The sequence below is a fragment of the Vigna unguiculata genome, chromosome 8 (genome assembly GCF_004118075.2).
Source record: "Vigna unguiculata cultivar IT97K-499-35 chromosome 8, ASM411807v1, whole genome shotgun sequence".
Lineage (NCBI taxonomy): Eukaryota > Viridiplantae > Streptophyta > Magnoliopsida > Fabales > Fabaceae > Vigna > Vigna unguiculata.
The window spans coordinates 33,003,025-33,067,036 of record NC_040286.1 but is presented as its reverse complement, the minus strand read 5'-3'; the positions used below and the strand labels follow the sequence as shown (position 1 = coordinate 33,067,036).

The window sequence follows — 64,012 nt, the reverse complement described above, 5'->3', positions numbered from 1 at the left end:
ATCAATGGCACATAATGACGTATGGGACCTTGTGGAATTGCCAGAAGGATGCAAGAGAGTTGGGTGTAAATGGGTCTTTAAGACTAAGCGTGACTCTCAAGGCAATATTGAATGTTACAAGGCTCGTCTTGTTGCCAAAGGTTTTACTCAGAAGGATGGCATTGACTATAAGGAAACATTTTCACCTGTTTCTAAGAAAGATTCTTTTAGAATTATCATGGCATTAGTAGCTCATTATGATCTTGAGTTGCATCAAATGGATGTTAAAACTACTTTTCTGAATGGGGATTTAGAAGAGGATGTCTATATGGACCAACCGGTGGGGTTCGCTGAAGAAGGAAAGGAGCACATGGTGTGTAAACTTAAGAGATCTATATATGGACTTAAATAAGCTTCTCGGCAATGGTATCTTAAGTTCAATGATACTATTGTGTCCTTTGGATTTAAGGAAAACACCGTTGATCAGTGTATATATCTGAAGGTCAGTGGGAGTAACTTTATATTTCTGATTCTGTATATTGATGATATCTTGCTTGCGACTAATGATCTTGGTCTATTAAGTGAGACTAAGAGGTTTCTCTCTAATAACTTTGAAATGAAAGATATGGGTGAGACATACTATGTGATAGGAATAGAAATATTATGTGACAGATCACAAGGATTGTTAGGTTTGTCTCAGAATGCATATATTAATAAAGTTTTAGAGAGATTCAAAATGGATAAATGTTCAGCATCTCCTGTTCCAATACAGAAAGGAGACAAGTTTAGTCTCATGCAATGTCCAAAGAATGATTTGGAACGGAAACAGATGGAAAATATCCCTTATGCATGTGTTGTTGGAAGTTTGATGTATGCTCAAACTTGTACGAGACCAGATATTAGCTTTGCAGTTGGTATGCTTGGTAGATACCAAAGTAATCCAGGTCTGGAGCATTGGAAAACCGCAAAGAAAGTTTTAAGATACCTACAAGGAACAAAGAATCACATGCTTACTTATAGAATATCTAATCACCTTGAGGTGATAGGTTATATAGATTCAGACTTTGCTAGTTGTGTGGATACAAGAAAGACTACATTTGGTTATGTGTATCTTTTAGACGGAGGAGCGATTTCATGGAAAAGTGCGAAGCAGTCTGTCATTGTTGCATCCACCATGGAAGCTGAATTTGTGGCATGCTTTGAGGCCACAGTTCAGGCTAATTGGTTGCGGAACTTTATTTCAGGATTTGGAGTAGTTGACAGTATTTCCAAGCCGCTGAAAATTTATTGTGATAATTCCGCAGCAGTCTTCTTTTCTAAAAACGATAAGTATTCTAAAGGTGCTAAACATATGAAGTTGAAATACTTTGTCGTTAAAGAAGAAGTTCAAAAACGTAAAGTGTCAATAGAACATATTAGCACAGATCTTATGATTGTTGACATTTTAACAAAAGGGTTACAGCCCAAATTGTATGCTGGTCATGTAAAGAATATGGGCATTATGTCTACTAGTGAATGTTGAATGTTAATGTTTTGAATATTTATGTGACACTCAGAGCTCCCTAATGTATAAATTTCTGAAATATGTGTTTTCTTCTTTATGTTTATGCATGCAAATTATGATGAAGAAAACAAATTATGTTATGTTATTGCTTTGTAAAATGACATTATGTTTGAACCCATTATGAACTTCTCGTTTTAAGGTTATATTAAGGAGAAAGTGATGATATAATAGTACATGGAAGGGATCATGTCGATCAAATGATGTGTGTCCGCCATGACTCTTATTATTTTTGTATCTTTAATTATGAATAATGATGGAACCAATTTATGCAAGGTCTTTTAATGCGCATTATGTTTATGTATTAAATCACATGAGTCAAGTGGGAGAATGTTAGAATTAATTGACGAATTAATTCTAGTAGTGACTCATTTGAAATATTATGATGGGCCCAATTGTGATCTAATAAAATATAAAGACTTATTGGTTATTATTATGGGAAGTGATAATAAAATAAAATAAAGATAAGATAAAATAAAAATTAACTTGATGGACGTTGGTATAAAAAGGAATTGTGGTTCTGTCTCTGGCCATAAGGTTCTTTTCACAGTAACTCATCAAGAACGTGTGAGAAGAGAAAGAAAGGCAAAGAGATAGATTGGGAACAGTGATTGAAGAGCACACAAGATTACAAATTTGAAGAACGCATATTCACAGGATCTCTCATGGATCAAGATTAGTGCATTATTATGTTTTATCGTGTGAGAATCATAAATCTTAAAGATTCTTAATTAGTTTTTACATCTGGATCTTTTATCTTATATGATTATGGGTCTTTTATTTTATATAGTATTTAACTTTATTTATTCTATTTAATATGAAACTTTAATTCACAATTAAACTATTCCCAACAATTATTTATAATTAACATTATTTCTATTTTACCTGTTTTTTTTATAGTTTATTATAAAGACAACCAACTTTATTTAAAAGAAAATAGGAAAAGTATTGATAAGACTAAGTAGACTTTGTTGTAATTATTTGCTGACTTATTATGAAAATGTGCTGCGAGTAAGAATAGGGACAGTATTGTGAGCACATTTTTGAAGTTTGACTTGTATAATGATTCGTATTTGTATGACACTACTACTTCTAATACTTTAAAGTGAAGTCGTTTTTAGTGAATATAACTACTTCTGAATAACCGAAAGGAAAAAAGTTGCTTGTTTCGATATTATTTTAGTTGTTTTATTTTATGAGTAAGGTTAATTATTATTATTTATTAATAGAATAGTTGAATTCACAATTTTTTTTTCACCTCCGATTCTAATTTTACTGAATAATAAAGATAGTTAAAATCACCGCATTATCTCGTCTTCCTTTTAACTTTACCACTCTAATCAAGTTTAATTCTGATTTTATTATTTTTCTTTTTAAATTTTTGTTGAAATCTTAAAATGTTAGCATGAGAGTATTATCAGTGTAAAATGTAATTTGTGCATGGCAGTATGGAGAGGGTGATTCGTGTAATTAGTTTTTTTTTAAATAATTTTTTTAATTTATTTGACATTTCAAACATATTTTTTTATATAATATTGAATCAGGAATGTGTCAAATGATGTAAACAACTCAAATATGATCCTGAAACGTATTTGAAATGTCAAATAAATTTAATAAAATTTGATTAGACGGACTATATCTATACATTTTTCTAAAATTAAAAAATTAAATTTGATTAAAATTTTGAAGAGAGAAAAAAAAAATTAAGAGACCCTCGATTCTTGCGACATGAAGTGGTTTCCTTGGAATCATGCCAAAACTTGGTAAGTTTCAACAAATATTTCAATGAAAATGTGATCCACGATGCTAAAATGATGTAAATTGCAAAGAAAAATAATAGTTTAACAAAGTTTTTCTTGATAAACTCTTCTTTTTTCAAGTCACACCATTTTTTTTTTCCTTACACCAAACTTTTCTTTTATCTAATGAAGTGTTGTCACGTTGACATTTTCAAAACTTTACTAAAAAATAATTTTCCAATTTCAAAAGTTTATAAATATTGATGAGTGCTCATCGAATTAGATTTGTCCATTATCAAGGAAGGGAAAAAGTTATAAACTGACAGCACTTTAAGATAAAAAAAAAAAAGTTAGCAAACATAATCAGCAAAAGAGGTACAAAAATATTGGTTAAAGGTTGATGGGAATGTGAGGAAGAAAGTCGTGATGGTGGAAAACTGAGGGAGAAGAGCAATAAAGCATAAATGAAGGACCTTTCTGTGAAAAGGTGAGAAGAAAAAAAAAAGTTCCTTTGTTTCTTGTTGAGTTGGTGTGAAAACGACGAAAGTAGAGTACATCAAATATAGACAGACCATAGTCCCTTCCTCTGTAAAAAATATGTCTAGGTAAGTCAAATTAACTGTTTTTGTAGTAATTAAGAATAATAATTATATTAAGTTGACTGGTACCAACATAAAAATTTCATCAACTTTTAAAAAAAATAATTTTCACAAGAAGAAAAAGTTGACTGATTGTTTTTAATGATCAAGCAATCTCTTCATTACTTTATTTATTTTGATCAGTGGTCCAAAAATCTAACACCGCTAAAATCAACAATAAATGCTTAGAGCTATTTAGTTATAAGTATTGTTACTTCAGAACATTTTTGTTACCTTAATAAATATCCTCACCTTCCTCTTCTATTCTGAAATAAAACTTCAAAGTTTTTATATTCTAAGAATATATAATTTACATTTGAAAACATATAAATGCCAAAATTTTTAAAAAAATGTGAATCAAGATTTTACAAGAATTATGCCATTTTGACATCATTTAGCTTTATATATTTAATATACAATTTTATAAGTTATTATTTATTATTATTATTTAATATGATATTATATTATTAAAAAATAATTGTAAGGGAAAAAGGTAGTTGTGAAATAAACTTTTCTTTTTTAAGAAGTAGAAGTTGCAACCTCTTCCAAGTTATGTGATATTACTTTGTTCTGCCTTAGAACATTTCTTCCTGCACCCCCATTGGAAGAAGCAGACTTTACAGTAGTAAGACTTGGCCCAATCTTTAAGAGCCCACATTCAGATGGCTTTATTTTACGTAGTTTTTCTTTTAATTCTCTCCCCCCTCATCATTGCACATTTCTTTAATTTTCCATTTTGGCTTTAGGAGTTATTAATTATATTATTGATTTACTGTATTTTAATTTAATTTTTAAAATATTTATTTTTATCAAATTATTAAAACTATTTTTTTAAAATAGATAATTGTTTCTTCATATTTAAAGTGTTCCATAATCGTAGAATTTTAATTTAAATATTAAAATATATAGCTTATGTATGTTGTTAAACGATAACAACCTGAAAATTTGTTACTTACTTTTAATATTACAAAATATTTTTTTTATGCTATTTCATATATCATTCAATTATTATAATAATTATTTCAATCAGTTTTTAAATATTGTGGCAACTTCTGTTAAAGTTCTATTATGGTATCTGCTACTCACCCCAACACCTCCATGCTTCCTTGCCAGTGTCTAAAATTGTATTTTTTTTAGCATGCTTTAATAAAATATATTATTAGAATATAGACGTATAAGAAAGTTATACACTCACTCCTTCAATTCTTCAATTATCATGTTATACATATTGAAAATTTTAACTTATATGGGATAATTATTTTAAATTATATACTTTTATTTAGTTGATAGAGTATATCAAATTTATACCTTTGTTAACTATATATATATATATATATATATATATATATATATATATATATCATGTCATTGCCACACAATTGTAGGAGAATTTTACTGTTCCTTTACAATTGAAGGTTCACCTTAAGATTCTATATTTCTAAACAAGACTCTTGAAACTTTAAAAAAATGTTGAACTTGATAAGTAATGGCTGAGATGCAGAGAATATAGGTAAAGGTGAAAGGTACAAACACCAAACTCAAATAAGCCTTTTTACAAAGCCCTCAATTATTGCTCACCAAAACTCTCAAACTTTCCAAGTCATACATACATACACCCCAGTATTCCCTTTTATGTGCTTTCAATTTTGACTACTAGTCAAACACGCAACACAATGGAACTCAACTTAAGTCACCAAGAAAAAACATGTATGATCTAATAACACTGGAGATTTGAAGAGGAAAAAATCATTATATTGGAAAGCAAAGATATTATTGGAAACATGCAGGCTATACTTGAGGTTGCTATAATCCAATGACCAAACAACAATCCCTATATAAGCTAGATATAGTTCATGATTACCATTAACCAAAATGATTCAAAAGCGATGAAATATAACAGTGTTGCCTTGCTACACAAGGGAACATCAGCATTAACATAATATATATATGTATATAAGAAGATTGAACCAAGATATAGGGAAAATACACAATGGGGAAGATGCTGATGTGTCCCTCTATGTATCATGCAAAAGAACATATATAGAGTTTTCAGTGATGCAGTGTTTGGTTGGAAGCTGGTGTTTTATGCGGGGGACACTGGTAGCACTTGGCAAAGAGTCCAAATGTGTCAACCTGTTTGATGAAGTTTGCCATGCTAGCCCACCCTCCAAATCCAAATCCCACCACAAGAACCCACACCACCACAAATGCATTGATCACATACATTAACGTCCAGCTTGGGATGAAGAAGGGCAATTTCTCAGCAGCATTCTGAAAACATAGCACAGATATAAATTATTTAATCTTAACTAGGTGTTTGATCTCACATAGTTATACAAGTTTTTCATGATTGATCTACTCTGAATGAGTTTCCAAGCATTACAATAAGACAAAAAGTAGTGTTACTGTTAGTTGACTGTAACAAGTTGCTGACTTATGCTATAGGAACAGTAATGTAAAGACAATGTAGGGTCATTTGAGAGAGTTAGGTTTTCCATGGCCCATTTCATTGCTAAAATGTGGACATTGGTTAGAATAGTATCAGGGGGCTAGTATAGTATGACTGTAGCATATAACTGAATGACAAAGAAATGGAACCAACCCCATCGTGTCTCATAAATTTTCAATTTGAATAATTTATAGAACAAGTGGAGTAGGGGTTAATAATACTGCCAGTGACTTAGGAAAACTCTTCTTCCAAGTTCAATCATGGAGCTGAAATCATACCCTCAAACACTACATTACACAACATGTTTTTAGCTTTCTTTTAAAAGGTTTAGCCTTTTCGTAGGGAAGAAAACACTGTATCGTACTGTTATAGGTTAGCTACAAGTTGTGCATAGAGTGCACATATCAGCCTATTAAAACTCAGATTTCGACCAGTATAGCAATCTAAACCGTGAATGTTAGTATATGATACTTTATGATTTTATAGAAATTTAACAAGGCAAAGTAAAGCTAGTTAGAAGAGACAAAGATTAGGTACAAACAAACAAAGATGAGATATGAATGGATTAGACTATTTACCTGTCGTGCAGAAGCAGACCTGTAAGTAAGCATGTGAGCTGAAGCAGGGATGATATAGACGGTAAAGGTAACCAAGAGAGCCCCCACAGCAGAGTTTATAGGGCCAAAGAAAGGGAAAATAATAGCTAAAAACCAAATTGGTATCACCACAGGTAACCTTGCAAGTGCCCTCAAACATATGCTCTTTGTGTCATGCATTCCTATCACTTTCTCCCACACAAAATACAATGGTGTGCAAGCAAATCCAAAAGTGATAAACTGCCATCCACATGTAATAAGTAAAACTCATCAGTTTATAAAACTTTCTGCTGTTCACATTAAAAACAAGTACTTTTTTTTTCTTAATGTAAAACTATGTTGTCTTGTCTGTAAACAAAACCAATATTGTTATATAATGTTACATGAATAAGTTTAGAAGTTGGATATTTTGAGGGAAGGGAAAAAATGTTATGGACCTGGTGAATCAGCATTAAGATGACACCAGTGTCACGCCAGCCAGAGCGAGGGAGAAGAGAGAAGGCATTGGAGTGGTCCAAGAGTTGGTCACCGAAGGCCCAGTAAACGGCAATGGCAGATGGTAGGGTGAGTGTGAATACAAAAAGAGTGGCATAAAGATAGATATATTTGAACTTTTGAGGTTTCCACATTGCATGCATGATTTCCCTGTAATAGTCATAGGGTCCACACGTTAGTGCATAATGCAGCAATATTAACTTACATCCAAATGACCCAGATGCTCTTTCATCTCAATATCATATAAATTCCTTTCATTTCTACTACTATGCTCCAAGTCCAAAAGAAAATTCGGTTTGTCAGTCCTGGATATGTCCAAATGAGTTACTAGAATTGTTTTCTAACCCACTTTGCACCACACGGCTAGCTTAACCCATAGAAATTATATTAGAAAAGGAAACAAGTTGTACACAAGAGAATATTTTTAAAATACACATAAAGAACTGTGCATTTCCGTACTAATCTCTTATTTCCATGGCCCCATAGCTCGAATTTCCTCTTGGATGATGGGTAAAGAATATTAATAAACGTTTAAACATTCAATATGCATATAGTATAATGTTTTGGTAAAGTAATAATCCATTTGTAATACATGTCACTACTTGAGTTATTCATTGTACTTTGGTATTGGAGTTGTGGGAAGAGCAGAATGTAAAGATGGATAGATGAATTGAATGGATAAAGTTGAGAGGGGGTTGGAAGTGGAGGCCAAGATACCAGTTTAATGGTTGCTCAAAAAAGTGCCAGATTTACTGTTTTGTCTTATTTTCTGAGGCCCCATAAGAATGGAGGCAAAAGCTGCAATTGAAGAAAGTGGTCGTGCAATAAACTTCTACTCTCCTTGATGTTTCATTGTCTTAAGACAATAAAGAAAACTATCATCATTGTTTTGTCTAACTCAGCAAGCAAAATATTAAAAAAACATGGGGTCTTACACTGTGACGGCGTGCCCGCCGAAAGTGTAGAGAATGTTGGTGGCTCCCGTGAAATACAAAACCAATTTTTTGGGGCCCGTGTGAGTCACATTTTCAACCTGCAAATTTAAAGAGGGAGAGACAGAGTTCTTATTTTTTATTTTTCACACCAAGTTATTATGATCAAACGACTTCTAATAAGAGAGACCCCACCGAAGAAAATAAATCAACACCGTTGTACTTGGTATTGCTCACCTGACCATGAACAATGGCTGCAATGGTTAAGTACCAGGCTGTGTACGTGGTCATGCCAAGACCAAGGAAAGACCAAATCCTGTAGTTGTGAAACGAAGGTATGAACACGGTTGTCGCACAGCATGCTCCGAATATGTAAGTCCAGGTCCTCTTATCCAAGTGGTCGTTTATGTAGTATATGTTACTGCATAATCACAAAAACACAAAAACACCCACTTAAAATCAATGAAACTTTCATTTGTCTAATCAAACCAAGATTATAACCTAGGTTCTAAAAATCAGTTTGACTGTAATCTTGGCTACAATTTCAAAGCTTTTCAGTTTTTGTCACCAAAATTGTGGCCATTTTGGTTTACCTTGACTAAAGAAAATTCATACCTTGCACAAGCTATAAGCTGGATGACAGATCCGAAGAGAAGAAAAGTGCAGTTAAAGGCCAAGCCAATGGCTTTCCAGTATGGACCAAGTAAACCTTCCAGCACTTCAAACCACTGAAAAATATGAAATTAGACCAAAGTTGTTAAAAAATGAACTTTTTTTCCGTTTGGTTTTAGTTTTTTGTCTAACCTGAATGACATGGTTTTTGAAGCTGACATTCTCTTTCTCTTTTCTGCTCCTGTACTCGATGTACAGAATGCTAATCAAATAAGCAGTCCAACTTCCCATTATTCCATAGAAGACTTGGAATATGACGCCAGAGAGCATTCCCAGCTGAGCAAAAGAGTATGGCAGTGTTAGCAGAACCTGCGCAACCTGCAAAGCACAAAACCAAAAACATAATCAAACCAGATTCTTATACAGAATCCAAGTTTCAATGATGAGAGTGACACTCCACGGACTCATATCTTCTGTTACCTGATTTGAAGCACAGCTGAACCATGCATCATAAACAGATCCACCGTGCCACAGAAGGTTTCTCAAACTGGAATGTGAACCACCCACCTTCTCGTCCTCTCTCTCCTCACGCTCAACAGTTTCATTCAGGCTCGACATCATGGTTTCTTCACCTTGCTTCTGGGGTAACATTGTTCCAAGATTACTATAATAAAAAGAGAGTCCTGAAAACAATATCAAACACTGAGTTAGCTAGACATTTACCAAACCCAGGTAAGAAAGTCAGACAAATTGACAAGAGAAAACAAAGGATATTTTGCTCCATGGAAGAGACCAAACCTTGTAGAAAAAAAAAAGAAAGAAAAAGAAAAGCAACACTCACCTAATATTGGTGAATGTTGAAAGGTGAGAGTATTCTCTTATAGCACGGAAACAGAGGAAACAGAGGTTTTATGGTAGCATAGAGGAGTGTGTGAGTGGCAGGGAAGTTTACTTTTTTAGGTAAAAAGAGAAGACTATAGCAGCACTTGATTGGGTTGGTGATGCGGTTTTGCTGGTAATTTCAGAGGATTTTGATTTTTGAACTGTTTAAACTCTGTACAAAAAGGTCCAATTAGAAGAATGGTGGCAGGCCTTAAATATGGGTTTGTGCACTATGTGGTGCCGTTAAGGTGGTGAGTCAGTGAACCTCTTAAATGCGGGTTCTGAAGAAGGAATTGGCAGTTTTCAATGCAGAAGAAGATACTATTACTAACCCAGCAAGCAAGAAATGGAGACAAGAAGGGGAAAAGGTTGTGTTGGGATGGTAGAAAAAACAAGTGAGGAAGAAGAGGGTTGAGTTTGGAGGATCGAGATCTGACAAAAAGAAAGTACACCAGAGAGAGTAAACTTGTTGGAAGATGGAGCTGTGTGCTTGCTTCGAACTTGATTAAAAGAAACAATAAAAAAATGAAAAGGAAGAACTGCTATGATAACTCTTTGGTTTATTCTTCACAATCACATACATAGATACATGTTGGTTGGTTTGGTTTGGTTTCCCTTCCCTTATAGTTTGTACTTTATCTCTGTCTTCTGTTCATGTTTCTCACTCGACTCTATTCAAATTGGTTGGTGCCTCATGTTTCTGTACGAGGATCACTGTCTGTCGTGGTAACAAAGAAAAAATATAAATCATTTACTTCTTTCGGACAAAATCTTCATATTTTTCTTTTTTTAAGTATATGAATAAATGTGACCATGGAAAAGGAAATCAAATACCCTGGTTCTGAGAAAAATATATCTGTTTTATTCTGTAATTATTAATTCGAAATTGAAACACTTTCTGTTACTGAACGTAGTGTTGTGTAGTCTTTAACCAAGCATGTGTGTGTGTAGAGAAGCTTTATTGTTGTTTTTTTATTTATTCAACAAAAGGGTGCATATTGATGTAGTGTAGATGACAACCCACACAATAACATTGAAAAGTGAACATCGTTGTTACAGCTGTCAAAGTAATGTTGGAGAGTGGATAAAAAAAAAAAAAGGGACTCACTGAACTAAGATACTTGCTCAATTTGATTGACTTTACTTACCAAATTTGTTGTTTATGGTAATTCGACATTTGGTGATCATAGATAATTTATGCTGTTTAAAAAACTGTTTACTAGTTTAGAATAAGTTTAAAAACATTATTCTATTTTTTTATTACTTCAGATAACTCGATTAGTATAATTTATCAATAGTAAGTTTTTTTTCTTTTAACAAAAAAATGAAGAAGATAAATTAATTTAATATTATTTTGTAAATATTTTACTTTTTAACTTGGTTCTTTAAATGTGTTACTTCTTTTCTTAATCTATGCTCTTTAAATATGTTGCTTCTTTTCTTAATCTATGCGCAAGTGTTTTATTTTATTTTTTTAATTTTTATAAATGTATCTTTTTTTAATCTCTTCAAATATATGAATTTTTTGTTTTTAGTTTCAACATGTATATGCTACTTTTTTTATTTAGTTTATAGAAATATATCAATCTTTTTTATTTTATTCTCTGGTTAAGTTATATATCTATATGACAACTTACCGTCAACATTAATACTTTAACAGGGTTATTAATGTAAATAAGATGGCATATCATCACAATAAAATCAACACGCCACATTTAATTTTATTTTGACAATTATTGAAATTTTCACAATTTGAATATTTAAGTTAAAGAGGAGTTTGCATAGATAATTTTTTAAATATCATGATTAGTTTTTAAATGATTATTCCTCTCTTATAATCTATTTTTGAGCATTTATTTTCTTTTTTGAATCTAATATTTGAAAAGGTTAGTCTCTCGACTCGACTTCATTACGTGAGTCATTGATTGAATACATCAAGTAATTAATTATAGTTTCAATACTTTTTTTGTAATTCTTCAATTCAATTTGTTGTTTCGCACTAAACAAAAGGCAACCAGATTTAATATATTCACATTGACCTATTTTACATATATATATATATATATATATATATATATATATATATATATATATATATATATATATATATATATATATATATATATATATTTTGATGTTGATTTTTGTTATGGGTTTTTGAAATCTTTTTTATGTTGAAAATAATTCTTTCAACATTCAAATTTTAAAAATTTAAAGTTTCGTGATTTATTTTCTTCTTCTCATATTCTATTCCCACTCTTCATAATTTTGATGCTCCGTTATTCTTTATTAAACTTATTTTTCTAAGGTTAATGAGTGATTTATTTCATGGCTGATGTGAATTATTTTGTACATATCATAAATGTTTTCACTCATATAATAAATCAATCACTGTCCATTTGAATTGTTTTGTTTCTTCATGTCTCACTTTAAGAACAACTCATATTCTTTCATACTTGCATAAATAGAAACATGGTATAATTCATCAAAAAACAAGAACTAAGAAAATGTGTACATATTTTCTTTTTCATTTGCAATCCAACAACAAAAATATTTAGAAACTTTTATATTTGGATAGACATAAAAAAAGACATCAACCATTATATCTTAAACACCCTTGTCAATTAATTTAAGAAAAAAATTCATTTTAACTTCTAGAAATAATAGTTTTTCTCTTGTAAAAAGTTGAGATTTATTAATTGATATTGGGAATAGTCCAAATGTGAGTAAAAAAGAGTCAAAATTTTACATTGGATAAAAAAGACAAAGTTAAATACTATATAAGAATAAAGGCCTATAACATCATTGTCTTAAGATTTTAGGATTAAAGTGGTGTCAAAGGTCTTATATGTGTAATACTAATGTTATATAACCATATAGAACCATGATCTTTCAATAACAATGACCATAACCCATATATGAAAAAAAAAAAATATATATATATATATATATATATATATATATATATATATATATATATATATAAACCCATCAATTGGGGTATCTTTAACAAAAAAATTAAGAATATCCATCAAGTTTAGGATTTTAAAACTTTGAATGACTATCAAAATCAACATTGAGACCGACTGTAAATAAAAATAAGTTGTATATAACTAAGAGGAGATTGTAATAGTTTAAAAAACTTTTAATTAGATTAATAAAACCTCAAAAATAAAAATCATGTAATACTTGATTGAGAAATATTACTTAACCATGTAAAAACTTACTATATGAAACACTAAATGTGTTCAAGCAATCAATTAAGAATCAAAAGAAAATGGAAAGATATCACCTAATATGATATGATGAATAATTAAAAAAAAAGAATATGAGTATGGGTTTATGCAATGCAAGTATTTTACTCAATACCTTAAAGTTAAAAGCTTCCTCAAAGAGATTTGTGCACAAAAACATGTTTTTCTATTATTGGAAAGTTCTTTAAAACTAGAAAAAATGATATGTAATTCTTTAAGACTTGTTACTTTCAAAATATATAGTTTTTATTATATACTCGTAAAGATGTTGTCTAACCATTTATATTCTTTGAAATGTTTTTTATTAAATATGAAAATCTAATAAAGATATTATAATCAATGGTTTATAGTTATAGTTGATTATATGCTAAAAACATGTGTTTACATCAAGATTTAAATAATTGGGGTTACTCAAGGTAATCCATTATCTCATCTATGATTAACGATTATGACATATTGTGCATCACAAGATATTTAAATGTGTTTTAGCGTGATTGGCTGTTATATTATAAAATAATTTTACAAATATTTTACAAAATAAGTGTAAGTTTTCTCAAATATATATAATTAAAAACATATATTTAAACCAAATTTTAAGGATAAAATTGGAAGATTCGTTATAGACTATAGTTATTTCAAGTAATGATTAAAAAATGGCACCATTTGTTTCTTATATTAAAGGGCAACAAAAAATATTCTTTGTTACTTAAATATGTTACTAAATAAACTTATATACTCTGTCATTTACTTTTTTATAGATAAAATTTAAACATTGGTTAAATGAATAAACAATCCATGGGAGAAGCTACGATGTTTTTTTATGAGAGAACAAACAAAATAGTACATCAGAAGCAGTTAAGTCACCATATAACATTTTACATTTTGTTGTTGTTGTTTTATAACCAATATAATAATCAGTTTATATTGTTTGATATGTTTAGACATGGAACAAAATAAAGTAACATTTACTAAAAATGTACATGACATTGCGTAACTTTGATTCGGAATTGGGAAAAAAAAGTATATAACAAAATATTTTGATAGTCTTAAAATAAATTTCATAATATATTCTTTTGGGTATTTGAGAGAGGATCATTAAAAGAGATACAACATCAATGATGTATGAGTCTGTCTTCATCTTTATATAATACTAAACTTTCTCTTTTTTACTTACTTAATGTGAGACTTGTGGACTAGTTAGGCTTACAGAAAGAGTTTCATTGGGAGATACAACACCAATGAGCTTGAGACCAATCACATAAAACATTGACATGACTCTCAACCCAAAACTTTAAGGCAATGAATTTATGAGTCTTTATTCTTATACAATGCTCTATTTGCTCATTTCTAGCTAATATGAGACATAGACTCACACTTAAATTTTTAACCAGACTTAGATTCATAGATTCATGTTTAGATTCTCAACCATTCTTGCTTGTAATTTATAAATGATGTAGATATTCTATAGACAATTCATTTCTCGAGCTCGTTTTATCTAATTTGTCAAATTTGATGATTTATTATACTTAAGAAATCGGAAATAATTATTTTAAAACTTATAAATATTGTAAGCACCATTTTATGTGGTAGAATGTTGAAGAAAAACGAAAGAACTAAGAAAGTGGTAGAGAAAAAGAAATTGGTGAGTCAAAAAGAAAGAAAGGGCAATGCATTGGATATGTTTAGATATATGAATGAATGAATGAAGTAAATTAAGATTGTGAGTGGTTGGAGGGACCATTATCTCTCTCTCTCTCCTTCACTGTGTTTCTAACTTTTCCATAATATGCTCCTTGTCTCCCTTTTCCTCTTACTCCAATCTCATTATTTTTCATAGCTACCCAAAACTTTTATTTTAAGAAAATTAGCATTATCCTTTCCCATTTTCTGTTCACCCTATCAAATCACACCCCATATCTGAGTGGAGGACAATTTGTGCATCTCTAGGTACTTCCATTGCTAAACACAAAACAGAATCTGAGATCATGACCTAATCCCTCACTTAACTCACCCCTTCACTTGTCCTTTTCCTACACACACCCATTTCTATAATCTTTTCCAACTATTCTAAATCATATATAGCACCTGAAATCAAGGAATATAACCAAGTACAGCTACAAACCTATCAACATTTTCTTTACATATGTTATAGGTATGAAATATATATAATCCTCTTTTAGTAAAGAAGTTAATTGATTAATTTTATAGTTTTTTATAGTTATTTTTGTTCATTTTGCTTTTGTATATTAAGAAGGTCAAAAGAAAAACATTGGTGGTTCAAATTTTGGAAAATGGTCATATTTGTGTTTTGTTGATTCCAGTAGAAGATATTAGATTTAAATATATTGTTGGTTACAATTTTCGTCCTATTTTTTTAAAATTTTCAAAAAGATCTTAATTTTTATAAATTATGATCAACGGGGTCTTTTTTCTAGATGTCATTTAAATTGTTAACGGAAGGTGAATAATGACAATTATGTGTCACTTCGTGATTTTTTTAATTTTTAGTTTTTAAATTTTTTTTTTTAAAATTAGAAGACAAATTCTTCATTATTTTCAAAATTAAAAGGAAAGTTCTTTATTATTTTCAAAATTAGAAGGAAAATTCTTCATTATTTTTAAACCAACTCTAAATCTATCTTTTACGTGTATCAAACATCAAACATAAATTAAATTTAATAATTTATTTCCAATAATAGAATTATGGTTGGTTTAAAAGTAGTGAAAGAAATATTTAATGTAAATTTAAATTTTAATAAAAATTTCAATATAACACTCATATAAAAATTAAATTTGTTTCATTTGGAGAGGGACAAAATTGGGATTGAATTGAATAAAGTTAACAAAAATTGGGACTAAATTGAACAAAGTTAACAAAAATTGGGATTAAATTGAACAAAATTAACAGAAATTGGAACTGAATTGAATATAAGTTATGAGACACTAACATGTGACAATGATCCTGACTTCACATGTGGCAGTGACACTGGCTTGACACATGACATTGTCACGTATCACATTGATGACTTGACATGTAAACAACTTTTTAAAATTTTTTAAAAAATTAAAATAAAATTAAAAGAATCGCAAAGTAACATATGACATTCACTGTTTGCCTTCATTCCATTAACAATTTAAGCCGTGTCTAGAAAAAGGACAAAATTTACCACAATTTACAAAAATTAAGACCTTCCTTCCATTAACAATTTAATCTACGTATAGAAAAGATATCAAATTAACCACAATTTACAAAAATTAAGACCTTTTTGAATATTTAAAAAAATGAGAACCAAAATTAACAAAGTTTACGAAAATTAAAACCAACAATATATTTAAGCCAATATATTGATACTAGATATTTTAAAAGTATTTACCTTTATTTAATGCCTAAAAAATTATATGTACAATAGTTTAAATACTTAATACTTCCTAAATTACACTTGTTTCGATTTCAAATTTAATGAGATAATAATATTAGGATTAATCGCCGATCCAAAATATTATTGATTTTGAAGTTTGAAACTGATATGATTTTGTTCTTAATATTGTGTTCGCATTGAGTGATTTAATATTAAAGAAGATAAGAAGGAGCAAATATATGCTAATTATGGGTATTTGTCTGAGGTGATTTGTGAGTATTGGAGAGCGCATATATACGAGATCATCCCCTCCTCCTATCTCGCCTCACATGAGGAGATTTGAGGGTGATAAACACTATTTTACAATAATATCTCTCCTTCGCATTCTTTTCACATGCATAATTGTTTTTATTTGCCTTCCTACTTTTAGGTGCAACTCTGATGACCATGACTGCATGAGGGTGGTTGTGGCATGCAAGGGAATAAGATTTTGAGAAGAATAGTGGAAGGGAACCGGTTCCAACCTTCCTTATAACCGATTCCAACCTGTGAACATTTTTGTTTTCAAAACATACTCATTTACATCTACAAAGGCATGCAATGTCCCAATTGACAAAATAGTAATTTTATATTTTAATTTTTTTTAATTTATCATATCAATCAAATCATTCACATACTTTCACAAACTTCACCTTTAAATCCATGCATATTCACCTCCAAATCTCTTAAAAAAAACAATACAAACTTTACTTAATTCACGCAAATTCATTCACTCACTTTTCTTCAAATCCACCTTCACAAGTGAAAATGTTTCAAATAATATTGAAGAAAAAATTTATTTAAATTGTTATTAACTTAAACTCTTAAATAATAGGCTTAAATACCGTTTTGGTCGTCATTTTCGTAGTGTTTGTTGCGGATGGTCCTCATTTTGACAAAATGTTTAAAATGGTCCTCATTTTCGCAATTCGTGTTTTATTTGGTCCTTTTTCTGTAACGCCGTTTAAATAATTAACGGAGCATTGTACAGGTAGCACGATTTATATTAGGGTGTGTTACGTGTACTGTAAAGGTGTGATAATTAGATATTTGGGGATAAATAAGTGAGCTAGGATTTTGGTAAGAAATGTTTGGGCAGTTGGTGAGTTTTGACAATGTTGTTCCTCCATTCCCAATTGGTGTTGATGTAATCTTCTTCTTCCTGCAATCTCATTATATAGGTATGTTACGGTGTTGTATCACTTTGTGCACTGTTGGTGGTTCAACAAGAAATGAATTAACCCCGATTTGTAGCTGCGGAGAAATGACAACTTTGAGGATGGCAAGAACTCCAAAGAATATTGGTAGAAAATTTTGGATACAATCTGTTTTTATTTTTGTGTTAATAATAAATTAGTTTTAATTTTTGGTTTATTGATTTACAGAGTGGTGGTTCCAATAATGTGGGCTGCAACTTTTTCAAATGGTGGTGTTGATGAAAAGGATGTCATTATCATGACACAAATGAGACAGATTAATGATTTGGGGAAGTCATTGAAGGTTGCTGAGAAGAGGCTGCAATTAGTAATAGGGTTCACTTGTGTTGTTATTGTATTATTCGTACTATTATTGTGTGTAATCTTTTAAAGTCCAATCTGTTTTGTACTATTGTTAAATGAAGAAATGAATTAGTTTAATTATGTTGATATTAGCCCCAACATGTTCAAAATGACATCTTAATCTGAGCATTGAAGTAAGTGATATTGATCTAAGCTTGGGAAAAATTAAATTGATCTAAGTCTGGAAGAAGTTAAATTCATAACATTAATTCATCCTCATCAAAATGCACTACATCAATGCTTGGCAAAAGTGAAATTGAACGAAGTGTAAGGAAAGTCAAAATGCAGTACATCAATAATGAATTCTACATCAGAAATTCCAAAAAATAACTAAGACGTTTGTAGCTGCTATCATGGCCTCCTCCTAATCTGTAATTTCATCATAAACTGCTGAGATAGTTCTTCTGGTGTTGGTAGTGGTGCTGCTTGACTATCCACTTCATTCCTTGGTGGTTGAGTTGTTTGAGTTTCAGCAGTTGGTGCATTCTTAACAGTTTCAGTAGTTGGTGCATTCCCAGCCGTTTGGGCATCTAGTGCAGTCTCAGCTGGTGTTGCAGTCTGCTCATCCACAGGCTTATCTAGGCAATTGCTCCTGTTATGTCCAATCTGACGACGACATGTGCTACATTTTTTTCTATGACCTCCTTTGTTGATTTATGTGTTATCCTTTCTCAACTCCCACTCTTCCAACCTTCTTTTTTTCTTGGGTCTTCCTGGTAAGATCCTCTTATGTGGTGGATGGATGTCAGCGTAGGGAGTTCTTTCCCATAAGACTTCACCATTGACTAGAAAGATGATGGATTGATATATTTCTTCGTAAATGGATCTCCTGAAGCAGATTGGTATGAAGTCCTCAGTATTGACATTGATGAAATTCATTACTACAATAGCATGGCAGCAAGGGATAGCAGTCAGAAGCCATTTCCTACAGCTGCAATGTTGAGCATCCACATTCACTGTGTACTTATCTCCAACCATGGATATGTGCCTCACTTCAAATACCTCACCTACAGACACAAACTACACAAAATCATGGAAGTAATTTAGAAATCATGCAGAACATCACAACAATCGAAAGACAAACAAACCCCAAACCCACGATCAAACACAACCCAGAAAACCCTAAACCCATTTACCTCGTTGATGATGATTAACCGAAAAATTGAAATGAAGAGCACAACTGCAATCCAATGATGAAATGGCAAGTATTAGCTACTTCATCTACAAATCCGAGCTCAAGAAAGACGAAGATGAAGAAATTTTCCTAATTGCAAAATTTCTCGTAAATTAAAAAATTAACGTTAATTAACCATATGTACAGTACACGTAACACACTCTAATACAAACCGTGCCACCTATACAACGCTACGTTATTATTTAACGGCGTTACAGAAAAGAACCAAATAAAACACGAATTGCGAAAATGAGGACCATTTTAAACATTTGGTAAAAATGAGGACCATTTTAAATATTATGTCAAAATGAGGATCATCCGCAACAAACACTACAAAAATAAGGACCAAAAAGGTATTTAAGCCTAAATAATATAAGACTATTAAAAACACCAAAACAAACCCCACAATCAATATTTAAGGAAAATAAGAGTATACGATTGAAATGACTTTTACATTCTCCCAGAATTAAACTAGCAAGAGTTTCAATTTTCTTAAAAAAACAAGGATTTGACTTTAAAACCTTGTTTTTATCTTGATCAACTTCAAACCCATTAAGTATGCTCTTTTCCAGTAAGAATAATACTAAAAAAGCAAATAATTTAAATAAATTTGATCTAAATAGCAAGTGTAACATTCCTCATGCACGGAATGTTGAAAAGAAAGAGATCCTCTTTTCCTACCATATTCTGTTTTTGCTTTGTTAGAAGATACGAAACTACCGTACCAGGAAAGCGTACGTATACGGTGTAGACGTACGTTGAGGTGATAAATTACGAAGAGTTGTATAACAACGATCCGAAAATGGATGAGTTATGAGTGACAATAATGAAAGTAGGTTAGGTAACAACGCATTAAAAGAAGGTTCAACCTTATCTTTTTTTTTTCGTAAAGTTCTAAGCTAAAGACTAAAGAGATGGACTAATCCACACTATAAGTACACATATGTTTGGTAAACATTGCGTCCATTCAAATCAACACGCAAGTTTACTCTGTTTAATTGTATCTTTTTCTGATTCTTTTTGTCCATTATCTAGGCTTATTACCACCTCTCCATGCAAAGAGACAAGACACCTCTTCATCGTTGCAATCACAACACATAACGTTTCTACGATCAGAATCAATATTACAATTTTTGATACTTTCAGTGTTTGCATAGCCTAGTTAGTCACCCCTAACTAGAGGGTTCAAGCAGGAAAATGATGATTGGAAGGAATTTTTAAGGTACCCACAAAGGAAAAAAAAGAAATATATGTTAATTGAAAAACCAACCAAAAGGAAAATATTGGATTTATTTGGCTTTTTCAGTGAAAAGCCTCTTTTTCAATATCATCCCTTAAAAAAACAATTATACGTGCAAGCTTCCTTTACTTTTTGGGGCTAAACCACAATTTTCTCTCGCTTTCCGTCTTCACCATCGACTTTATTAAGATCAGAAACAAGGATCCTAGGTTTATGGTCTAAGTCCCCACAATTAAGTTTAATTAAGGGCTCAATCATGCATTCTATTGAAAAGAAAATATTTTGTGTAATGAAAACAATCATGGTGAATAGAATATATACGTTTTGAATTCATCTAAATATGCCTCTAGTTCCTTTTATGGTTAGACTTGAAAACTTGTAGTGGGATAATAATGAATGTAGGACCAAGAATTATAAATGCAAAGCATGGAACTTTGTATTTCAATTCCAAATCCAAACCCACTTAACATTCTTCTAAGTGCTGAATCCCATTATTAGTGTCCGAGCAAGTGCAATATAAGAAAGCTTGCCCAGCAATATTATTGGTTCTTGTCTTCTGTTGGATGCAGTTCAATTATATATGTAATCTATTAGCTTTCATTTGTTTAATTTAAGTGAGATAAATTTAAATATTTCTATAAAAATTGACTCTGGAATTTTTGTGAATAAGAAAAGGAAAATGGTACTGAGTATGCAGATTTTTTATGTCATTTTTCAATCTTTTTGTTCTTAGAAGGGAGAGGGTGGAAATCTCTGTCATAATAATGTTTAATGTGGTATTGACTGCATCATTTTTGTTGCAGCAGCATGGCTGTCGTGTAATCACTGCTTTACTGATTTGAATTCGGTGGGTCCTACGATGTGGGATCCCAAATATTATGGGGTTTGGGCCCATTCATCATTGCCATAATTGGTTTGATTATTAGGAGCTGTTTAATGCATTAAAATATGACAGAGAGAGAGAGAGAGAAATATCTTCTTGATATGCAGAAGAGTTGACAGAGGAGAATTACCCATCCAAAATAGTAAGAACAATTTTATATCTATTTGATATAACAAAGGGAAAGCGGAAATGTTGAAAGTGAAATGTATATTATTTACACAAATACACTGTACTCTACAAATTCTACTTATGGCACAAAACAGTGCTCAAATGAATTTGCTAAAATAGTGTATGTATGTGTAAAGAATAAAGATCAAAAACCTTTACAGTTCTCACTTTTACCTGTTGTCCTATTCAATTAAACGAAAGTATCAGTTGCAACACTTTTTGGGTGTGCATATCTACATAGTTATATTTATGTGGCTGAACTTGAGAATGGAATAGAATTTTCTAGGTAGGGTTAGGGAACTCAATTTCCAACCATACGTTTAACTGTGCAGATCTGTGAATCAAAATTGCAGAATTGGCATCACATAGATAATCTTATAGATATATATATATATATATATATATATATATATATATATATATATATATAGGAAGTTCGGGTTAATTTTTTTTGCTATTAAACTAGATTGTCGCCATCTCAAAGATGGATGAATTGTTTAAGGAACTATTATTCCGACAGCAGATTTTGCTGCCAGTGTCATGGGGAATCTTAGCATTACCTGCATTAAAACTCAAGCAGCGATGGAGATAACCTAATACACTATTGGAAGGAGAATAAGAATAATGTCACTGTTTAAATGTTTGAAATCTTGGTCTTTCTTTTATATAGTTTTTTGTTTTCCTTTCATAAAATAGTAGTACCAAACCAAACTATAATACTCTTTAGCAGTACAAATTATGAGAGTCCTACTACTAGGTTGCCTAGTAATTATCTGGTTTTAATACATTAACATTGTGATTCAATACATAAACAAATATTCCACATGCACCTCAGGAATGTGAGCAGTTTAATGTACACAAAAATGTGGATCATGTAGTTCGGGTTGGATCATGAGGGAAGTTGATGAAATTGATTCAGGTACAGTTTCACGTCTCTTAAGAAAATGATTGTCATAATGATTCATGATAGTACTAGAGTAGAGGGAGTGACTTTTTACTTACGTGATTAGGTCTAAACCATTAAACAAAAGCTAGTGTTTCTAATTGCTATACAGGGCAACATCATGAAGCCATTTTTTTTTCTTGGTGCAGCATTATTATTATTGTTGTATGGTAGCACCAAAATCAAGGAACGGTTACGTCAAATTTGACATGCATGTGAAACACAAAGTAGGCAAATTCCATCAAATAATAAAGAGTCATAACACAGCAAGTTCAGGGTCAATTCCCACTTGAAATCCCACCACAATCAGTTGTTTCACACTTTTACTCCATGCATGCTTCCCCTGCACTGCAATTGCTGTGAATTATGGCAACTTTTTTTCTACTTTGGCCACAATAATTTGTGAGGGGTTGGCCTTTTATCTTCCTAACCCATATTCTCATGTGTCTTCTACTCTGCTTTATAGTGGGGATCTAACAGGCATCACTTTCAAGCACTGCCCAAGGCTATGTCTCTCTAGGTTTTCAAGGAAGATTCCGCTGAATTAGACTCCTAGGCCTAATTGATGGACACCCATCACCAGATATTAATCTTATCATTGGAACAAAGGCATGAATTTTTAGCCACTGCTTGTTGCCATCATGCCACTCAACTCAGGCCAGAATTGATTGAGGGGACAATAAAGAGTTGTGAAAAATCAAATCATTCTAAAAAGTTCACATTTATCTTCGCTTAAAAGATGTGAGTGGAAATTTAAGTACCGGTGGTAAATCAAAATTATAATAATCTCTCTGATATGAAGCTAGTTGTTTGTTATTATTGACAGATAGAATAACTCAAAACACAAACAACGTTCAAATAGCCAAAGTAAAAGTGGTTTCTAGGGTTCTTTATTTAACACAGACTAAGAGCAAGTTTAGAAGGATTGAAGCGGGCTTAACTCAATGTTTTTCATGATCTCAAAGAAGACCAATCAAATAGTATTGCCTAAAATCTCTCCCCTTGAACTATTGTCAGTACCTTTATTGTTGTAAGTGAATGACCAAGGAGGGCCTAACTGCACCTTTTCTTTTTCACCCGAAAATTAGATCATACAGTGCACTTTTTTTTCACCTGGAAATTGGACCATACACTAAAGCACACACCTGTTGACTATTCAGGGATCACATCATCTATTATAGGTAGTTAAGCACAGCATGTAGCGTCCTTGTCCTCAAGTAAATTAGTAAATAATGTGCTGCGCATAAAGTTAGAAGCAGAGGTGTACCAAAAGTTAGAAGCATAAGGGACGAGAAAAGAAACAGAGAAAGCGATGAAGAATATGAAGTTTTCTTGATGGGTATAATCAACATCAGTCCTTGCTCCAAGGCAAACATTTTACTTGTACTTTTGGATCAATACTTCTATCATATGCGCCTTTATAATTTTTTCACTGACAAGTCTATAATAAAACTAAAGATTTGATTGAATAAAATAATATATCAACGATTTAATAACAGTTCAACAGTGACCCTACATTCCAGTATTATTCCATAACCACTACTTGTATATAGATTCATTTAACACGAAATAATAATACTCATGTAACACGTTACCCGTAATGATAGTTACCATAAATTTTTTCCAATATAATATATCATCAAATATGAAGAATTTTAGTCAACTTTATGAGACTTGAGGGAAAAAGCCATGTGAGTTGATGTGTATTGGAAGTGCTTTATATAAGAAAATGAAAGTTTTGAAACTTGTATACCTTGAACCTGTGCGTGGCCTTTTAAAGTGAAATGCGCCTGATATCGTAACAGATTATGATGGAACGTATCAAAGCAAAACGAAAACTTAAGAGCGGCCATGTACACGTGCTATCACCTTTAAGTCCCCTTGTCTATCTCTGCATGTCATCAAAATGCTTAGGCTAAGCTTGAGATTATTTTCCTATCTTTTTATCTCAACTATTGTGATCAAAGTGGAATTTATAAGGACATGAATTCAGATGCTAGAAAGAGAGGAAGATTCTCATGGTCTGCCAAATCTTTTCAACTTGGGCTAGGTAAGATTGACTTCAAATTTTTGCCTTTTGCATGCTTACTGTTACTCGAGGATGCTTGAGTGCGAATCAGTGACCCACTAAATTTTCTTTGAATATCAACAGTCAGAACTCAGGACCTCAATCTGACTACACTTTCAAATCCTTATTTTCTCTGCCTTTTTATAACGTAATATCTTTGACCAGACTTGACAGGTGGCGGCAAACAACAGAACTAATTAAACCCACTTAAAAATCTGGCATGAAAAAGGAGATTCTTAGCAATAGCTGCAGAATGAGTTAGTGGATTCCCACCCAACATTTACATAACCTGCTTTTTGAGTTTGGCTGCATCCTTATCTACGTAAAGAAAAACATCCTCATGTGAATAAATTAGTGCATTATCTATGAAGAGTAAAGACTGCTATAACAAAAAGCAAGAGAGTAAACATTACACGAACACCACTTTGAAATATTAAATAGTTGAAGAAAGAATCCGTCTTTAACCCACAAGTACCCGAAATGGATTCAAAACAGGCAAACCAAAAAATTTAGCACATACAACAACAAAAACTACATTGCAAACTTCACAAATAATATCAACGTTATCCTGAAACATACTGAAAATCTTTGGTATATGCCAAAGAATAATAAAAAAAAAGGTTTAATAAAACATAATTCTATCTGGCACAAAAATTTAAGAACAAAATCAATTATGATATTACAATATCAAAAGCTTACATTGTCAGGTAACTGAACAAAGACTTCTTGTATGCTACCATAACTCGTCCACTACGGTATCTAGAAACGGGATATTTTCTTTTTCCCTCTTAATTGCATCTTAGAAAATCCCTCACTTAAAAAAAAAATTATTGCGAATCTTACATCAGTTGCCAAACACTCGTATATTTCTTACTCAATCTGCTTAATTTGGGGCGCCCACGAGGAACGGAATTTTAATAACACTATAATAACATCAAAGAATATGGGAAGGAAAAAAGTTTACAGATAACGGAGCTCTATCTACATGCAAATAGAATACATCCGCACACTTTGCTGCTCTTGTAATTTTGTCTCCACAGAAGAACGAAGACAAATCCAAGCCGTGAAGTAAAACTTCCATGATTAGCGCATGTAAGTATATTAGGCCACAAAGAATATGAAGATCAAGAGGAAAAGTATCAGAACGGCAAATATCTTTATTAGAAGCCACCTATTTGATGATATTCGGTTGAGATGCCTCAATAAAGAACTGTGAGCTCCTTCAACATTCGCCAATGACTCATCCATGTTGTCATCAATCCTGCCCGTGCAAGTTTGGCACATTTAATGCTAATTGCTAAAAGAACATGAACATCTACAGCTTTGCATACAATTATATCGTAATTTAATTTTTTAACACGTGCCAAAACCATAAGTGGATGGAAAAAATCAGTGCACTATAGTAACCTAGGTGTCAAATGTTTAAGTTAAAGGAGGAAACCTGATAGCAAGCTCCCCTTGATGGGCAACCATTGTAGCCAAATGCGAGAAAATCCCACTAAGTTCTGTGATGGTAGACTCCACATTGTGCAGAGCAGTTGACCTACTTTGAGTGTAGTTTTCTTGCCGAGGAATAACCCGCTGCACCATAGACATTTCCATTTGCTGAGTTGGAGTGTTGTCCACAGCCAACCTTCGTCTGTATCAGCAATTTAACCAAATGTTGTACCTTAAGTTAGAAAAAAGTACATCCTAGGCATGATTGATATATCTCAATAATCAAAGGGTAACAATTTACAAAAGAATTTCTCTTTTCCTTCCTTTTCGTCAGTCTCTTAAGAATTTTATGTAGAAATCATGAATTTAATAAATATTCTTGATCCTAATAAAATAACAATAAAGTTTTATATTTGATCTTTTTTCATTTATACTTCACAATAAATTAAAAAGAAGATGAAAGGTACGAGTATAATTATCAAAGGAGTAATTATTGTTTTCTTGAAATTGATAGATAAATAAAAACATTTTTTTTTCCAAAATCCGAGAGATAGAAAAAGAAAGGAGGGAGTGAGAAGCTTGGTTAGGTGTTAGGAGAAGAATTGAGATAGTAACAAGCTCCAAATTGAATGGCCACATCAAATGATTGTCTTTTCTGGCGTTTCGGTAAATGCCCATGTAAAGACAATCATAAACGGCAGACATTTAAACATCAAAGATAATCAAAACTTTAAACATGTTATTCTACTTTGTTTAGAAAAGCTACAAGGGAATACTGGCAAGTCAATTAATCATACCAGGTGGCAAGATGTCTGTCAAATAAAACTCAATCAATGTAAGATATAAAAACTTTGCATTAAGAACTAAAAAATAAAACAAAAGGCAACCCTGGCATTTAGATATTCGTTGTATTTAAGTGACTTCAATGGTAAACTTACAACAATCATCAATCAGATGAGTTATGGATTCAAGAGACAGTGTACACAAAATAAACATTTTTAAGTTTATAATTGAATACTGCGAATAAATGAACCACATAAAATAAAATAAACTAATAAAAATAACTTCCAAACAAATTATGATTCTTGTTGAGCTAGAAGTTTCATTCGTTTACTTATACAGCACAGACAAGACCTGTCAAATCCACCAAGAGAGAGAAGGGTGTTAAATCAAGTTTGGACCAGAAAAGAAATACTTGCCATGCCTCTTTGACAGAGCCTCCCCTGTCGTGGGAACCTAAATGGCTACCCCAAACCACGAGCAATATCAGGTTAGCTGTGAAATGGTGTACCAAAGTTGCAAGCTATTCCCTAGTGTATTAGGGCGTGCTTGTAGTGGAAAGATTAGTGAATGCCTTGGACCCAATGCCCATCATCACATAAATACATATTCAAGAATTCAACAATAAACACAATCGGAGACTTATAATCCATGAGAACCATCTGATAGCCACTTGGTTTTACATGAAGTTAGTTTAAGGACATTTTTCTATTTCTCAGTTTACATAAAACTATGCTATATAGAAATGTAAAAGAGGATATTTGATCTTATAGCTTTAAAAGGGAATTTAGACAAACCTTAGTTGATTGCTAACAGGAGCTCCATTTGATGATAATCTGCATCAGATATATCGATATATATTATTTTTCAGCAATTAAACTTTTAGTGGTCTATCATTTTTTTTCATTAAATATATACAAACCCACCCAGTATTAACTATTTACAAATTGGGACGGGTCTCAGAAGTAACTTCTGAAAGATAAATAAATAAACTACACAGTCCAACAACACTATAATTTATAAGTATCATCATTAACCAGAAAATTGTGTTTATCATATCATTGCTCATTTTAGGCTACTCACATATGTAAAATGCCAAAACTTGTAACAATTACATTCCAATGATGCCCTAAAACATTTTAAGTGGAAAATGGAAACAATTATGAAGTTAAGATATTTTAAGAATGTTCCAACAGGTTTGGCTGATATTTACTGAGACAACATACTGAAAGGAAGTTCAGAAAATGGCTAGTGAAGATAATTATCTTCAGTCGTTCAAAGCACAGTTCAGAACTTTGGGTTTATGTAATTAGCATGTTCATACAGGAATATTGAATAGAATACCCTGGCCCTGGCCTTGCATTATTAGGACTCAAATGTTGAGTCTGACTTTCAATTTTCTCAGCAAGTGGAACAGGGATCACCTATTTAAATATGGAATATATTGTTCTGCTTCTCTCGGCTATCACTGTTCTTATTAGTTATCTAGTCAAGAAAAGTATCGAAGCTGTTAGACTTTCTCTTTCTGCTGCAAAATTTCATGATTTAGTTGGCAAATAAATATTGCTATAAAAATTGATAATTCAGCTGAAATATGGAACTATAAACCATCTCAAAATGTATAATATTAAACAATAAATGGTCAGACTAAGAAATCATGACTCATCTCAGCACCTACAAGCATGCAAAATATGACAAGACTGTTCAAGAGTCAGAAACTTCTATATTTTCAAATTTGGATACAGCAGCAGCTAACTCCCAACTTTTACATAAGCATAGTAACCGGTAGCTCCCCATGAGCCAGGCTTTTCAACTTGAACATTGAGCCAATTTCCTTAATTTTATTTTACATTATGGAAGTTGGAAACGATTATTGATGTCTCACATAATGACAAATGTTAAATTTTAACTTGTTAGGGAAAGAAAAATTACTCACACCGATTCTTGTTGCAGATTGTCATATGCATTCACCGAATTTAACCAAGGTGGCGGCTCAGTAGCTGGCTTTGGTTGATGCTGGAAAGGGTTCTCCCTTGATGCATTCTTGGAAAAAATCTGCTTCCTGCTCTCGTGAGCCTTGATATTCTGGAGTATACATGCACATGCACAATATTAATTACAAGGTTAAATAATTTTTATTGTTTTTTCTTAAGTATTAGTTTCATAATGTATGAGGTAAATGATTTAGACTAATAGGTATTAGTCCACTCTACATTTTTTTCATATTTATTTTTAGATAGTCTACTCTTAACATTTTTCTACATTGTCTAATCTTTGTTTTTTATACTCTTTACATTTTTCTGTATCGTCTAACCTTTATATTTTTAGACTGTCTACTCTTTACATTTTTTCAGATTGCCCAACCTTTGTATTCTAAATTGTCTACTCTTTACAAATTTTCAGATTGTCCAACCTTTGTATTCTAAATTGTCTACTCCTTACATTTTTCTACATCATCAAACATTTGCATTCTTAAAAATATTTATTATTTCTTTTTCCAACCTCTAAATTTCTTTTAATATAATATATATTTACTAACCTAAAAATCACACAAACAAACATTGTCCTAGTGTGTAGGCACAGGTTTAAGAATACTAAATTATAAGGGAGAAAAAAATATAGTTAGTCATACCATAATTTAAGAAGCCCGATGCACCACACAATACAGGCAATCAAGTAAGACACAACACAGGCAGTAGATTAAGACACAGCACAACCAGTAGGGTAGACAACACAGTATGGATGTATAGGATTTTGGTTCATGTACTTTTAAATTGATAAATTTAGTCATTTGCAGAATTGTCTAGATTTTCAAACAAGAACCATTAGTCATGTCCAGATAGTTTTGGTTCTATAGAATTGCCTAACATTCACTATCTAACACTACACGCGCCATTATGCTTCATTTCCATCATCGAGAAACAACATAGCTTCCAACTCTGGTTCATCAAGACACAACTTAGCTAATTCAAGTCCAGCATCATCAAGTGGACCATCTGCATCTCCACTAATGTTGCACAACCTTGTCTCTCCTCTACTATTCTAAAATCTTTCCTAGATAAAAGTTGAACATAAGTAGTATACCATAATGCACATAAACCAAAGTCTATGGCCTTAAGGAATCCATTTTGTTTCTCTTCAGACATGAATAAATGAATAGGTCCTCTTACAGCACGAAGAACTAAGCTGCGCACAAGTTTAACACAAATTTTCAAAATGAAGCCAATATCCTGAGTTGTCAGCTATATGGAGTAATCTCTTATTCTCTCTTAAAAAGAATAATAATAACAAATACTCATCGTATCAGTATCAAAATGTATCATACACATATCGATACATGTTGGACACAATTATTTTTGCACTTTTGGAATAGCGAGAGTTCATAGATGATAAGTACTAAAGAAACTGAGAAAATATATCTCTTTGCAGGTTTGTTATGTTGCTCCAGTCTTATAAGAGAACCACATTTCTTGCCGCTATTTCAATAAATGCCATCATACTGTTAGTATGAGCACCCTGGCGTGACTATAAAACAGTAAGGAGATCACAAGCATAGTTGGTTGATAACATCAACTGACCCAGACTCATCTAATCTTTGTCCCCAATGCTCTTAAATAGCTGAAATGCAGAAGATACTTTCTGCCAATACTTTATCGCAAAACTTACTAACTTGAGTGCTGGACTACCCAGGTAGGTAGCAACCGCCGCTGCGGTAAGAATATAAAAGGGTGTTTCATACTGACCATGGATAAAACGAAACTCAGTTGCCAATTTAGCATATACACAATCAGCACCTTCCCCAACCTAGTTCAACCTAACATTTTCCAATCCTACAATGATTAAACTATATTTCATCCTTCTGCTGCTGTAAGTATAATAATCTTTCTATACACTTACAAAGTTACAATATTCGATTAAGAGACTAGCAGTGGCATCATATCATATCATATTCCTCCAAACACAAGAAACTGTTTATTACCAACTCTGTCAGTTCTAAAACTAATTTTTCAATGAGAAAAACGTTGAGTCATGCATTTATCAAAATAAATAAATATCAAGTGTGAATTGACTAGCCTCTGTCCTAGCAGTTAAGACATCTTGAAGATGCTTCGTGGCTCCCATTAGTTTGCTCTTCAAGTCATCACAAACCGCGGTTGAATGCACAATCCTATCCTGCGAGTAACTTCCATCAGCCATGTCCATGTTCTGAATGGCTTGCAAATCGGAGAGAGCCGAATTCAGCGCCGTGATCTCGTTCTTAATCAGCGCAGTCAGCTCCTGAATCTCCACGGCCGGATCGTTGAACATGGACGACCTCCTCGCCAGCTGCGCGAGCCTCGCCACCTTCTGTGAGGTCTCATTGATCCCCAACCCGATGCGTGAGGCCTTTCGGTTGAATTCGGATCTTGAATAGGAATCATGAGAGGTGGAAGGAGCAGTCTCGGGTTGAACCGAAGACGAGGTCCCTCCTCCGATCTTCTTCAGAGTCTCCGACAGTAACCGGAACTCCGATGTGCGGTCACGGTAAGAGGAAGCCATCGGAGACACGTCCGTTCGTTCCAATTCCAAGATCTCATGAAGGATTTCATTTCGGTGGTCATCCCAACTAACTCTAGGCTTTTACTTTCTGCACTTCCACAATTTCTTCCCGCAGTCCACACATTTATAAAATAACATTTTACTCTCTAAAAAACTGATTTTCAAAATATATATTTTGAAACAGACTTTTTAAAATTTTTAAAGTAAACTTTTCGGAACAAAACTTTTAAAATCAAATATTTAGAATAGAATTTTAGGAATTCAATTTCTGAAAAGGTTTTTTAAAATAGAATTTCAAAAATGATTTGTTCGAAATGCGTACAATACCAATTTTTTGAAATATTCTTACATCAAATATACTCTAAGAGGAATTTTCCGAAACATATAAAATTGGATCCGGAAAGAATTTTTTCAAAACCAGCTTTCTTTTACATTTTTTTTTTTCGCTTTTTCCTCTTCATCACTCTACTCTTGTTTTTCTTCTTTCTCTACGAGGATAGGCAGTAGTGTAACGATGGAGGATGTTTGAGTCTTTACCTATTATAGTTGGGGTATATTCAGTAATTCAGTGGTGCAGGAAGAAATAAATATCTAAAATTTGACACTGAAACAATTAAGCAATAGACACCTGTTAAATTACTTTAACTACCATAATTAAAAAAAAAAAAAAAATCAACCGTTATTCTAGTAAGTGTACTATTTATCAATCATAAAATTCTTAAAGTCATACTCGTGAGAAAGATTGTCATTTTTACCACGTATACTTGATTGTATATATTTTTTTTTTTCACCAAAGTCTATAATCTTTCTTTATTATTTTTCTTTTGAACAATTTTGTTTTCTTATGGGAAAAGTGTTTGTAGTCCTTATGTTTCTCGGTAAACTTACTTTTAGTTCCTATACATTCACATTTATGGATTTTGTCCTATATTTTTACAATATGTTGATAATGTCAATTCTCTCTTTTTGTGTATTTATTATCATAAATAAATCAATTATTTATTAACTTTGATCTCGTTATATCCTTAAGTTTAGTGTATTTTATTTTATTTTGTATTGTGTTTTAATTGTTTTATGTTTGTTTTATGTCTAATTTATCTTTTAAGTGTGTTAAACAAGTAAATAGAAAATATTTGTGGTGAAGGAAAACAAACAATAACTCAATGGAGTATGATTCTACAAGAAAATATTGATTTTGAAGTTAATATTCGCGTCGGACGCCATTGAAATCACATTAGTGCTTCAAATACATAATGTTATCAAATTTCTCAAGACTAAATAGTTGAATGCATGAGAATAAAGTTAATGGAATATAGTTTTGACAATTGTATATAATCTATGTTAAATTTTTGTTGCACACCAACTGTTTGATAAAATACTAAAAATAGTTTCTTTGTATTTTTGTGAGTTTTGTTGTCTATTTGAGTTGTGAATTTTGAAAGTTGTCATGTGTTGCACAAGTCCTTGTGGAAAAAACGATACTTATTAGTTACTACGTGCCACCGGTGTAAAGGAGGAGTGGGAGAGCTTCCCAACACCCGTAGCAACCTCCAAGAGGCTTTCTAAACGCCCAAAAGTGTTTCTCTATTATGCAAAATGAGGAATGGTCCAAATCCTCGTGAGAAACCATATTAAAAACCCATTTTTTGACATGTTAGCGACGTCACCACTCAGCCTTGTCTCAGTCGCGCTCAACGCCAGGTTTTACGAATTCAATGATGCTCAGCCCTAGTTCGCCACTGCTCAGCTCCCGTCTTCAACTGCTCAGCTTTAGTTCTCAACCGCTTAACCTTGAGCAATTTGACAGCATTATGTATTTGAAGCACTAACGTGATTTCAGTGGCATCCAATACGAGTATTTGTTTCAAAATCAATATTTTGTTGTCAAATCATGTTCCCTTGAGTTATTTTTTTTTCCTTCACCACAAATGTTTCTTATTAACTTGTTTAACACATTTAAAATGATTAAACACACAAAATAAAACACGCTAAATTTAGGATATAACAAGATAAAAATTAGAAAAAAAATTATTTATTAATGACAGTAAATATATTAAAAATAGATAAAAATGAATTATCATGTGTAAATTTAGTCATTTCGTATACTTAAAACCTAATATCTAGTAATGGTTTTTAGCCACCATAAAATTGAAGATAGTAAAGTTATGTTTAAGAGTGATATAATAAAAGTTATCAATTAAAATATACAAAGATTAAAATCAAGTTTAACCAAAAGTATCCAAACCAAAAAACAATATTTCTCTTTTCTTATTTATACGATTAAACTGAATTCTGTTCTGGTTCTATTTTTCATATAATATCGTTATTTAAAATATGCACTTGAAAGTATTTGTAGCACTATGTTAATGATTATTACTTGATTTTTTTAACATTTTCCCTTCTTTTACGTTTATTGTTTTTTTTTAATTTGTCTCTTTTTTTCTTTTATTATGATGAGTAAACTCATTTAACTTGAATCTATTGAAAGAGTCATACACATAAGAAAAAAAGAAGTCTTTCACAGTGTGACTGTCTTTGAAAAATCGTTTTTAGTTCAAAGAGAACCACTAAATTTCTCGGAACGTTGGAGATAGAAAGTGAAACGATTTATCAAAAATACATATATAAACTTGAATGAGCTTGCTTTGATGTGATTTAACAAAAAGAAAAAAGAAAATACTGAAGACAAATACTAATAGACTTAACTACAATGCACAAACTAACTTTGATGTGATTTTATATTAAAACCTTACTCGGAGAGACAGGTAAGTAATAGCCCATTTGAAAAATAGCCCAAACTAAACTTTTTCTGTGTGAAGCCAATTGGGCCTGTGTAAACTAAAGCCGTCCGATTCGTTACGTGAAATGAATCACAACCGTGGGATTTAGGTTTCTCAAAAACCCAAATTCTTTACTTATAACCAAACCATTCTACAGTTTCCTTTATCCCGCTTCCGTTCTGCCCCCTTACCCTCACACTCTTCCGCACCACACCTCAACGAAGAAGAGGTTAAAGAGACGGCACCGTTTTGCTGTCCGCCTTGACCGAGCCAGAGCTTCGTCTTGGCCCTCGATTTTGCCGTGCAAAACTCACGGTCGCAGACAACTCCGTCGTCGTCATCATCAACAATGGCGCCAAAACAGACTAAGGCAGAGAAGAAGATAGCTTACGATGGGAAGCTGTGCCAGCTTCTCGAAGAATACGGTCAAATCCTCGTGGTCAACGCCGACAACGTGGGGTCAAACCAGCTCCAGAACATTCGCAAGGGTCTCCGCGGAGACTCCGTCGTCCTCATGGGGAAGAACACCATGATGAAGCGCTCCGTCAGAATCCACGCTGAGAAAACCGGCAACAACGTGTATCTCAGCCTCATCCCTCTCCTTGTCGTGAGTTTCCCTTTCTCCTTAATCTTTTTAAGCTTCTACTGCTTGTTCTGTTCAACTAATTGTAATGAGTATTGGGGTTTTAATTGCTTGGTTGACAGAACTTGTTTTTGCGTTATAATAGGGCAATGTGGGATTGATTTTCACCAAGGGCGACTTGAAGGAAGTCAGTGAGGAGGTTGCTAAGTACAAGGTAAAGTGATATTTTTCATCCTCTTTTATTCTATATTCTTATTTTATTTATTTTAACATTTTGTATATTGGCTAATGTTTCTTCTTTACCATTGTTGTTGGTATGTGTTTCTTTAAAAATTTGTGGACTCATGTTAGTCAATGTATCTCTTTAGTAGTTGTTTCTATTGTTATATTATCGTGATCATGATTACTTCGTGATTGTAAGATGGTAATAGTAAGTGCATTTTTGAACAATTTGTTCCATGTTATTACTTGTGAAGTTTTCATTAGGTTTCTATTTTGCAACTGGTGTCTATTGTTTGTATTTTTCTTTAATTGAATGTTCATTCAAACATTGTTCGTTCAACAGGTTGGAGCACCTGCTCGTGTTGGTTTGGTTGCACCAATTGATGTCGTTGTTCCTCCTGGCAACACTGGCCTCGATCCATCTCAGACATCTTTCTTCCAGGTTAGTGATTTCTTAAAAACTAATTTCTAGACTGGAATTTGTGGGGGCGAAAGTGTTAAAGTCTAGTAGTAGAAAATGTTGAGAAATAATACCATTTCTAAGGAGTTCTTACAAACTTCTCTAATGAATCATGAATTCAGTTTTCTTAAACATAATAAGTAGTTTTTAAATTATTTTTGTTGTTTCTATTATTATTTATTTAGATGGTATGTTTACGTGCGTTCTCCTATTATAGGTACTTAACATTCCGACCAAGATTAACAAGGGTACTGTGGAAATCATTACCCCTGTGGAACTCATTAGGAAGGGAGAAAAGGTTGGATCTTCCGAAGCTGCATTGCTTGCCAAGCTTGGCATAAGGCCCTTCTCATATGGGCTTGTGGTCCTTTCTGTTTATGATAATGGCTCTGTGTTCAGCCCCGAAGTCCTTGATCTTACCGAGGATGACCTTATTGAGAAGTTTGTTGCTGGTGTTTCGATCGCTACTTCTCTTTCATTGGCTATTTCATTCCCAACCCTTGCAGCTGCACCACATATGTTTGTGAACGCCTACAAGAATGTTCTATCTGTTGCCGTTGAGACAGATTATTCTTTCCCTGAGGCAGACAAGGTCAAGGAGTATCTCAAGGTAATGCTTTTTACGTTTTGACGGTGTAGGTTATGTTTCCCCATCATATTTATTTACGAGTTTTATTTTAAATGCAGGACCCAAGCAAATTTGCAGTAGCTGCTGTTGCTGCTCCTGCTGCTGCTTCTGGTGCTCCAGCTGCTGCAGCAAAGGAAGAGGAAAAGAAGGAAGAGCCAGCTGAAGAATCTGATGATGACATGGGGTTCAGTTTGTTTGACTAAATTATGAATGCTTATTGAGGTTGTTGCTTTTCATGTTTTTGCCTTTTTGAAGTTAGAATTGATGAACCTGTTTGTTTTAGGTGTTGTATCGCTTTGCTGTTTTTTTTCCTATTCATGTTATATCTTGACTAGTTTTCTAATTTAAATTTTCCAAAAGTTATAAACTTAACATTAGTGTTCCTTTGCTCTGTAAAAAAGTTCTCTTTAGAAAAAATGCAATTCATTGTTGGATATTTATTTTTGGTTACATCGAATTTTTACTCTATAATACCATGTCTGATGAATCTCATAGGTCACTATACTTTTACAAAATTATGAAGTTACGGCTTTTTATTCCTAGCCAAACAGACAAGGTGATTCTGAATTTGAACAAAGATCATTGAAGTGTGATATTCATTGATATGCCAAAATTATAAGATGATGATTTTTGAATTATTTGTGCACCAACTTTTCGTGTTACAAGATATAGTGACCTTCTTTAACAATTTAATGTGTTTTATACTACATTTATTTTTCACGTTTATATAATTTTATATACGAATTTTTAAAAAAAAGGAATTTGACATTAATTTATTTTGTTGAATCTTTAACATGTATAACATATTTTTTATCTTGTAGTCATACATGGCGAATTGAATGGAAAACCGTGCTTATGTTTCCTAATGTGATATAATATATTCATTATAACTTATTTTGTAAGTTCTCAATTAAATTCTAGCACCACATTTTCAAAACACTAAGAATATGTTTAAAGGAATTATTACGTTCTTCCAAATAATTATGTAGGTTAGTTAAAATGATTTTCTCGGAATTGTGTATAAAAACTCAAATACAATTTTGAAATAAATTATTTTTATTAGAAGTTGTGTTAATTTGTCACTTACAATTAGTTTGATACTTATCAATGAAATATCTAATTTATAAAGTTGTAGTACACTATAATGAAATCTTTGAATAGTGATTAATTTTAGTGATAAAAAATAATTAGTCGCTATATAGTGATCAAATTGACAACTAAAGTAGTTCCAAAAAATTATAATTAGTTTCTAAATTGATAATTAAAATAATTTTAATTATGAATTAGTTTTTAAATTAGTCACTATCATTAGGTGCTAGATTTTGGTTACCAAAATAATTAGTCTCTAATTAGGAAATTTCGATTCACTCATTAATAACCATATATTTATTATGTTTGTAAGAATTAGTGTATACATAACCTATACAAACGAATAAATATGCTCTATGTAATTTATAAAAGTTATCTAATTTTGTTGGTATGTTTTGGTTTAAGAACAAAATATAAAATAAATGGCATATATATAGAGATGGCAAATAAACCTGTCCCCGTGGATATTGCCCGAACCCGTCCCCGTTTTGACGGGGAATCCCCGCATTGACTGGGTATGGGGAATCCCCGATTTTTTCAATTGGGAATGGGGATGAATATATCTCCGCCATAATACCCGTCTCCGCCATATTTTCATCATCGTTTAAATTATTAAAATATTCACAATTAATTAAGTAACCCTATATATTCTTTTTATTTTTTATTTCTTCTAAATATTTGGTTTGTCATGAAACTCATTCGCATCTCCAATATATTTTTTTATCTTATCATAATCTTTATGTAATTATGTTAAAATGATGTATGTCAATTAAAAAAAAATTATGTCTAACATTTGAATATTTCTATTATTTTTTAATATTTTTATTTATTGTATATTTTCCTTTCACATGAGAATGTTTAATACTCTTAATTTAAGTGTTTAATAGCATAAACATTTCATTTACTTGGTAATATAAAAAAATCTTTTCTTATTATTATTAATTTTTATTTCATTTCAATAACTCTTTTATTTCGCTAAAACAATTTTTGTTATTTTTCAACCATTGAGTATATATGTTGATATTTGAAAAGTTTTCTTAGATCTCTAAGATATTTTTCGTCTTATCATACCCTTAATTATACATTTATTTTTTCTTTGTGCAATTCTTTCCAATAGTCTCCAAATTGTTTATAAGACACACATTTGTTAATTTTTTAATATTTTTATTTTTGTTTATTTTCATCATGTAGAATACTATTTCGATAATTTTTATCTAATTATTTTTTATTTTCTAACCCATTACAATCATACTTTAATTTTTTCACTATAATTGTATAAATAATTTTTATTTACTACAATATAAAAATTTAATGTAATTGTCATGAATATTTTTTTATCACCATCCAACATATATTGGAGTTTAAAAGATATAATATCTATGATAAAAATTTATTATGTTTATTATTTGTTCTTTGCGTCATTTTTTTTATCAACCATTGAGTATATATGTTGATATTTGAAAAGTTTTCTTAGATCTTTAAGATATTTTTCATCTTATCATACCCTTAATTATATATTTGTTTTTTTTTGTGTGATTCCTTCCAATAGTCTCCAAATTGTTTATAAGACACACATTTGTTAATTTTTTAATATTTTTTTTGTTTATTTTCATCATGTAGAATACTATTTCGATAAATTTTATCTAATTATTTTTTATTTTCTAACTCATTACAATCATACTTTAAGTTTTTCACTATAATTGTATAAATAATTTTTATTTACTACAATATAAAAATTTAATGTAATTGTCATGAATATTTTTTATCACCATCCAACATATATTGGAGTTTAAAAGATACAAGATCTATGATAAAATTTTATTATGTTTATTATTTGTTCTTTGCGTCATTTCTTTATCAACCATTGAGTATATATGTTGATATTTGAAAAGTTTTCTTAGATCTCTAAAATATTTTTCATCTTATCATACCCTTAATTATATATTTGTTTCTTTTTGTGTGATTACTTCCAATAGTCTCCAAATTGTTTATAAGACACACATTTGATAATTTTTTAATATTTTTATTTTTTGTTTATTTTGATCATGTAGAATACTATTTTGATAAATTTTATCTAATTATTTTTTATTTTTTAACTCATTACAATCATACTTTAATTTTTTCAATATAATTATATAAATAATTTTTATTTACTATAATATAAAAATTTAATGTAATTGTCATGAATATTTTTTTACCACCATCCAACATATATTGTGGTTCAAAAGATACAAGATCTATGTTAAAATTTAATTATTATGTTTATTATTTGTTCTTTGCATTGCATCATTTTGATCAAGTGATGTATTATAACTTTTATTAGTGTATAAAATATAGATTCATTATAATTTAAAAAATTGAAGTAAACAAACATTTAAAATATATTTTAATTTAAATATTTTTTTCCTTTTATATTTTTTTAAAAATATTTTTTCCTTTTATAGTTTTTTTAAAAAATATTTTTAAAGTTTATCAACTAGGTTTCATTAATGTTTGCAAATTTAATAAATATTTGTGTTCTCATTAAATTTTATTTGGTATTCTAATCTAAAATGTAAACAATTATAATTTATTTCAAAGTATTTGATATCAAAGAAACCATACTCCTAATATTGAATATTTGATAATATTATCTTTCCTTTACTGTAATTTTTATTATTTTATAAAAATTAGTTAAAATTAATATTAAAATAGTAAGTAAACGGGTACGGGTATGGGTACGAGATTATACCCGTTACCCGGTGGGGATGGGGATGAGACAAAAGTTTGATACCCGTTGGGTTTGGGTATGGGGATGGGGATGAATTTTTTTTACGGGGATGGGTATGGGATAGTGAAACCCGTCCCCGCCCCGCCCCGTTGCCATCCCTACATATATATATATATATATATATATATATATATATATATATATATATATATATATATATATATATATATATATATTAATAAATAATAGGAGTGTTAAAATGGGTCAGTTCAATGAGTCAGTCTATAAGCTTGAGTTAAAAGAGACGTGTCGGGTTGAAGATTTCAACCCATCAATTCATTCTGACCCAACCTATCAATTTGATGGACCAAAATATGGGTCAACCAGTCTTAGCCAATTGGTTCACTTTTTAAAAAATTAAAATAAAAATAAAAATATTGTAATTTAAATCACTTATGGTATATAAAAGAAATTTAAAAATAAAAAAAATTTGAAAACAAATTAAAAAATTTAAATAAAAAAATGACGGACCAGCTCGGTCTGGTTCATTAGCTCGTCTTGTACGGGACAGGTTATCATTATTGGTCCGTTTCTATTTGATGGACCAGTTTGGTCCTGACTCATTTTTTACAGGCCATTGACATGTCGGGTCAAAACGAGTCAGGTTGACCCACTTTACCGCCTCTAATAAAACATTTTAATCATATATTTATTCAACAAATAAAAATATTTTACTTTAATTATTACAAATTATTTTCTATTTTTTTTACAAAATGAGAAAAATTGCAAATTCTTCTAATAGAGAAGAATGGATACTTATGAACTAAAGCGTTCAATTTATTTTTTCATTCTTACCTTTATTTAAAAGATTATTTTGATATGAATATATTTTCTTTATTATTTAGATTTATTATATTTATTAGCAGAAAATCGATTAGGTGGAGACCAATTAGGTGGGGGATTGATTAGGTGATATCTCAAAAATGAGCTTAAACACCTAATAAAAATTATGTCTAACACCACATAATTTCCTTAACCTTAATATGTCATATTAGATAAAAATATTTTCATATAATAATCATAATTAGACCTATCATCACTCCACGTATTTTATTTATTTCCCTTGCTCCTTCATGTCACCCCAAAAAAATTAAAAATCAACCATTTATTCTCATTATCCTTCCTTTTTTTTTTCCAAGTAAAAGGAGCACTATAAATAAGAGATTGGTTGCACTTCAATTCTAACAGGGGAACAATGTTAAGTTCTCTTTGGTACCATATTTAGGTATTGTTCTAAAGAAAAATGCTTCAACTGCAATTTTTTTTAATTTCTCTATCATTTATCTCCCTAGTATATGACAAAAGTTATTAATATCAGAAATTTGTGTAAAAACAACTTAAGCTCTAAAAATGACAGTGACGTTTACGTCATTAACAACTCTCTCTAGAAGTCTCCATATATGGGCTTTGGACACAGTCCATTCACCCACTTGAATTTTCTCCAAAAGATTATTGTCATTAAATAATATATATGTTTTTCAATAATCAAAACCCTAAATATCTTCCCTTTTGAAGTTGCCAACGGCTGCTGACAAGTGACAAGTTTGAATACTTTTAAAAAGTTTAATTTACACCAAACAAATTGTATACTCTTCTAACTATTACTTAAATGATGCTATTTTTAATTAAATACCAAAGTATTTTTTGTGGTAAATAATATCTTATCTTTGTCAAGGCACGCGTCATGTAAAAGTTAGTGCTAAAAACAAAATTAGAAAATTGAAAAGAAACGACTCTTAGGGTTCAAAGTTCAAAACTCAACGCTTGGGTTATCCAATCCCAAATGAATATATGAAAAGGATTGTTGCTGAACCAAAATAAGAGATGCTATGCTTATGCATCCGTAGACGACATTTGCATGAAAGATCAGTTCAAACAAATATTCTTATTTATTTCTTTTTATTGCAGGCTATGCTCAAATAAAATCATTTATTAAGTACTTGATATAAGTAGTGATCACAATCTCAGAAAAGAAATAAAATGAATAATGTAAATATTGGTCTATTTTGATAAAAAATATTATATTCAACTAGTTTTGTTTTATAAAGTCGATCAAACATGTAGGAAGATAAGTTTGAGTCTGATTTTTTTGGTGTTGTTCTCAGATGAACATTAAAATACACTGTGTTTGTATTTTAAATATCTTTTTAATATATTTTAAAACATCAAAATTAACGGTAATCAATGTATTATAGAAACACAATAAAAAAAATAATACAAAAAATTTAACAAAAAATCCAAATTCGATAAGTTTAGGTCTAACTAATTACTATAATTTGTACTAGTTTATGCAGTATAATTTGATTAGATCTAATAATCCATAGAATTTGATTATTCTAAACTCTAAAAAAGAAACTATTTATTTTTGGGAAATGGGTAAATGTTGATGAGAATGGAAAGGTGTGTAGAGTGAGCAGAATTTTTGGCAGCATAGAATCCAATAGCCATAAAAAGTGGTAATGGAATGGAATGGAAGAAGTGCATGCCACTATCTTCTTGTCTTTTCAATTCATCTTCTCTTGCATGCATCCCTAATATCCTTTCACGTTACACTTCTACGCCCTAATTTCGTTCCCCTTTCTCTCTCTATTGCAATCAAAATTCACTTTTTCTTTCTTCCAATTTTATAACAAAAATATTGGGTAGTAGCTGCGTCAAAAATGATCATTACTAGGAAAAATAGATACACCATTCATCCATTATAGGCCTCCATCATGATCCCTTTAAGGTTTAGTCAAGTAGGCTTATTTAAAAAAAGAAGAAGAAAGAATGAAAAAAAAAAGACTATATATATAGGTTTTGACTTTTAAAATATTTTTTATTTAAATAAGTCAGCCGGAACCAAATTTTGAAAAAAAAGAAAAAACTGTTACCGTTGACATGTTCGTTTGTTAATAAATAATTTGATTTTTTTAATAAAAAGTCTTATTATTTAATATATAACTATATAGAACTCTTACAACGATTTTTATTTTATTTTTATCTAAAACTATGTAGAAAGATAATTATGAAACAAAAATAATGGTATATATGTATAATTATGAATTAGAAGTCACCTTATGGTAAGTTTCAAAATATGCATGAACTTATTCCACAATAGCTAGTTGTTTAGTTTGGTTTAAATTATGTGGACACACACATATGCCAGCATTGACTTTTTAAGTCAAACAAATACCCACCCCATGTTTTGGTTCATCTCCAACTTCCCATTATCCTTAACTGTTTACAAAGATAAAAGCATCAAAAATACCAATAACATTTTATCTGCTTTTATTATTATATTTTTACAAATTTACGATATTTTACTCTTATATTGAGTTTTCAATTAGTAATTATTGATGTAAAAATTCTTTTTTTTTTCTAAAGTAACTGACACGTGGATGAAATCACGTGCAAGGCACGCTCCATGGGACCAAACAGATGGCACAAAAGCACTGGTGAGTTGTATTACAGAAAAACGCAGTGGGAATGGGACACACCCATAACCTATGCTTATCTTTCTCTCAAAAAGCGAAACAGAAGAAAAATAATAATTAAAACTATAATTGTCACACACTTCGATGGACGATGGTGAGATGAAAAAACATTAGAATTAGTAGAAGATTAGAAAATAATATAATAATTAATAAAATTGAATACTCAGCGGTGGCCCTAAGAAGATTGAAAAAAAAAAAGTTGTGACGAATGAATGAAGTAAAGTTGGAATGAAGGGTTTAGGTAGTTTTTTTTTTTTAAATGTTGACATCTAATTTTGTTTAGCCGACTAATGATGGCATAATTTTTAATTAATTATGTTTTATTTATTTGTCCCAACTTCCAAGGGATTGTTTGTTAGGTTATTTGTTGAATGATGAGGAGTCGGTGGGCGGAAGAAAAGGGGAATATTGTGAAACTAGATTCCTCTTGTTTTACTCTACTCTGTACCTTACAATTGTTTCAACTATTTTATTTTATTGTATAATTTTTTAAAATATACTACTTATCACTTTTTATCTTATCTTATACAAACCACACAAAACTTTTTAAATATTTATCTGAAAATTGTTATAAATATTCTTTATACAGCCTCAACCAATCTTCAAAGAATTTACTTCTTACTTTTATCCCATTTATCACATCATTCCCTTTGTTACAGAGCTTTGAAATCAGAAATTCTGTACCTGTAAATTTTGGAAGCTAATTAATTAGCTGTGACCTTTGGGTTCATCCTTCTAAGGGTACATGTAGGTCTAGAATGAATGACACACTTGAATTGTTGTTGTTCTTGTAATTCAATATTTAGAATTTGACTAGTTTGGGAAAAACTAGTGTATTTAATTTTTTAATTACAAGAAATTTAATTATACAGAAAGAAATTACAAGATGATAGTGTATTATCATTTGTTTATCCCATCTTTACACATAATATAGGTCAGCTGTGCCTCAATTAAATTAAAGAGAAAAATTGGCACATTTATGCATAAAAGTCTTAAACAGGAAAGTTGGTACAATCTTTTATTTAACATTGCACTAATAAAGTTACATTTTTCTGTTTGAATTAATCCCAAACACTAACTTATTACTACTTAAAGCCTTCCTTGATAAATCTTTAATGGTGAAAGTGAAAACAAATACCAAAATTAAATAATTTGTTTTCGTGGGAAATATAGAAGAAAAAATTCTTTGTGAAGAAAATAAAAAAGTGGATACGATGTGGTCTAAATTCTAATATCACATTTTATTGTCGTGTGTTGTGAAATAAAGAGTTGATATTAATAATAATGAATTAGAAAATTGGGATAATAAAATTTGATAAATGGATTTGATTAATATGACAAAAAAATTAAAACCAATTAGGTTATGTTATTTATCAAAATATCTTTGGTGTAATTTAAGAAAAGGTATGAATTAAAATTGAAAAATATTAATTATGAAGCTATTATTTTATAAAGTGAAAATAATGTTAAAAAATTCATTTAAAAATTAAAATTTAAATAATTAATTAGAAATGAAAAATTAATAGGTATAATTTACTTAACCTGTATAACATTATATTACCTAAATAATTGATTAAGAATGATTGGAAATTAAGAAATAGGAACTAATTTAAACCAATTCCGGATTAAATTATATTCGTATATTTTTATTTAAATCTATATCTACCTCATTGTGTAAATGTAGAGAAGGTTTGAAATTAGTATTTTAAATGTCCCCTTCAAATCCTTCCAAATAGATACCCAAAATTATTGGTCGGTTGAATTAGAGTACACATAAAACTGTTAATTTATGGTCGGTTAATAGACTAGGATATATATTATTAAAATTTTATTAAATAAACAAGAATATCTGAATTTATTGAAATTAGGTGGTGATACATAATTATCCTGCTTTTTTTCCAACCTGCATCCAACACGATAAAATAATAATTTTATATTAAAATATATAAAATGTTTTAGGATGAATGAACTAAAAAAGTAGAAAATATGATTACTTTTTAATTGGTGTATTGGAAGGGTGTAGAAAAAATGAGGACAGGTACATGAAAATTTTGGTAAAATAAAAAAAATTAGAGGAAACTAGAGAAATTGAGAGCATTAGAGATTTTGTGACCTGACTCTCCAACCATTTGAAGCTGTGTGACTTTAGTTTGTGATGATGTTTGAGTCTATAGAAACACGCAGAAAGGAGAATCATCTGGTGAAAGAAGGAGCCAGAAATGAGTTTGAGAATTGAAACAGTGGGGTTGAGTTGAACGCGTATGAGTATTAGAATTAGAAGGTCCAACTTCAACGACTCCACCAAACAAACGCTCTTCTCCTTCTTCAACTTCCTTTCTTGTCCTTTTACTATACACTTTCTTACGGATAAGCTCCATGTGCCCCTCTTTTTCCTCCATCACCTATTTACTTACTATTATTTATATTATAAAAAAATATTTTTCAGAATTTGCTTTGCGTTTGGAAAAGGAAAATCATTCCACTCAATTGCGACTTTCAAATTCCATGTTCTTCATGTGTGTGCATGCCCTCTGTCCCCGGTCCACACGTCTTTCTCTCTCTTCTCTTCAAATTTCCACTCTCTCTCTCTCTCTCCAACCTCATCTCCGTATAAATACACTTCTATCTTCCTCCTCCTCCTCTTCAAATTTCACCATAACTCTTCTAATTCACAAAACTACATCTTCTTATCCATCTATCACTTTCCAAACATGGTTGATCTAGATTGGCAAACAAAAATGGTTTGTTCCAACTCACCCAAACTCTCTCTCTTAGAGAACAACATCCCAATCCCCACTTTGCAAATTCCCCTTCGCCAAAACGACATCACCGCTGCGTCGTCTCCGCTATGTGCTGCCTACGACAACTACCTTCGCCTCCCCGACCTAAGAAACCTCTGGGCCACCACCAACTTCCCCGATTGGCCCAACGAGCCCATCATAAAGCCCGCCTTACACGCCCTCGAAATCACCTTCCGCTTTCTCGCAACCGTTTTATCAGACCCGAGGCCCTACGTTAACAAGCGCGAGTGGACCCGACGCCTAGAGTCCCTCGCCGCGGCTCAGGTCCAGATCATTGCCGTGCTCTGCGAAGACGAGGAGCAAAACCCCGAGACACGTGGCACGGCACCCGTGAGTGACGTCAACGACTTCGTCACGGCTCAGAGAAGAAGCTACAGCGAGGAGAGCCTGCTCCCGCGTCTCGCCACGTGGCACAGATCCAGGGACGTGGCGAGGAGGATCCTCGCCACCGTGGAATGCGAGATGATGAGGTGCACGTACACGCTGGGTCTGGGAGAGGCCAACCTCGCGGGAAAAAAGGTTCTCCGCTACGACGACGTTTGCAGGCCGACCGAGATCCGATCCCTGGAGACCACGCCGTACGATCACGTGGAGAACTACGAGAACGGGACGGTGCACGCGGCGCAGCAGATCGTGGAGTGCTGGACGCGTGCGGGGAGGGGGTTGGTGGAGAGATTGGTGGAGTCGGTGGAGAGGAGAGAGTTGGAGAAGGCGGCGAGTGAGTGCCACGCTGTGGAACGGATCTGGAAACTCCTGGCGGAGGTTGAGGACGTGCATGAGATGATGGATCCGGAGGATTTTCTCCGGCTGAAGAAGGAATTGGGGATGAGAAGGCAAGGCGAAACGGAGGCGTTTTGCTTTAGGTCGAAGGAGGTTGTGGAGTTGGCGAAGGTGTGTAGGGATCTGAGGCAGAAGGTGCCGGAGATATTGGAGGTGGAGGTTGACCCGAAGGGTGGGCCGGGGATGATGGAGGCGGCGATGAAGGTGTACCGGGAAAAAACGAAGGGGTTGGAGAAGGTTGTTGTTTTGCAGGGTATGCAAGCGATTGAGGTGGCGATGAAGAGGTTCTTCTTCGCTTACAAGCAGGTTGCGTCGCTTCTCATGGGAAGCTCCGAGGCCGATGGGTTAACTCAGATATTCCTTCAACCCACCTATTTCCCTAGCTTGGATGCTGCCAAGACATTCCTCAGTTATTACTGGGAAAATAACGCCAATCAAACTCAAAACTTGGTAGTTCCTTGGTAGTTAAATCGGTTAATTAATTCAATTCATTTCATAGTTAAACCTACCCACACAAACAAAAACAAAAAAAGGTTAAATTTTGTAAACACATATGCGTCTGTAAAATATTATTTCTCAATTTTTTGAATCATATTCTTTTCTCTGCTGTAAGCCGTTCCCTTACGGTTGAGCAAATAGATGCATTACAACAAATTAGTTCGTGTTTGTTTTAGATTCCATTCACACACTCTGCATGGTTTCTATTATCCACCCTTACTGGGTCAATAAAATTGAAAAATAGCATCACTTTTTTTCTTAATAAAAATACAGTTATTAATTTTAAAAATTGCGAGAAAGCAGAAGAATATGAGGGTACAGATAATGGTCTAATACGGGACAATTTCGCAAAAGCTAGGTCTTGGAAATTCTTCTCTTTGACTTGAACTATTTGTTTGGATGATACGTATCAATGGATATATATACGTATAACATATCGTATGAGAAGGTTAACGAGATTATAACTTGTGCTCATTGTGGACAAAACAATGAGTTAACTTATATTACAAAATATTTTCACTTTTGTTTGACCATAATATAGAATTTGATTGGAAGACTTCTTACAAAAAATAACTTCATTTGACTATTCCAAATACTCAGTAATGATTTTGTTAAAATTGTTTTGTACCCAGAAAATTACGTGATTTGATACCCAAAAAAATCGAAACGAAAAATAGGTCTGCAATTAATTCTCTTCCAATGTCTGTAAAAAAGGTCAAAACATGTTGGAAGAAAGTAAATTAATGAGAGGAGGTCAATAGTTTTTATTTTGTATTCAAACCTCTCATTCATTATCCTTTGAACAAAACCATTTTTTAAATATCCATTTATTTTGGGTTTTTCTGTTACGGATATAATAAAGATGGTAGAACAAGCAACTATGCGTGTGATACCAAAATAGAACTATATGAGGAATTTGAGTACTGCATGTTTTATATTTATTCCACTGCAATTAGGACAGTGTGGTATTTTTGGTAAAACAATCTTCCTCTTAGAATATGTGACCAGAGACTTGATTATTAGATTTTTTTTAATATAAAAAAATCGTTATATGTTATTTCTTAAACAAGTATTTTTAAAGATTTGTTTGTAACTTTTGACTAGAAATGCTTAAGCTGGTAAAACAAAATTATTTTTTGGAATTTATAAATTGAGAATATTTAACGTATACAAGAAACAAATTTGCTTATAGTCTTTAGTCCTCATAGTTTATTTCATAAACTACTTTGTTGAGAGACGTGAGAATCTGACTTTAAAATATATTTACTGTAGTAAAAATATTAGGTTTCTCTTAACATGTGATAAATAATAATTCTTTTAAATATACTATGTTACTATTTGATTCTCAACAAATTTGTATAAATATTTCTAAAAATATTTATGATCGATTAAAGACTTTCAACCATTAGAAGGAATAATAATTTTAAGAATTTATGATTTCCGTAATTGAAAAAGAAAATCCTTTCTATCAAAACTCCTAAATTAAAAAAAACATTTTCTCCATCATAAAATTAATTTTCTTAAATTTAACAAAACAAGTTTATCAAATAATTTAAAATGATATAATGAAATAAAATTGCTTAATGAAATTTTAAGTAACGTGTTTTTTATTATTTAATGTCTGATCAACTCAATTAATTAGTGACTAAATGTTTCAACATCAAGTAACGTGTATATATATATTTTAAGTTTTGGCGTTATCAAAAGGCTTCACATGATTAAACACCATACACGATCCTTTAATAGAAAGGATACGGTGTGAAGAATTTGTTTTTGTTGCAAAATATCTCTAACAATAATTTTATTCAAATTAGAAAAAACTTCTTACACCAAATTTTTAATTACGTATATAGTAAAAATTTGAATTTAAAATTAGATAAAATTAAAATAACTCATCAATAATCATACTCTGATGAGATTTAAAACTAAAGTTCGAAAATTTAAAAAACATAAAAAAAAATAACCTTTTTCTTGGGTATCTGCTAAACATGAGCAATCGGTGATCCAAAAGCACTTTTTAGTGGTGCCCAAAGTGATCCATTGCGTATGACTCGCATAGCAATTTGGGTCACAAAACGAACCATTCAACCAGAAAGACCATAATCCACCAATCAATAAATATCATACAAAATCCGTTGAAAAATAATATTAAAAACAAAGAAAAATATCTTGAAACTTTATCTCTTTGCCACGTTAATCAGGCCCCACGTGTTATCCACTCCTCACTTTTTTCTTCAGCATTCATCATCAATCAAACTCCAAACTTTTTCAGTAAATTTAGTACCCTCTTCTGTTGACATCTGTTTTCTTCTCTGTTAGTTTTCCATATACAACACTCGATTCTCCAACTCCCATAATTTCTTTCATTCTTCTCGTTCTTAATTCCTCCTCTCTGAATTTCATACACACCCTTTTTTATTGATCGTTTTCATTTTTACCCGTCTCAGTTTTACAAAAATTTTTGTGATCTGATTGTGTTGTCGATACAGAAAACAATAATCTTTTTGGGGTGGTTTTGATTGATTCTATTTGGGTTTATTCAATTATGATTGTCTTTTAGGTGTTTTGGTTTTTCTGTTATTATTGTTTGTGTGATCCCTGGAAGAACCTGGTAATCGAGCATGGCTTCTAGAGTCTCTTCCAATCTGAAATGTTGGCACTTCAGGACCCCTTATTATTGTGATTCATGGAAGACACCTCGTGTAGCTTCTTCTTCTTCTTTGCTACTGAGGCGCGTCACTGAGAGGAACAACAATGTTATGCCATGTGGGTTGGTCTATAGGACAAGGAAATCGAAGGTGCAAAGAGGGAAACCGGTTTACTCTGCACTTTTCGATGACTTTCACCAAGAGGAAATGATGAATCTGGTTCAGATTGGTTGTTGTGATGAAAATGGTAATGAAATCGCTTGTGCTGTCTCTGATATTACCCCAAACAAACAACTCAAAAATGTCTCTGGCAGAGGTTCCTCTGAGGAGTTCAGGACAATGGAGCCTGAAGTTTTGGAGCCTTCTCTTCTGGGAATCCAGCCTGAGCCACCGAGCTGGCCAGAGAGGGATGAGATTTTGAGACTCAGCTTTGAGAGGAAAGTGAACAGTGTGGAAATTCCTTTGTCCATTAGGATGATCAAGAAGAAGCTACAATTAGAGGAGGGTCTCAAAGAAGCTGGTGAGTTCACTGAATTAACTAACTGTTCTATGAAAAAGGCCTTCTCCTCTATGATGTTTATCATGCATGAGCTTCAAAGCCAGGCCTTGCAAACAAGGGAGACTCTGTGTGGTGAAGACTTGGAAAGTGTCATGGCCAAGCTTGGGAGAGAAATGGATGCTTCGTTTGTTTGGCTCTTCCAACAGGTTTTCTGGAAGACCCCAATTCTCGTGGCTGATGTGATGGTCCTCTTAGCTAACTTCTTGGTATTCTCAATGAATGAAGACACTGTCAAAGCGATCATTCCTTCCATGATCACAGAGGCTGTAACCTTGACCAACAACGAGAGTAAAGTACAACGTTTACTAGACGGTACTGATGATGATCAAGGTGAGTATGTGAAGCAAGAGTTGTCAGAAGAGGAGGAAATGCTGTGGAATTCCTTGCAAGAGGAGGCTGCAATTTTGCAAAAGGAATTGAGGAGTGAGGTTTTGGACCACGAGACAAGGGAGCAGTTTGTGGCCCCAGTATCCGTGGAGCTTGAAGAGGATCATTATGAGGAATATATCAAAACTGAGCTTTATTACAAAATGCATCTGCTTCGGACACCTCACTGTTCTCTTCTGCTGTCTAACTATGCACACTTTCTATTCCTTGTTCTTCATGACATTGATAGGTGAGTTCTCTACTTTGTGATCAAATCTGTTTGGTACTTGACGATGCTGCATTCTTTAGCTAGCCTTTTCATGAGTGAGAAAGAAAAAAAGAATAAGAGGAAAAACAAATCTTGTTGCTTGTTTATTCTCTATGCCGAGAAGAGTGTTTAATTTATGGTTTAAGTAAACTCATTTGAGTCTTTGTGAAGATTTATTTTGGTCTAGAATAGCTTGAAGTGACATTTTGCAATATTGACATAAAAATGAGGGTACTGCTTGAGAAGTGAGTGCTCTGGTATTGGTAAACTTTTCAGGGGCGAAGGCATGACAGATAATGTAAATGTATCTTCAAGTTTCTCTCTTTATCATTTTCTACAGGGTATTTTATTTCCATTTATGATTTATATTATTATTATTTTTTGAATACATTTTTAATTGATTTTCAGGGCAGAAGAGTACTACAAGCGTTCGGTGTTGGTCGAAACACCAGAGGGTGAGGCATTCAGTCGCTATGCTGATTTCTTGTTGATGATAAGAAAGGATGTTTGGGCAGCAGAACTGAGATATCTGCAAGCATTGGAAGCAGATCCTGGCAACAGTTACTATTTATCAAAGTACGCCAATTTCCTTTGGAACACCGGTGGACAAGATGCTAATAGTTTTCCTATAGAAGAATTGGACAACTTACAACTATGACAGTGTTCATATGATTCATTACAGCTATGACGTTGTTCATATGATTCACCATGGCTGCTGAGTGATGGTACTTTTTGGTAGAATGATTGTTGTGAATGCGTTTTTTTTTTTCCGTTGTTGTAAATTACTTTTATGAAGGAAGTGTAAGTGCCAACTCTACCTTCTACCTTTGAGACCTTGAACACACAATTTCTCCATCACAACTTCAACTTTTTGTTTGTAGTGATTCTGTATTCGTTTGTGGGAACTAATTAATAGTTATATAATTTGATAAGGAATTGTTAATTAATTACGGTCTTTCACGAATCCCATTTTTCCAGTATTCAAAATCACTTCTATGAACCTAGCTAGTCCCGATCTATCTAAGTAATATGAGTATCTTAGATAGAGCTTCATCACCTGGTTGTAATAAGCTTTAATAATGTTGTAGAATCAAACTCTTAATATTATGAGAAAAAAGCACCACAGGATGCTGCCTTGTATTACTTAACAATAATACAAGAAATTAACCTAAGGAATTTGATCAATTAGTGGCAAAACACATGAATTGTGTATAAGATCCAATATAATACAGATCTGTGTGACTAACGAGAATGGAGTAACTCAACTAGCAACTAATAGACGAAAGTGGAACTTCTAAAAACCGCAAAAGAAATCAAAATTCCAGCGTCACCAAAACCAGATATTGCGGCTATCGACGGCCTTAACTGAAGTAGATATCAAGGGCATCCGCCCATACACGGCAGCAAATCTGTTGACGCACTCTGTTCTTCTTTCACTGTGACCTCCCAAACTACTGATTCCAGTCGATCCAATCTCAAATATTTTACCTGTTACAGAAAATAACAAATCGATCAAGTTAATTCTCGTATAGTATACACGGGTGCCATATGTCAACACTGTAGTTTAAAAATAATGAGTGCATTGTTCAATTTTGTATTAGCCGTAATGAACTTCACAGAAAAAAACCATTTATTAGCATTAAACTTTACAATCAGCTACCCAAGACTGTGCACATTATTAACCCCGTAAACAGCAGTGTAACTGGCCAGTGGCTTGATAATAATAATACAAAATATGTCACAAAACAACAGCACCATCACGAGTTTAGAAAATAAGTGTCAAATGAAGAATGAATCGTCAAACTGTTTCAGTGATCACCAAGAGAAATTAAAGATAAAAAATAGTACTATGATTAATTCATAGCTAAGCTTGCATAGCTCGATTACGCTGATACAGAAGGCACTACAATTCCATACTGTAACTTTTTGGCTCCAAACTGAAACAACAAATGTTCTGATAAGTTGGAGATGATTTCCATCTCAATTCTAGCTGGGTTAACCTTGCTGTATTTGGATGCAGTATGCATTATACACTGTAAATCCACCGTCTACCATATGACTGGCATAGAGGCAAGGGACACGGAGTAGAGAACTAATTTCACAAAAAAAAAGGACTTAAATAATGTTGTTTTCTTTTGCTAATAACATACCTCTTCATGTATGCTAACAAGATATCAGTTACCATCATATGCAAGAAAGAGAGGAAAGAGGAAATACCTCTAAATGAACACAGCATACTACTAGTAGTTCTAGCATTAATTAGTAGCAAAATGCCAAAAAAAAGTTTTCTTGTGCACTTTTGACATAGTAAAAATATGCATGCAACATTTATTGGCTCCCCATCCTCAACTTAATCACACTAATGTCATGTAGGGGATGAATCCCTATACAACACAAGTTCATCACTAGAAAAGACCATTTGCGGGAAAACAAGGGCACTATGCACTTTGAGCTAGTTATGAAACTTCTGAATTAAGCAACCAAAATAGAAAAAATAATAATCCATGTGATTCCTATGCAATGATTGTAGAATGTAGAGTAGTTTAGTTCTTAAATGTCTTCATCAGTACAAGAAGAAACAAAAAACACTCAAAATCAAACAATTTGTTTGATATGAATCAATTACCTTTAACCCAGATGGGAGGTGCACCAGTAGCATTTGCAACAAGAAAAGACATTGCAATATCTTCACAATTCCTGGTAAATAAATTCAATTATTGAGTAAAGGATTAAGAAAAGGTGGAACCAAGGTTGAGAGATTCAAATCTGATTAAAAAGAAGGTGATGAATAATTATTTATCAAGGGAAAAACCTGTTCTTGGTTACATATTCTTTAATTGATGATGGCATCTCGTTTGTATAAATGTTGAAATACTTTTTGTGAAAGAACGCTGCCTTGGAGAGCACCATGCTATATGTACCCGTCCACCACACAGACCACCATCCACCATAGCTAAATTTGTTGTCATTATCTTTCTGCGAGCAAATGGAATAACTTGAAACATTACCCACAGAATTTTTTCATATTTTTCCAGTCCCGGCACTGAACTCGTGAAAATTAATGGAAAACTAAAATCAAGGAGGTTTAAGGATCAAACATTACGGCAATCAATAAGGTTCACTTCAAGTTTAAAGATGCATCAAACAAAGACTAGAAGGATGAATTGAAGATTAATAGACGAAATTCCTTCTTCCATGACAGAAACTGAGCTTTCTTTCCCTTTAAATCAGATACTAATTAAGAAAAATATAACAGGCCTCAAAAGTTCAAAATAAGAATTCATACTTGAAAGTAAATTACACAAGATATCCAAAATGTGCTCTTTCTGCAGTTTCAATGTGAGTGGGAAGTCCCTCTTAAAATTGAAATGGATCTTCACACTCTAAACCCTAAACCATATTTTCACCAAGGTATGCCTTCTATATTTTGCAAAACAACATTCTGAAAGGTAAATGTAACGAGTAACCAGAGCAGTTGTGAATGAAAGTTAAAACAGAAATTATTGACTTGCTCCACGCCTCCATTCGAAATTAGTCATACACCTCCTCTCATGTTTGAGCTCCAAAAGCAAAGGCCAAAAACATATTATGCGACCAAAATTAGCAGGGATAGTGGAAAATGATTCAATAAAAAGAAAAGAAAATCATACCAATGAATCCATCCAATGGACACGAGGTACAAATCCAACCATCGTATCAGGCGCACTTTGCCAAACGTCAAATGCAAACTCCACTGAAGAGCAAGGAAATATGACATCGTCATCAATAGAAAAGACAGCATCTGTCTCCAAATCCTTTATTTCTTTAAATCTATTGTTCAAGCTGTCTTCCGTGTTGATATCAAACTTCAATTTCACTTGCCGTCCATCTTTAGGCTTGGACTTTACAACGTGGTGCAGAAATTTTAAAAGAATATCTGAAGGAGGATTGGGTTCACTCCACACAATATGTACTGATTCAAGACGAGGACATGATGAATAATGCTTGATGGACTGCTTTAGTAGATCATATCTCTTCCACGTGTTCATTACTATAGAATACCCTCTCCTGTGAGAAAAAAAAACATTAAACGACAATGAGTCTATGATATCACAAACAACATAGGCTCGTTGGTCTTAAGAAAACAAAATTTAGTATGAAAAAATCAGTCCCCAGACCAAATACCACGAACATATTAATAAAGAATATATGATTAAGGAGGTTGAAGTTCTTCTGAGCTGGGTTCTAGGGTAATAATAAAAATTCTAAACCACCAAACCGCAATCCTATTCCATTCACTCGATTTTCAGTTCAAGATTGTTTGGTGACTTAGAAAAACTCATAAAAAAGGTGATGAACCTAGTAATATACAAAAAAAAATCCATAAAGTACGTGGTTATCAACCCAAATTCGTTACATATCTAATATCTTCATCACTTGACAACAAAACACAGGTAGTGAATAAAGTGTAAACGATATTTACAGTAGTAGTGACATCAGGAAGAAATTTCCCAAACACCAACTTCTAAGATCCCAAGACCCAAAAAACCATTCATCCCTCTAATTTGCATAAATTCCCTCAGAAGAACACCAATCATTTGAATAGCTTGCATCCAAAACGACGATAGCTTCACCCTGCTGTGCACTTTCCAAAATTAACCTACCAAATAAAACTTACAGACACTCGTATCCCTTTCTGTATGTTGTTTTCCCACAAATACAGGAACAGGAAAACGACGAATACAAATAAAACGGAATCTGATAAGTCAATATGGAAATCCAAGAAATGCAAACAAACTTTTCCGAAAAGTAAATCCGTTGCCAAAAACGAAGCGATCTTAATCGTTTAATTTAAGTTTTGGAATTATCCGTATTAAGAAATTAAAATATTTTTGGGAATAAATTAATGAAGTGAGAAAGAGAGAAAGGAAGGAAAGAATGAGAACCTGGGATCGGATGAGCGAGGGGAAAGAGGCGTTTGGTTGTTCCATAGGACAAAAGAAGAAGCGCTTGTGGAGAAGGCGAGAAGCGTGAGGGCGACGCAGCAACAGAGGAGAAGCTTGATCTTGACTGATTTAACAGTGGAGATCGCGAGTAGACGGAACCGCTGCTCTGTCCGACGGTTCCAACCGCAGCAGCTCCCTCTCATCACCGCCGCAAGGAATGCGTGCAGCCGAGGCGAAGATCTCTCCGAGACTCAGCGGTCCGGCTCAGCGGCGAGGCATCCGGTGGCGGAAGCGAAGGAGTGAAAAAAAAATTGAACGGATTGTGTTATGTGTGCGCTCTGGTTGGCTTGGACGTGTGAAAGTGAAAGCTTAATGTTGTAGCTCACTGATCGTTGGGCCTTGTCGTCGTGTGCCTCTGTCTCAGTCGCAGATCACATTGACAGGAATTGATGCCAGAAATAAAACGAAGAGAAGCTTAACAGAATATAATGAGAGAAAATGGGAGAGAGAGAGAGAGAGAAAGAGAGATTCGTTATTTTCTTTATCTTTATTTTTATTTTTTATTACATTCTCATTGGTTGGGTTCCGACATGGTATTTTGTTTGGGCCTTGGGGGCTGGTATCAATCGCTTCAGTCACGAACATACGTCATGTGCTGCGTGCCACGTGGATCTTTCTTAACCGGTGGATTGATCGGACCGCCATCTCGTGGCGTCTGAGAGGGGTGGTTCCTGCGTCCCTTCACACATTGATTTTTACACGCAAGCATGGATGATGATGATGATAATGGCATGTGAGTGAGTTGAATAAAACGAGTCCAACAAAACTTCGTTGCGGTGGCTTTGGAAAATCTTCATTTGACTTGTATAACTGCGATTCTGTTCATCGTTACTAACTATCTGTTTTGTTTCCTAGTTTGGTAATTAAATTGATTTTTAGCTCTTAAATGGTATAATTAAACTGAATATTTAACTCCTAATAATTAACTACCGTTACATCAGTTTAAGTGAAATTTATCTTAGATTACATGTTTTAATATTCACATTAATAAGTCAATGTTTTTGGTGAAGTTAATCAAAGCAAATAGAAAATCATCATAATACATTTCCTGAGATTTAAATAGAAAATCAAAGCAAATAGAAAATCATAAAAATTTGAAGAAATAAATTATAAATGTTTTTTATATAAATCAAAGTTAAACCTCACTAATTTCACGTGAACCAAACTATTTAATAAAAATAAAGAAATATGAACATAAATGGTATTTCATCATATTCAAAACCGCACCGATCAACATCCTTAATAATAATCGCAGCTGTACGGCATGACCAAAATATACAAAAGAAATGTCAACTTACAGAACAAAGACCACGAATTTATTGGGTCAAAGTTTAATTTCATACAATTCTTTTTTTAAAAGTAAGGAAACAAAAATTGCAAGTGCTTGAGAGTAATTGGTACATTTAGAGAAAAAAATTTCATAATAATCGTAAGTGACTAATGAATTAATTAATCATTGAGCAACAATATTGGTAGTCAAAGCAGTTTCGGGGTTATTTATTATTTAAGTAAATGATTAGATAAAATATTAAATAAGAAGTGAATCTAGTTTGAAGAATGATTAACGTTATGTTTTCCGTTTTTATGAGTATTTATGGTATTTATGGCAAGTGTTAGTAAGATTGATTTGTTTTTGAACAAATTAAATAATGATTCATTTGCGTCAACGTTTTGGTTTGAAGGAGGGTTTGTTTATTTGTTATGTTATTAATTGAAGGCCCACAAAATAAGTGTGTTTGAGGCATTGGTGGAAGAAAATTCAAAATTGGAGGAATGGATATAAAATATATATATATATATATATATATATATATATATATATATATATATATATATATATATATATATATATATATATATATATATATATATATATATATATATATACACTAGTATAAACACAGGCGCTATCGCGCCTGCGTGTACGCATTTTTCGAATTATATTTATAATTGATGATATTGTAATGTTATTAAGTTAATGAACAAAATAAAAGTATATTTATAAAAATTAAAGTGAAATATATGGAGAAAATATGAAAAAAATAATTGTTGATGAATAGTATGAGAAAAAAGAAAAAGGAGATAAATAAATAGTTTTATAAAAACTTGTAAAATTAACCATTAATTTTTAAAAATTTAATAAATAATTAAATTGTAAAGGGTAAAATTGGAATTATGAAATGTGGACACAAAAGAGGGAATCCCCTTTATATATAGTTATAGATAACAAAAAGGAAACACGGAGTTGAAAAATAAAAACAAAAGAAGAAACTTCATTTGGATGTTACAAGGGTTGGTGGCACCATTTGTAACTAGATGAGATATTTATAATATATTTAGATTTCAGACGGACCATTTATGATATTTTCAGATGAACATTTAAAATAACTTTGGTTTGATTACCGTACCTATACCTATTATTCGATTAGATTAATGTTTCATAATATGAATTGGACCATTTTTGTCAATTATATTGCGTGTAGTCGTGAAAATAACCCCTTGGTCCTTTTTTTTTCTAGATATTTTGCAATAATATAAATATATCTGAATTGACTTTTCCCTTTAGAGAATATTTGAAAAGTGGAACTTCTTCGTTTTATTTTATCTTTTTTTATTGCTCGTTTAGAGAATATTCCATGATGTTGTGACGTTGATAAATGACTTTTAGACGATTAAAATTTCTTTGACAAACACAAATAGTACTAATAAGATGTGTGATATGATAAAGAAATACAAATACTATAAATAGTTAGTTGTTACGTGCTTCGAAAAGTTGGATGTTCAGAATTTCTTTACTTCATCTGCTGATTTTAATGTAAATAAAAGTTTAGCAATTATTCAAGTTTGGACATGTGGATGATAATGTAAGCTGCTCTTTCCACATATGGGCCGCCAAAAAAAGACAACGATCGATGATAATCATATTTCTTTTAAAAAATTCATATACTTAACAAAATTTATGTTCTCAATAAATTCATTTATGTCCTTCATCAAAATATAATGTACTGAGATAGTTTTGTTATATTGATTTGTTATTTGTTTATGGTGATTAGACGCTTAAAGTGCAATATTTGTTTATAAACATTCTATTACTCTAGTTAATGATGTTATTTTTTTTCGAACTTTTGATTTGGGCACATTTAATTTATACAAAGTTGGTTCTTTCCTTTTGCATGCATCCTTTAGACGGTTATCTAATCTATGATTGAGTAACTATGGTAACTACCTTTGTATCTTGCAGAACAAATATAAGGAGTAATGATTTTAGTGGCTAAGTCAATTACAAGTTATTTTGTTTTTCACTCGATATAACAACAACAAGTATGATTAAATACCTTAAACACCAACCTTTGTTATGGTATGACATCGCCAAGGTGCAAAAGTGAAGAGTCTGTAAGAACAAGAATGACATGGTATGTCTTGTTACTAAGCCGAGTTACTTACCACTAATTCCTTAGGCTTCTTCCAAGACTGATTTTTGGTTTCTTGAATTCCTGGGCTTTACAGGGAAACTAGGATTTGAAGTGGGTGCAGGGTGTGCAAATGATGGGTGTGAATTCTATGATCTTTGGTGTCATCTCTCCTGATAACTTCTTCCAATCGAGATCTTTGACTCTTTTTATAATTTTTCAAAACCTTTCTATTCATTATTTTATGCAATTTTTTGAATTGGGCTGGTAGCGGTACATGTGTTTTGGAGGAGAATTTGTTAATTTCGGTTGAGCTGGAAAACTTTTCTTCTAGAAATGATATAATGAATTAGAATTGATAACTACTTTGGATAAAATAATTTTCTTTTTTAATTATTCTATTTGTCTACCAAATTGGGGTGTTTATTGAATTGATTGTGTTAATCCCTTTCCATAACAAAGGATATTGCAGAAGTTTTTATAAAATTTTTATGATTGTTGTATGATTGCCATTAAGGTTTTTCTTTCTTATGTTGTCAGTGATCTCTTGCTTCTTTCTCTATTGTCCCATATGCATCTTTTTCCAATTTTTTTTCTTTTTTCTATTTGACTCTTGCCCATTTCTAATCTTAGATTTCATGAGTTCAGGATTTATCGTGAAATTTGTGACCCTTTTAAATGATGCAATTGAATACTGAAAGGAGATATTATTGATCTTTAGTTTTATAATGCTGATTTATTTATTTATTTTCTTAGGTGTAGCAAAATTTAAGTAATTTTCTTATAGTTTTTATTTCATTTTACTAAGTATTAAGAGCATTGGGCAATTTGATTTCAAAACTTCATTTTGTTGTTTTTTGTTTGCCGCATTGACAAATGAATTTTGCCTTGTATTTCAAATGTATTTCAGACTATCAATAATACGTTGCCTTTATTTTCATTTGCCGCTTGAGGATTTAAAAATTTGAACACTTAAAAATTTAAAAATCTTGGTGCTTGTTGTGAATTTTAGGTTTTGTTATCTTTACATTCATTATTTTCTATGCAATTATGTAGTAAGAGTCATAGTCCATTGTGTTGTTTAGACTTTTGACTCTTTTGATTTGATTATCTTCTATTCTTTTTTGTAGAGAAGACTTACTGTGAATGTATGTTGGGTCATTGACACTATGACGACAGATTATTGGACTTAATGGGTTACTTTGTTTCTTATAAATCCAAGAGTTGGTTGAAACAATTGCATTCATCCCTTTTTCAGCACACACTGCTTAGCCTTTAAGATTTCTTTTGTTGATTGCGTATCAAAAATCTTTAGTTAGGAACGGTTTACGACATGGAACCTAATATCTGAGTTTGCTCTCTATATTATTTCTCTGCATTGGTATTTTGGATTTGTTTCTTGTATTGTTAGCCAATTATTTGCAATTACGTCTCCCTTGGTTTTTGAATTACCGAACTGCATGACTTTTAAGCATGTGAGGATTGAACAACAAAGTGTTAAGAATGGCTCTGAACTCGTAATAACCTAATTTCTTAGCTTTTGAAATGTCAGCATTTGATCACAAACATTGGCATTCAACTACCATTGTTTCTCTGCAGAGGTGTTTCTATTATGCAGTTGAAATGGGGTTTGTTGTTGAAGAACTGGCCATCTTCTGTTTTTACTTTTCTTTGGTCTACGATAAGCTCATTTCACCATTTTTTTTGTGCTTGGTTTGGTTCTCACAGTGAACTCAAGTGTGGTCGTCTGTGGAAGAAATTAACTATCCTGTAAAATGGTTTGGTGATTTTGTATTGATTTGGGTGAAGTAAATGGTGTTTGCGATCAATTGATGTGGTCAGATTTTGGTGGTAAAGAGAGTTTAGTACGACTCACATTCTTATTCTTGCATATTATTTGCACTCTTCGGTACTCCAAGATCACAGTTCTATTTACTTGCTTCAGGTTGGGGTCTCACAATTTGTGATAGGATGTGGGAACTAGATGTGGGAACCAGATGCTATCTTGTTGCAGACTATTTTACTCCATCTTAGTCCCTTGCTGATTATGTTGAATCTGAAAACTTTTGCTAATACATATGTGGGCATCTGAATGAAGATCCAGACAAACTTTAGGTTTTATATTATCTTTGCGTTCATTATTTTCTTTGAAGTTATTCTTCTGTCTACTTTGGTGGAGTGGTGACAGGCACTATATGAGTACAGAGGCATTGGCATTTGTATTTTTTAGCCTTTAACTCGTTTTCAGTGATGACTAGACTTACTTTGGATGTCTGTTGGGTGATGAACGCTCCAGTGATGACTAGACTTACTTTGGATGTCTGTTGGGTGATGGACGCAATAGAGGTAGATTTTTGTTTGGAACGACTAGTCTCTCTTAATGGTTGAATAGTGGGAAGGTGTATGATTGTGCATCTCATTTTGTTGCGTTTCCATTCACTACTTTTCTTATGCGCTTGATTTGGAATGGTTGTAGCCTCTCTATTGGTTGTAGGAAGGTACTTGATCTCTAAACATTATGATCATCGAGTCTGTTATGGGAATTTCTCCGTTGGTTTTTTAATTATTGAATTTATTATCTCCTATAAAGCCAAGCACAATGAAGTGTGATGTAGATGTGCAAATTGTGCGTCGAAGTTCTGTGATATGTGAAGCTAAAGGTTTTATTTACCATCACTTTGTTGTGCTCTTTTGATTCAAATTTTACCTTGCTAATCTTGTTAGTTTGATTCTGATCTTGGTTGTGTTGATGGTGGTATGTCGACAGTGTGGGAGTTTGTCACGGGCACCACAAACTGACATTTGAGGAGGATTTGTTTGCTATGTTTTGATGAATGGAATTGTGGGATGAGTATTATTGATAAGTGTTGTTGGGCTTATATCGATAAAGATGTTTTTTCCAAAATCAAAAAGAGCGATTCGGCAAAAAAAAGAGGTATTTAATTAGCTCATTATTCTAGAAAAAAAATTGATGAAAAATTGATTAGCAAGAGCCTCTTAATGGGTTTTACTTGTTTAGAGAGAGCCTGCTAATGGGTTTTACTTGTTTTCTAGGTATATATTTATACATATAATTTCGCTTGATAATCCAATGAATCTCTATTGTTTGACCAAAAGACTTTTTTGATGGAGCAATGTCAAGTATATGTAGAATCCCGTATATCTCGTTTGATTTGATGGTTTCCTCAATTCTTGATTGTTGTTTTGACAGAAGTTCTGAGAAGAGTCAGAAGTCTTATGGATTGTCTGATTAGGATATGTCCAAGTACCAGCAGTGTACGTACTAGTTTGAAATATGTGCTGTGATTGGGGTTTACTAAACATCACAGCCCCTTTTAGGTTGGGTTCTCACTATTTGTGATAGGATGTGGAGGCAGTCGCTATCTTGATCAATCTTAGTCCCTTACTGCTTTTTTTCAATCTGAAAATGTTTTTATTTTGCTAGTTGATATGTGGGGGACGGATTTTGGAAGCAGTGGATGTAGTTCCAGGGAAACTTTAGGTTCTATTATCTTTTCATTCACTATTTTTTTTTTTGCGTGGGAGTTCTTGTAACCATGCACTTTGAGTATGAAAGGATTTGGCATTTGAAAAGTTGTGCCTTTGACTCGTTTTGCAGTGAAGACTTGCTTGCTATGGATGTCTATTGTGGAGGCAATGGCGGGAGATTATTGTTTGGAATGACACAGAAGTCTCTCATTGGTTGTAGTCTCTCTCCTTTTATTACGTTTCCATTTACTATTATTCTTATGTGGTCGATTTGGAATGGCTATAGTCTCTCGAATTGGTTGTCGGAAGGTACACGTATCAGTCAGGAGTGTTATGGTGTAGACGTGCAAATGGTGCTTGGAAATTATGTGGACTGTGAGGCTAATGGTTTTTATTTACCGGTACAGTGCTTTGTTTTCTGGATTAATTTTTAACTGGCTAAACTTGAGTGCCGTGTTTTCTAGATTAATTTTTAACTGGCTAAACTTGTTTGTTTGATTCTGATCATGGTTGTAACTTTTAATACAAGAGTACTGTTACAAACTGACATCTGATGTGTTATGGGTTTACAAAAGGCATTGTGGGATGAGCGTGGTTGACAAGTTCTGTTAGGCTTTACTCTTTGATTTGATGGTATGCTCAAATCCTTTCCATTCATTATTTTCACTATTGTTGGATTTTGGATAGGAATTGATGTATTTCTATGCATGCCTAATACTGGAGTTTCGGAGAATAATTTGTTAATTTCAGGATAAGTTTCTTGAAATGGTATGACGAATTAAGTCGACTAACAACTCTAGATAACATAATTCTTTGTTTGCTTGAATTTATTTTCAGCACACACCAAGGAGTATGACACTTCTCTTTCTTTTTG

At 32.2% G+C, this 64,012-nt stretch overlaps 6 protein-coding genes across 6 annotated transcripts; 3 read left to right on the top strand and 3 right to left on the bottom strand.

The window, feature by feature from the left end:
- Positions 1 to 5,666: 5,666 nt before the first annotated feature.
- Positions 5,667 to 10,458, bottom strand: LOC114194635 (auxin transporter-like protein 1). Its single transcript, XM_028084983.1, has 9 exons — positions 9,843 to 10,458; positions 9,482 to 9,684; positions 9,194 to 9,379; positions 9,005 to 9,117; positions 8,627 to 8,810; positions 8,393 to 8,490; positions 7,400 to 7,607; positions 6,945 to 7,202; positions 5,667 to 6,188 (listed from the first exon to the last, which is right to left on the bottom strand). The coding sequence occupies exons 2-9, from the start codon at positions 9,650 to 9,652 to the stop codon at positions 5,967 to 5,969; spliced, it is 1,440 nt and encodes a 479-aa protein (XP_027940784.1). The 5' UTR covers positions 9,653 to 9,684; positions 9,843 to 10,458; the 3' UTR covers positions 5,667 to 5,966.
- A 14,766-nt stretch (positions 10,459 to 25,224) lies between these two features.
- On the bottom strand, positions 25,225 to 31,421 carry LOC114194582 (syntaxin-31). Its single transcript, XM_028084913.1, has 5 exons — positions 30,862 to 31,421; positions 28,724 to 28,872; positions 27,585 to 27,623; positions 26,012 to 26,209; positions 25,225 to 25,831 (listed from the first exon to the last, which is right to left on the bottom strand). Exons 1-5 carry the CDS (start codon positions 31,324 to 31,326, stop codon positions 25,672 to 25,674), a joined length of 1,011 nt encoding a protein of 336 aa, XP_027940714.1. The 5' UTR covers positions 31,327 to 31,421; the 3' UTR covers positions 25,225 to 25,671.
- A 2,840-nt stretch (positions 31,422 to 34,261) lies between these two features.
- On the top strand, positions 34,262 to 36,439 carry LOC114194754 (60S acidic ribosomal protein P0-like). Its single transcript, XM_028085146.1, has 5 exons — positions 34,262 to 34,713; positions 34,835 to 34,903; positions 35,255 to 35,353; positions 35,589 to 35,981; positions 36,059 to 36,439. The coding sequence occupies exons 1-5, from the start codon at positions 34,456 to 34,458 to the stop codon at positions 36,200 to 36,202; spliced, it is 963 nt and encodes a 320-aa protein (XP_027940947.1). The 5' UTR covers positions 34,262 to 34,455; the 3' UTR covers positions 36,203 to 36,439.
- A 9,478-nt stretch (positions 36,440 to 45,917) lies between these two features.
- On the top strand, positions 45,918 to 47,581 carry LOC114194435 (nematode resistance protein-like HSPRO2). Its single transcript, XM_028084632.1, has one exon. It carries the CDS (start codon positions 46,046 to 46,048, stop codon positions 47,378 to 47,380), a length of 1,335 nt encoding a protein of 444 aa, XP_027940433.1. The 5' UTR covers positions 45,918 to 46,045; the 3' UTR covers positions 47,381 to 47,581.
- Positions 47,582 to 49,664: 2,083 nt separating this feature from the next.
- LOC114195676 lies at positions 49,665 to 52,201 on the top strand. The gene is made up of 2 exons (XM_028086223.1): positions 49,665 to 51,236; positions 51,663 to 52,201. Exons 1-2 carry the CDS (start codon positions 50,035 to 50,037, stop codon positions 51,910 to 51,912), a joined length of 1,452 nt encoding a protein of 483 aa, XP_027942024.1. The 5' UTR covers positions 49,665 to 50,034; the 3' UTR covers positions 51,913 to 52,201.
- A 140-nt stretch (positions 52,202 to 52,341) lies between these two features.
- Positions 52,342 to 56,722, bottom strand: LOC114195677 (glycosyltransferase family 64 protein C4). Its single transcript, XM_028086224.1, has 5 exons — positions 56,180 to 56,722; positions 54,905 to 55,301; positions 54,067 to 54,230; positions 53,881 to 53,951; positions 52,342 to 52,742 (listed from the first exon to the last, which is right to left on the bottom strand). Exons 1-5 carry the CDS (start codon positions 56,380 to 56,382, stop codon positions 52,582 to 52,584), a joined length of 996 nt encoding a protein of 331 aa, XP_027942025.1. The 5' UTR covers positions 56,383 to 56,722; the 3' UTR covers positions 52,342 to 52,581.
- Positions 56,723 to 64,012: the final 7,290 nt, after the last annotated feature.

Coding starts and splice junctions, on each gene's coding strand:
- LOC114194435 (XM_028084632.1), top strand. CDS start 46,046: ATGGTTGATCTAGATTGGCAAACAAAAATGGTTTGTTCCAACTCACCC.
- LOC114194754 (XM_028085146.1), top strand. CDS start 34,456: ATGGCGCCAAAACAGACTAAGGCAGAGAAGAAGATAGCTTACGATGGG. Junction 34,714..34,834: donor GCCTCATCCCTCTCCTTGTC/GTGAGTTTCCCT, acceptor GCGTTATAATAG/GGCAATGTGGGATTGATTTT. Junction 35,354..35,588: donor CTCAGACATCTTTCTTCCAG/GTTAGTGATTTC, acceptor CTCCTATTATAG/GTACTTAACATTCCGACCAA.
- LOC114194582 (XM_028084913.1), bottom strand. CDS start 31,326: ATGGCTTCCTCTTACCGTGACCGCACATCGGAGTTCCGGTTACTGTCG. Junction 27,624..28,723: donor AATCTGCAACAAGAATCGGT/GTGAGTAATTTT, acceptor TATCTGATGCAG/ATTATCATCAAATGGAGCTC. Junction 25,832..26,011: donor CAAGGGGAGCTTGCTATCAG/GTTTCCTCCTTT, acceptor TTGCACGGGCAG/GATTGATGACAACATGGATG.
- LOC114195676 (XM_028086223.1), top strand. CDS start 50,035: ATGGCTTCTAGAGTCTCTTCCAATCTGAAATGTTGGCACTTCAGGACC. Junction 51,237..51,662: donor GTTCTTCATGACATTGATAG/GTGAGTTCTCTA, acceptor ATTGATTTTCAG/GGCAGAAGAGTACTACAAGC.
- LOC114195677 (XM_028086224.1), bottom strand. CDS start 56,382: ATGAGAGGGAGCTGCTGCGGTTGGAACCGTCGGACAGAGCAGCGGTTC. Junction 55,302..56,179: donor CCTCGCTCATCCGATCCCAG/GTTCTCATTCTT, acceptor TTTTTCTCACAG/GAGAGGGTATTCTATAGTAA. Junction 52,743..53,880: donor ACCTCCCATCTGGGTTAAAG/GTAATTGATTCA, acceptor TTTCTGTAACAG/GTAAAATATTTGAGATTGGA.
- LOC114194635 (XM_028084983.1), bottom strand. CDS start 9,652: ATGTTACCCCAGAAGCAAGGTGAAGAAACCATGATGTCGAGCCTGAAT. Junction 8,811..9,004: donor CAGCTTATAGCTTGTGCAAG/GTATGAATTTTC, acceptor GTGATTATGCAG/TAACATATACTACATAAACG. Junction 7,203..7,399: donor TCTTAATGCTGATTCACCAG/GTCCATAACATT, acceptor TGTGGATGGCAG/TTTATCACTTTTGGATTTGC.